The sequence below is a fragment of the Aegilops tauschii genome, chromosome 1 (assembly GCF_002575655.3).
Source record: "Aegilops tauschii subsp. strangulata cultivar AL8/78 chromosome 1, Aet v6.0, whole genome shotgun sequence".
Classification (NCBI taxonomy): Eukaryota; Viridiplantae; Streptophyta; class Magnoliopsida; order Poales; family Poaceae; genus Aegilops; species Aegilops tauschii.
Window position 1 is genome coordinate 72466248 of NC_053035.3, and position 72089 is coordinate 72538336.

Consider the following 72089-nt stretch of genomic DNA (forward strand, 5'->3'; position numbering starts at 1 on the left):
GTGTTGACTGGTCAAACTGACGTGTGGGTCAAGTGGGACCCACCTGTCATACTCTGGTTAGGTTTATTAGGATTTAGCTAATCTAATTAATGTTTAATTAACCTAACAAGTTAATTAGATTAATTAAATAGGATTAATTAACTTAATTAATTAATTATTTTTATTAATTATTTTTATTTTATTTATTTTTTAAATCGTTCTGGGGTGGGCCCCCTGTGTCATAGGCAAGGGGCTTAGCGGGCGCCGGGTTCGCGAACGGGCACGGGCGCTACTGGTAACGGGCGCGGGGGCGCCCGACAGGGGCCAACCCGGGCGCTGGCCTTGGGCGAGACCAGCGGCGCGGCGGGGGCCAGGCTGGCCGGCGGCGGCGAAGCAGCAGCAACGCCGGCGAGGCGGGGCAGCGCGCGGGGCGAGCGGTGGCCGGCGAGCAGATGCGGAGGGGCGGAGCGGCGCGCGCGGGGTGAGCGAGGCACGGGCAAGCGGTTAGGGACGGCGCGCTCCGAAGCGGACGGCGTGTCGTGTGCGGCGAGGCGGAGGCGTGGCCTAGAGGGCGCCGGGGAGACGCGCGGTGGCCGCGGCAGGAGGCGACGGCGGCTGAAGATGGGCGCAAGGCAGGGGCGGCAGCCGTGCGGGTACCAGGGGCGACATTAGGAAGTGGCGGTTCTGCTCGGGAGCGGCTGGAGCTTGCGGGTGGGCGCACGAAGATGGTGCGGTCGGTGGTAGTAGTGGCAGCAGGGAGTGGTGGCATCGAGCACGGCGCGGGCGGCGCGTTAACGGGCGACGCCGGCAGGCCGCGGGCGGACGAGCGGGAACGCACTAGGTGCGGGGCTCGCGTCGTGCGGAGCTGCGGGACGCGGCCGGGTGCGGTGAGCGCGGGACAGAGAGGGGAGGGGAGGAGCGAGACGGAGGCTCACTTGGGCGGTAGGGGTTCGGGCAGCGGGGGTCGGGGAGGACGTCGGGGACGACGGTGACGAAGAGGAGGCGGGCCGACGGGGCAGCTCCGGCGAGTGCGTCGAGTGGCGGGGGTGAGGCGGCGATGGACGGCGACGGGCGATCCGGGCGGCGGCCTCCTCCTCCGATCCCGATCCAATCGGGGGAGAGATGGGGGAGATATTTCGGGGGGACTGGGGTGTCAGTGGGGAGGGTTCGGGGTACGGGAATGGGGGATATGGGGAGTGGGGGGTGGTTGGCCCGGTTGGGCCGGTGGGTCGGCCAGCTGGGCCGTCTGGTCCAGTGGGGGGGCTTTTACTTTGTTTTGTTTTATTTTAATCATGTTTAGTCTTTTTTTTATTCTCTTGTTTCTGTTTTCTTTTACTTATGTAATATTTTATAGTTTTACAAAAAGTGAAACCCTACCTAAAAGAGAGTTACAATTATAACTACTGCCACAAAAGGTTTTAACCCTGAACAAAATAGTATAGTATTTTATAAAATCCAAAACGCATTTGTTTAATTGTTTTACCTACTATTTTAGTTACTTAAGTGCATTTAAACCTTTTATAAAAATGTGGTTTCTCCATCATAATTACCTATGCATTATTTGACACAACCCAAAAAATTTAGTTTTAATATTTGAAAAGTTTTGTTGTTTGCCTTTATTTTAAATTTGAATTTCGAATCAGTTTTGAACTAACGCGAGATTAACAACAGTAACCGTGGTGACGTGGCATCGTTAACGTGGGATTACTGTAGCCTAATTATTCGGGCGTCACAATTCTCCTCCACTACAAGAAATCTCGTCCTGAGATTTAAGAGGTAGTGAAAGGGGGAAAGGTTTGGTAACGAATCTAGCAGGTCTTCTCATGCTGGCTTGCTCTTCTCGAAGAGGCCGGTCCAATACATTGATGTCTTCATTTCTCTGCTTCAGGCCATCATGATGAAGTCAGCGTCCTTTCTTCCGAAACTCCATCGTACTTACGAAAGAATAAAGGGTGGGCATACAGGGAGAACAGACCTCTGCAAGGTTAACTATCTGGTCGATAAGATCGGGGAAGGTGGCGGAAAGTAACTCTCGAATTGAAACTTAAGAAAATATTGAGAGCAAAGTAAGGAGGTATCATGGGAAGTTTTGAGCGGGCAGGCAATCGATCGATGCCTGAACAGGGTGTGAAAGGGGTTCAAAGCAACGGAAATAAGTATTGTGTCTGATACCAGAATCGATCACCTGTAGGATGGTGATCATGAATTACATACGAAGTTAAGTGCAAAGGATACTTCAGAATCAAGGATGTACAAGAGAGTCAGGTTTCGATCCTGTGGAACTGTGGGTTATGGGCCTACCATGTGGGTTAGAAGTAGGAAGGGCGGTGACGTCTTGCACGACCATGTAAGCAAGGCATGTCAGAGGATAGTCTGTCGATTATGTCGGCAACAACATCGGTACCAAGGGCGAGGGACGAAGAGAACCATTTTCCTGCTCGTTCAACGAGGTGGGCCAATAGGCAAGGTTCTCGTCCATCGGCGGTTACCGAAATGCCATCAACAGTAGAAATAGAGTCTCACTGACAGAGTTGTACACCGAGGTGTTTACATAAGCAGTGAATTATTACTGCTTAGATTATATAGATCACAAGAAAGGTCAAACAAACCATTGGAAAGGAAAAGGTGATCATCAAGTTAAATAGAACAATGGAAAGAAAGAATGTGTTTAAACACCTATTTCAGGGGTATATCCTTCCCAAGGACAAACGGAGCATGATATCCACGATAGGATATAACAAAGAAAACCATTTAGGTAAGGGGAGACGAATTTCATGACGTTACCCATACTACGGTGTTTGGATAGTTGAGCTGGAAACATTTAGCATTGGGCTTCAAATGTTCTAGTTGAAAATCGGAGTACCACAGACATGCTTCGAGATAGCATTGACATGGTCACAGGGTAAAGATCAGATTTTGGAAACACAAAGGATCCATCAGGAACAACTTATAGAATAAGTCTTACAATTTCCTCATGGAAGAAAGGATAACCTTGCTGAAAAGGAATCTATAACAATAGGGCCTCAGGCCAGGGGTGCTAAGCAAAGACACCACCTTACCGGCTCATGTAAAAATGTTATAACTCCTGGAAATATGTTCCAACCATCATATCTGACCGAGATTTAGATCTGATTGGTGTCAGGATAACTCACACTCAGGATGCCTGTTGAAGAAAGGTGCAACACAAATTAACGAGAAGACATCGTAAGATTCTCGGGAAATGGACTATGAAAACGAGTTCCGAAACAAGAGTTTGTCAGTAAACCATGGAGAGGATGAGGAGGTGGCTGATGGACACAGCGGCAATTCATCAAGGTTTACAAAAAAGATGGATTTCCACAATTAAATGAACGAGGTGATAGCATCGGACACACCGAAGTATATAATGAGGTATGTTCGATGAGAACATCCACAATTAAATATTGAACGAAAAAGCACCTGGAAATATGGACCAAGTAGGACGATCAAAGTTAGAATGGTGATTCGATAGCGAAACTATCGGCCATTCACTTCGAAACAATAGGGTTGCTAGAGATATTAAATTCTCACAACAGAGTTCCATCAACACGGGGCCAAGAAAATAATGGTGATGGCGAGAAGCATCACTGCAACAAGAATTTCTTAAGGGGTGGTGAAATTCTCACGACATTCTTGACATAAAAGATGGTAATACTCCAAGGTAAAGGAGAACAAATGCTGGATAGCAAGGATCTCAAGGTATACACAAAACACGAACAAGTTTGTGTTGAATGGAAGGCAATAAAGTGGTCGTTGATAGCACAAATCATCAAGGACAAGGATGGTATTTCTCATCATGAATTCAAATGATATCCTGGGAGAGCTCAGAATGCTGATGATGATCACGACACACTTGTCGAGAGATTTCATGAGGATGTAATCGATCGGCGATGGCATCAAGTCAAAGGAATGATGAAGCGAATGGCTATTGGAACCATGGGTACGACACAAACTCAAAATCAAGTTTGTTGTTCAAGGACAAATGATATGACGAGGAAAATCGACGTAAGCTTAGCTCATCGTCGAAAAGTTTTGCTCCGGGAAGAAGGACCAGGTAGCACAGTTAAAAAGTTGCACAATAATGATACAGCCGATCAGGCTAGGAATGACTTGAAGGATTAATAAACTCAAAAGCAATGAAGATAACTTAGAGTTATTGAATCAGAGTGCGGAATTGATTCACTTATCGGTGTTCTCAGCTGATGACAACCCAAAACCCAAGAAAAATTGGATTCGGTGAGAATTAATAGTAGATGAAGAACCCATAAGTTATGTAGTTCCATGATATTCTCGAGATACAAGGGTGTAATACTCGACGAGAGGTCAAAGTAAAGGTTGGACTGGTGTATTGATCCATAGAAGACAAGTGCTTAAACTTGCCCGAGAAATGGGATCAAAGAAGAACATATGGTCGGAACAACAATTGCAAAGGATCAATTCGCCGATACCAGATGATATTTTATCAAGGAAATAATCATTAGTACAAGAAGCTTCCATGATAGGATCTACATCGTGTCCATGGGCATGAACACAAAGTTCAAGGTCGACTCCCACTTCTCCAATGCGTAATCTTACATTCACTTCTCACTTTCCATGATGTTGTAGCATTGAAATTTTATCTGACGAAAAGCCAGTAGAGTATAACCCGCATAACCTTCGAGTTCACCCAGATTATGGAAGGCATAGGTTCAACCCATCGGGGCATCTTAGGAACATATACCACAAACTTCGGAGTAAATAATACAAGCTCGAAAGTAGAGCATTGTTCAAAAGCAGATGATACAATTTACCAAAGGCATTATATACCCATGGAAAGGCTCACAAGGTTATTCAATATGAAGGACACTGTCGGATAAAATCCAACAAAGGAACCGATGGTCCACAAGGGATCTGATGTGAGCATCGGTACTCAACCAGAGGAAGAAGAATGCAAGGAGATCTGATTATAGAAACAACTGACTAATTCAAAGTTCAAATGCAAAAGAATTATGATTTCCAAATCAGGGGATGAGAAGCAACGCTCAGAACAAGGATGGATAAGTTGAGTAGGCTTAGGGGTACAATCGATGGCAATTTGATTGGTCGAGATCCAGCTCATGTTTAAAATGACGTCTGAGCCGAAAGGATGAATTCTAGGATCTGATTAAGGATTGCAACATTCGCAACATATTGAATCAAGGGATCCAAGATGATAAAGGCAAAGGACATCCATTGATATTGCTAGTCATTTGGAATTAACCAAAATGCAGGCAGACAAGCATTTCAAGAGCCATAGGCTAATGAGGATTCTCGAAAGATCGGATAGTATTTTGAAGAATTTTGTGAAACACATGAACAGCTAGGGATGAGCGGATACTCGGTAAGAGCGAGGAATTATCCATAGGGGTATTCATGTGGCAAAGAACTGCAAGGCAGTAGGCACAAAGTATTCTTGAAACAATAGAGAGAATTTCGGTGTATATTGTAATAACAAGATCAACTGGGAAGCATTGTATGAATGGTGAGTATACGTGGTTATCCATAGGGGCTTATCGATGGAGGGGAATTGCAAAAGCGACGCCATAAAGTCTCAAGAGAACATCGGAGAGTATCTTCGGATTCTTCTGGTGCAGCAGACGATCATCTGTAATAAGGGGCTCTCCGGGAGAAAGTATTATCGAGAACCTAGAGTCAGAGTTAGTAAAATCGTTTAACCCAAATAGAAGAGATGTCAGAGTCCCAAAGTATAGGTCGAGGAACAAAAGATCCAACTACCACCCAATGGCGACGTGTGCATGTAAGACACACAGCCATGTTAGTAAAAGTTTTGCAATGTCTAGACTCGACTTCGGCCAAGGAGTTGGAAAGGGGGATTCCTACAGGCAGTCGGCTCTGATACCAACTTGTGACGCCCCGATTCAATCGTCCACTAATCATACACGCAAACGTGTATGATCAAGACCAGGGACTCACGGGCAGATATCACAACACAACTCTAAAATTAAATAAGTCGTACAAGCATCATAATACAAGCCAGGGGCCTCGAGGGCTCGAATACAAGTGCTCGATCATAGACGAGTCAGCGGAAGCAACAATATCTGAGTACAGACATAAGTTAAACAAGTTTTCCTTAAGAAGGCTAGCACAAATTGGGATACAGATTGAAAGAGGCGCAATCCTCCTGCCTGGGATCCTCCTAACTACTCCTGGTCGTCGTCAGTGGGCTGCATGTAGTAGTAGGCACCTCCAGCGTAGTAGGAGTCGTCGTCGACGGTGGCGTCTGGCTCCTGGGCTCCGACATCTGGTTGCGACAACCAGGTAGAAAGGAAAGGGGGAAAAGAGGGAGAAAATCAACCGTGAGTACTCATCCAAAGTACTCGCAAGCAAGGAGCTACACTACATATGCATGGGTATATGTGTAAAGGGCCATATCGGTGGACTGAACTGCAGAATGCCAGAATAAGAGGGGGATAGCTAATCCTGTCGAAGACTACGCTTCAGGCCACCTCCATCTTGCAGCATGTAGAAGAGAGTAGATGGTAAGTTCACCAAGTAGCATCGCATAGCATAAACCTACCCGGCGATCCCCTCCTCGTTCCCCTGTTAGAGAGCGATCACCGGGTTGTATCTGGCACTTGAAAGGGTGTGTTTCATTAAGTATCCGGTTCTAGTTGTCATAAGGTCAAGGTACAACTCCGGGTCGCCTGTTAGCGTGGACACGGCTATTCGAATAGATCAACTTCCCTGCAGGGGTGCACCACATTACCCGACACGCTCGATCCCTCTGGCGGGGCACACTTTCCTGGGTCATGTCCGGCCTCGGGAGATCAACACGTCGCAGCCCCACCTAGGCTCAACAGAGAGGTCAGCACGCCGGACTAAATCATATGCGCGCAGGGGTCTGGGCCCATCGCCCATTGCACACCTGCACGTTGCGTACCCGGCCGGAAGCAGACCTAGCCCCGTTAATACAAGCGCGAGCTTATGGTCCGATGTGGCGCGCGGCGCTCAGTCGCTGACGTCAAAAAGAGCTTCGGCTGATACCACGACGCCGGTTGCCCATATCTTGTCCCACGTGGCGGTTAGTGCATATAAGGTCAACGACCCAACTCAGATCAAATACCAAGATCTCGGTAAGCGTGTTATTATGAAATAACCGCGGACGCCGACCAAGGCCAGGCCCACCTCTCTCCTAGGTGGTCTCAACCTGCCCTGTCGCTCCGCCACAAAGATCCACACAGAGGGCCGTCGGGAAAGTATGTCCTTTCAGCCCCCAATCCTTGAATCACTCGCGGGTACTCCTCGAGCCGACCCGACTTTAGTCACCACATGTATCATGCATAAAGTATATAGTATATACCCGTGACCACCTCCCGAGTGATCACGGCCCGATAGTATAGCATGGCATACGGACAAGAAAGTAGGGCCACTGATGGAATACTAGCATCCTATACTAAGCATGTAGGATTGCAGGTAAAGGTAACAACAGTAGTAGCAAGGACAGGCTATGCATCAGGATAGGATTAAGGGAAAGCAGTAACATGCTACACTACTCTAATGCAAGCAGTAGAGAGAAGAATAGGCGATATCTGGTGAACAAGGGGGGGGCTTGCCTGGTTGCTCTAGCAAGGAGGGGTCGTCAACACCGTAGTCGTACTGGGTAGCAGCGGCGTCGATCTCGGTGTCTAGCGAGAGAAGAGGGGGAAGAAACAATAAATATAATGCAAACATATGCATGCCGATGCATGACATGACAATGAGCGGTGCAAGGTGTGCCCTAACGCGGTAGTAGGTGATACCGGCGAAGGGGGGAAACATCCGGGAAAGTATCCCCGGTGTTTCGCGTTTTCGGACAGATGAACCGGAGGGGGAAAGTTGCGAGTTTGCTATGCTAGGTATGGGTGGCGGATGAACGGGCTGTGTATCCGGATTTGTCTCGTCGTTCTGAGCTACTTTCATGTAGAAAGTATTTTCATCTAAGCCACGGTTTCTTTTATATGATTTTCTAAAGTTTTAAATCATTTTTAGAATTTATTTAATTAATTTAATCCAACATTATCCAGAATAGTGCACGCTGACATTAGCATGACGTCAGCAGTCAACAGGGGTGTTGACTGGTCAAACTGACGTGTGGGTCCAGTGGGACCCACCTATCATACTCTCGTTAGGTTTATTAGGATTTAGCTAATCTAATTAATGTTTAATTAACCTAACAAGTTAATTAGATTAATTAAACAGGATTAATTAACTTAATTAATTTACTAATTAATTAATTATTTATTTTTATCAATTCATTTTTATTTTATTTATTTTTAGAAAATCGTTCTGGGGTGGGCCCCCTGTGTCATAGGCAGGGGGCTTAGCGGGCGCCGGGTTCGCGAACGGGCGCCGGCGCTACTGGTAACGGGCGCGGGGGCGCCCGACAGGGGCCAACCCGGGCGCTGGCTCGGGTGAGACCAGCGGCGCGGCGGGGGCCAGTCCGGCCGCCGACGACGAAGCAGCAGCAACGCGGCGAGGCGGGGCAGCGCGCGCGGGGCGAGCGGTGGCCGGCGAGCAGATGCGGAGGGGCGGAGCGGCGCGCGCGGGGTGAGCGAGGCACGGGCGAAGCGGTTAGGGACGGCGCGCTCGGAAGCGGACGGCGTGTCGCGTGCGGTGAGGCGGAGGCGAGGCCTAGAGGGCGCCGGGGAGACGCGCGGTGGCCGCGGCAGGAGGCGACGGCGGGTGAAGACGGGCGCGAGGCAGGGGCGGCAGCCGTGCGGGTAGCAGGGGCGACGAAAGGAAGTGGCGGGCGTCGCGGTTCTGCTCGGGAGCGGCTGGAGCTTGCGGGTGGGCGCACGAAGATGGTGCGGTCGGTGGTAGTAGTGGCAGCAGGGAGTGGTGGCATCGAGCACGGCCCGGGCGACGCGTTAACGGGCGACGCCGGCAGGCCGCGGGCGGACGAGCGGGAGCGCACTAGGTGCGGGGCTGCGGGACGCAGCCGGGTGCGGTGAGCGCGGGACAGAGAGGGGAGGGAGGAGCGAGGCGGAGGCTCACTGGGGCGGTAGGGATTCAGGCAGCGGGGGTCGCGGAGGATGTCGGGGACGATGGTGACGAAGAGGAGGCAGGCCGACGGGGCAGCTCCGGCGAGTGCGTCGAGTGGCGGGGGCGAGGCGGCGATGGACGACGACAGGCGATCCGGGCGGCGGCCTCCTCCTCCGATCCCGATCCAATCGGGGGAGAGAGAGGGGGGAGATATTTCGGGGGGGAGTAGGGTGTCGGTGGGGGGTTCGGGTTACGGGAGTGGGGGATATGGGGAGTGGGGGGCGGTTGGTCCGGTTGGGCCGGTGGGTCGGCCAGCTGGGCCGTCTGGTCCAGTGGGGGGGCTTTTACTTTGTTTTGTTTTATTTTAATCTTGTTTAGTCTTTTCTTTTCTTTTTTTTATTCTCTTGTTTCTGTTTTCTTTTACTTATGTAATATTTTATAGTTTTACAAAAAGTGAAACCCTACCTAAAATAGAGTTACAATTATAACTACTGCCACAAAAGGTTTTAACCCTGAACAAAATAGTATAGTATTTTATAAAATCCAAAACGCATTTGTTTAATTGTTTTACCTACTATTTTAGTTACTTAAGTGCATTTAAACCTTTTATAAAAATGTGGTTTCTCCATCATAATTACCTATGCATTATTTGACACAACCCGAACAATTTAGTTTTAATATTTGAAAACTTTTGTTGTTTGCCTTTATTTTGAATTTGAATTTCGAATCAGTTTTGAACTAACGCGAGATTAACAACAGTAACCGTGGTGATGTGGCATCATTATCGTGGGATTACTGTAGCCTAATTATCCGGGCGTCACAAGACTGTCCGATCTATATCTGACTGATGGAAATTAAACTAAAAGATACCCGCACCCCTCTCCACATTTGCACACAAGGCCTTCCCTCGTTCATCCTTATCTCCAACAACCTCATTGTTGAGCAATTAAGAAAGGAAGCCTCTGGAACAAACTGGCCTGGTGGCCGCTGCCGGCGTCGTCAATCCCCATGCCTCCGCTCAGTCCGACCACCAATCACCACCACGGCCCACTCCTCTTCACCTTATCTCCTATTTCTCGAGATATCATTAGTTTTTACACATGGGATTACTCCCGCATGGGTTAATCGCAACGAGTGTTTTTATAAAAAAATGCATCGTGATGTTCTGTGCAATGCACGGATCTTGCTAGTACTCCTACAGAAGACTAAGTTGGTGGTGATGGTGTGTCTGCCATCCGTCGTTTGTGACCATTAGATCTACATCTAACGACCGTGACGTAAGTTGTTGCCTTCTCTCACAAACATCCCACTTGTCTACCAATTTGCAGAAAAACCCATAATTAGTATCTTAAAACCAACCACATCCCTCCCTGACCTCACCAAAACAGCCCAAGGAATATATTCTAATTGAAACATAATATATCTCTAGTGATATATGTATATCAAAATTAGAGTGTTTTGTATCAAGTTTGTGAATAAGTATTATTCTAATTATGATTCATTGCAATGCACATGAACATTGCTAGTATTTCCAGCCATGCAATTTTTTCCCTAGTATTCCATAGTTTCGAGTTTTCCATCAAGATATTAGTCACTCATGGTTGGTATTTACTTTCAATCATGTACACATATGCACTATGTAACTAGCCTTGCTTATTGGGTTCCAAAGCTTAACTTTCACTCCTACTTACAATATGTAGAGTATTTAACAAAAAACTACCACTTTCAACCAGCCCTAGCTAGGAAGAATCTATTGTACAAAAAATAGCAAAAACATACCTAAAATTTCTTAATCCACACCAAAAACTACTACCTACCGATTAGGTTAGTTTAAACCCATTTATGACAGGTTTGGCCCACACGTCCGTGCTGACGAGGCAGCTTAAACCAACACATTTTGTTTGACCGTTGACACGAGGGACCCACATCTGACCTTCTATCCTGTTATTCCCCCTCAAATCATTATTTTTCCTAAACATTACTTCAAACAGTACTGATGTGTGTTCGTCGGTGGCGCCGGTGATGAGCGAGTTGGCCGCCGCTCCGCCGGACGGGCCGGACACCGCGCTGGCCTCCGCACGGGTTGGCAGGCTGGCCCGAGCGTGACTCACGAGCGAGCAAGCCGCCGTGCTGGCCTTCGCTCGAGCCAGATGGCTGGCCTTAGCGCGGCACGCGCGAGCAAGTCGCCGCGCCGCCGTGCCAATCTAGCTAGCAAACCTTGCAGACAAGCAGCTGGACGGAGCTATCTCGGCTAGCTAGCGGCCGCGAGCGCCGGACGGAGCTGGCATCCGGGCTGCCGCAAGATGGGCTCCGCACCGCCGGCGGTTTTGACCTCGCGTTCTGTCGGCGGCGGTAGCTGCGTCCCATGGCCGAGGATGACTAGGTGGACAGGCCGGAGGTAGGAGGTCACTCGGGGATTTTTGTGCAGACTGACATGTAGGTCCCACAAGTCATAACGCCCGGTCGAATAGAAGGCGTTGACTTAATGGGCGACATGGGTCCTGTTTGGATACTCTAAGTCAGAGGTTAGATTCTAACCCTGAACTAACTCTAACCAAAGTGGTGTTTGGATGGCAGGGTTAGATTGACAACCAATGTATCCAAACAGGGCCATGGGTTGAAACATGCCTATAATGGCACTTTGTAGAGTAGTCGTTTCTTGGTAGGGCTGGTTGGTAAGAGCATGTACAATGGTTGATAAGGTAGTCTTATCTTAAGTCTGCCACGTATGCAAGTGGTAGTAGTTTCTTGGCATTATTAGTGGTTTCTTGCATTATTAGGGGTTTCTTGTAAGGAACAATGCACTACTAGCGACAAAAGGCGATTCTAGGTTGTGTTGTACTCCAACGAGTACTACTAGTGGTCGCGGGAGTGTATACCTCATTTTGTGGGTTTGATCCCGGCCGAACGCACGGCGGCCTTTTTTTTAAATAGTAACTTTGCTGCGAGCCAATATTTTACACGGGTAGTTTGAGTTTTGAAGTCAAACGGACGTGCGGCACCACAATCTGGGTGCACTGGATAGCCTAGCCATGTGAACGGGTTTTCCTTCCCAGCATCTCGTGGCTCGCGTGCTCGCCCTAGCCGCACCTCGATTGCAGCTTCCTCATCAGCTAGTAGCATATTTAAACTAGCGCCTCCCAATTAAGCCCAAGGAGCCGGAAAAGCCTGGCGGGGCATTGAACTGTGCAATATGGCTCTGTACGTAAAGTGCTCTACTACTACTCTATAGCTTGTGGCGTTGCACGCATGGACTTCACTCCATTATTGGCTCTACTATAAAAGAAATTCGCTTGACGTGTTTTTTGTTGAAAGGGAGGCAAATGCTTTGCTTCATCTCATTCATAACGAAGGAACTACTAAGAAAGTTCGACGAGATCCATTACACTTCCACAAATGGAAGCGAAAAGCCTAGTCTCGCTGTATCAAATAACTTAAATGTTCTTCCCCCGCAGTAACCGTCGCTGATAAACAGGCTGCTAGTGTGTGCGTGAGAGAAGCGGCTGAGTAGGCCAGCTACGTGAGAGGAGCGGCTGAATAGAGCACCGAGAGCACCCACTAGGCCACTACACAGGTGTACTTTCCCTGCATTGATAGTACAGCGATGGTTCTAGAGAACAGTAGTACCCTCCACTTCCAACTGTAGCTCCTTGGCCCTGAGATTCAAGAGTTCAAAACTGGTGCACTATACTAGAAGTACAGTACATCGCACTACTAGTTGAGAAAGTAGTACTAGTACTTCTACAGTACGAGTACGTACTCCTCCGTCACATAATGTAAGACGTTTTTTGACACTAGTTGGCGTGTACAAAAAATAGCAAAAACATACCCAAAATTTTTTAATCCACGCCAAAAACTACTAGCTAGTGCCAAAAATTTCTTACTAGTGCTATTATTTACAGTATAATGCAATCCCATAACATCCCATAATGCTAGTACTAGTAGTAAATAATAGCCTCACCCCTTCGCTAAGGAACGATATACAGTTGGAAGGGACGAGGCCCTGCGGTTACTATGCTCTTATCTCCTCCTCGCCAGTTCCCCTCCCCCCGAAGAGAAGGCAGTTCGTCGCTGCTCCCATGGATTCGCCAGGTGGTTCTCCTCCTCGTCGGGGCTGGGAGACCTTGGACAATGATCCTCTGGGAGAAATCGCACGCCGCTCCGACGTCCTCACCGCCGCAAGACTCGGTGCTTCCTACACCAACTTTTTCAAGACGGTGCTTAAAATGGCTTGGGAAAAGGCCATGCTTGTTGGCCTTCCATGCGTCCTCGAGGAGAAGGTTCTTCTATGGGACAATCCTTTGAACAGTCCACCACTCCCTGGCCACGGTTGCACATTGACTCCTCTAGAGTTGCCGACGTTGAGAGGTAGTCGAATTTTGTCCGATGAGCAGGTCAGTAATGGAGTTTGATCATGTAGTACTTAGTTATTCCATTTCCCTCCCGTAATTTCTCCGATGCCCACCGTCTTATATATAGGTCTGGGTCGGTGCCAACGAAGATTGGCTTGCATACCTCCGGCCGGATACCACCATCATTTTGCACAACATCCACAGCAGTGCGGCCGTTCCAGTAGACCCCTTCTCCACCATTGGGATCGGCCTTCCGGACTGGCTGGGCTTGAATACGTATGATGATGCCTACATGAGATTGAAGAAGATAGCAATTGCGGACCCGCCGACAAAGCGACGCGGCTACGATGATTACTATCTCATCGCGGTGTTCGACATAAGGATTGCCATCAATGCAAGAGGCAGTAACGGCAGAGGCTGGCGCATGTTGGGGGCGGCAGATTTGTACCCCTACACGTTCGAAGACGCCGTGCGCCATCTAGGCCGCATCTTCGCGGTGACAAGCCAGGGGACTTGTTTCAGCTGGTTGCCATCCTATGGTACGGGAGATTACAAACAGAATGCACAAACCATCGTTTGCATCCCTAACGGTACTCCAATATTTTGCAGGGACCAGTCATCCCGCGATCAAAATAAGATCGCCGATCCTGGATGTGCATTTGCATCCGCGATTCGGTCTAACCTGGAACCTTGTAGCTGACTTTGGCATATTGGGATCAACTATCTTAGCAGTCATTACCCATGGTACCACTGATGTGCAACATGGTCACACAATCTACCACGATCGGACCGTCACCATCTACCCAGGTATTCCATTTTTTAACCCTCTCGCCTTCTCTTTCATTGTTGTATTAGTACTCTACTTACGTACTAGTAGGAGTACTTTTTACCTTGGAGGATGCGTATAGCTAGCTAGGCCCTTGAATACTTGAACCCACTAGCTGCCACCATTTTTGTTTTTCCATGTCTTACAATCTCATCCATGTAGCCAAGAGTGGCTATATATAATAAGCCGGTTATTTTACTTCCTCTATACCGGAGTAGTACTATTTGCTGCACAGTATTACTGAGCGCCATATTTGAGCACAACATTATTATGCATGGACCTTGACTATGTACGTCACCATGTGTCCAGATCTGAGATGCCGCGTGTACCAGATGAACGGCGCCGAGTTCGACCCCCGTGATGCTACGTGGGTGCCGAGGAACACTCTTGGAGAGTACTCGCTTTTCATTGGGGACAGCTACCCCATTGTGAAGCAGATGCCACCTTCCGTGCACGACACAGAAGGCCTGCCGTTCATGAAGCATGGTTGTGTCTTCAGTGCGCACCGCCGGATGAACGACATGCTGGGACACGCTATCCCTGATTTATGCCGCTTCAGCTTGGATGAGTCTCCATCGTGTGGAACCGGACTAGAAAGCTACGACAATGATTCCCGTTGCCTAGCGCTTTGGATCATGCCATCCAAGAAGAACACCTAGGACTGGAACCCGGAGGAGGACATGTAGCCCATCTATAATGTGTAAGTGGAGTACGGTAAATTGTGAATGGTAGCGCTGTGAATATATGTAGACTAGTTGTGCACAAATTTATCACATGAATTGGAGATGAACTTGTGTCGCATACTGGCATTTGTCCTTTAGAATTTATTACTAGTAAATGTGTTATGTTTACGTGCAACTTGTGTGGTTGTTGCACGGGCTCCAACACGCTCTTTGAGAAGAAAAAAAAGGTGGCACGGCTTTGGATATACGTGACGTGGCGGCATCATACAGTAGCATCGTTCGCTATAGTTGTAGTACGCTCCTACTAGGACGACAACTCCTATAAAACCTTACGCTTGGCTCTTTGCCTCTTCGGGAGGTACAACAGTTCGTACTCGTGTGAACCTTGCACTTGGCTCTTCACCTCTTCGGAAGGTCCAACAATGATGGTACTACAGTACACATTATGCTTCTAGCAATCTGACACCGATTGACCTGCTGCATGTCCACTGCGAGGGCGAGGGAGAGGGAGAGGGAGAGGGCGTTGTAGTCAAAACCCTCTCCTCGTCTTGCGAACCACCGCGCGCGTGGGCGAGGGAGACGCGTAGTAAGCAAGCTTCTCCTCGTTCGGCAAGTTGACGGGACACATCAAAGCAGTACTAGTACTAGTCCATACTGCATCCTTTCCGGTTAATATGGCTTAATTTGAAACGAGAAAAATACACTGGCAGTCAACGTATGTAACAATACACTCTTTACGGTCACTATATATAGTTTTGCGGTGATTATACGATCACTAGCTCATCGTAGAGCACCGTATTGCACCCTACTGACCGGCCACATAGTCGACGTGGCACTTTGTTGACTGGTTAAATTTTCACCTGGTTTCTGGGTCCCACCTGTCAGTTGGCAGAGCAAAGAAATTAGCTAAAAACAAAGAGTGTAGTACATCTACACTTCCAATGCGTTTAGCCTTTAATCTAAATCGATATTGATTAACGAATGCACCAACTTGTGCTCTAGGTATAGGCTACATGTCTATCCTTAATTACAGCATGCAACGACCTTCATTTAATCTTTTTCTCTCAATGGTCGCATGCACACATAAGTCTGCTACTTTTGGGCGTTAATTGTGCCCTGGTCAATGTGTAAATCTCTAAATGTACAGTCTTTCACGGACATAGGGAGTAGGTTGAGCACTTGAGCGTGAGCGTGTGTGTTGCATCGTGTGATGTGTGCCGCATGGGTGCGTGAGTGTTCGTGCGTCCATGTGTACGTGTGAGTGTTGCATGTTGCATGCATGGGGCTTACTCCCTCCCATTGACATGTTCATATTTCAAGCTTCCACTGTTCCCTCCATATGGTGATACTCCCTCTGTTCCCAAATACGGAGTAAAATCCTTCCTCTGTTCCCAAATACGGAGTAAAATCCTCCCTCTGTTCCCAAATACGGAGTATTTGTCTTTCTAGAGATTTCAACAAGTGACTACGTACGGAGCAAAATGAGTGAAGTGAGCGTAGAGGCATAGGGATAATGTAGAAAGGAAGTATTCACAATCCATTATTCCCCATCTCGGTCAGAGAGAACTATTCAACTAGTCTTCGCAGTGAAGTGACAATACATGCTGTAGCAGATGGGACACTTAATTAATAAGCAGAACCAGCGTGTTGGTGTTACTACATCAGCCTTACCCAGTACTGCCATCATGTTTGCCAGTAGAGCATGCTTCTGTCCTCCATTAACTAACACATGGGCCCTCTTGTGGTAGACCCACATGTCATCGGTGTAACTATTTACACTCCGAAGGACGGTATATCCTGGTAGTAGTAGTAGAATTGAGATTTAATTCACTTTCTTCCCCGTCTTCCACTCTTCTTCCTCCTCTCTTCTTCTTCCTCCTCTCTTCCCCATCGTCGGCCGCACACCATTTCCCCCCGCTCACTGCTCACCCGCCCGCGCTATCTTCGTTGGTAGCTCGCGCGTATCATATCCCCCCGCTCACTGCTCGGCCACATGAGGAGAAGCTTCTTCGCTCGCCTGCCTGAATCCACTTCCCCGCTGGCTCGCAGGCACCGAAAACCCCAATGGCAGAACCGACTGACAAGTAGAGCCGCGATTGGAATTCCCTCCCCGATGTTCTCTTGGAGCAGATCTGTAATCGTACGGACCTACTCAGCACCGTCCGTCTGGCCGCATGCTCGGTGTCTTTGTACCGTCTACTCGTCTGCAACCGGCCGGCTCTTTTCAAGACACCCTGCTTGCTGATGCCCGATCCTCGCAGGTGGCCCAGACACCGACTTGACGATCCTACGGAGGTTGCCGTGGTGCCCCTCGACATGCTACCACTACCCGTCCACCTGTCCTTCATGCGCGGGCACTATTGGGCGGGCATGAAGGCCAACTAGATCATCCTCATCCACCAATCCGGTAGTCCATGGAGTCTCGCGGATATCTACACCCAGTGAGAGATCACCCTTCCATCTTTAGATATTGCCGCCATCGAGCCTCGCGGCCTGCCAAACACTCCTGCCTACTACGCACGAGACGCGTCGAGCTTTTGGCTCGACCTCTGTTTGTTGAAGGTTGTAATCTGCGAAGTGCCCACACCATTAGAAGACTACATGGATTACAAGCTCATTGTCGTGTTCCACATGGGATTAGTCTATCTGGAATCCGGTCACCATACATGGTTATGGCTCATCATCGATCCTCTTTAACCAACACTTCTGTCTGATGCTATAGTGCACAATGGCATCGTTTATGCAGTCGACGCACAGATTGGCTGCCTATACTGGTGGAATCTATCATCGTGTAATTGTTCTATCTCATCTCATCTTTACCTTAAGAATACTACTTCCTGTTCATTGTTACAAATTTAGAATATATAGTATGTCTATAACCACATCATTGCTATATGTTCCTCTCATTTCCTAGATTTTTATGACCACACATGTTATTGTTAGAGTTGATATGAGAACAATTGGTATCTAATGATTGTTAGAATAGATATTATGAGTATAACCTCATGATTGCTATATGTTACTCTCATTTCCAGGATTTTTATAACAATGCATGTTATTGCTTAGAGTTGATATGATAACTGTAGTAAGTGCTATGGTAGAATATGAGTAGGCCCTGTCATATATGTTTTCCTCTCATTGTTAAATGATGTTTGAACCATGATATATTGCTAGGATATGAAAGCCATTGGCTTATTTTTTTTAAACTTGGGGTATGATTATGACCACGGCATTCCAATTCTCTGTCTATGATATGTGCCACTGTTATAATAATCTTAATTCCACACATACTCTGAAAATGATTGTTTATTTTTGTCCTTTTGGTCTCCAATTTGAATTGTTGCAGCAGACGCAAATGCGCTGGCCTTCATGATTCCAGGACCTGGAATCATACCAGCCGATGGGTGGTGGTTTATCGCTCGTTCAGCTGACGGTGGTCATTTGATGCTCATTTGCGCGTACCAAATTGACCAAACCATTTCATCAAACCACATGCAGTACAATGTCTGGGGCGTTCATGACATTGATGGCTATGGCTGCTTCGTGTTCGAAAAAGATCCCAGCTCCGTTGGGCCAGGCGTATTCAACTGGAGGCAGGTTTACAGCCTCGGCAACCACTCCATGTTCCTCGGGCTCAATTATCCGATCATCCAACCAATCATCAATCATATCACCGGCGATGATTACCGTGCTATGCAACTTCCATTCGCCAGGGGGGACTGTGTTTACACATCATACCATGGGTTTCATGAATCACCATATCAAGAGATTCGTCGACACAGCTTGTTGCCAGATAATCTTCAGTGTGTGAAAGGCATCAAGCTTCCATGCGATGGATGGCTTTTGCAAACCCGACATGCGGCGATGTGGTTCATGCCAACAGCAAATATGCACAACTTGATTCGTACTGATATCTAGACTGAGCCATGTATTCTGCTGTTGTAGCACGACCCTCTTTTGTTGGATATTATGTATTGTTGTTAGTTTGAAGCACTCCTCTGGTTTGAAGGATAGATACCTTTCTGGGATCAAGTGCATCCTAACTCACCTGCGCAGGATGTACTGATAATGATGATGGAGATGTTGTGCAGTGCGTATATATATATATATCACTTAGGCTTCAAGTGCGTACTTGTTAGTTAAACCTATGGTTAAAATGTGACACTAAATACGACTAGTAAGTAGTACAGTAGTAGTACTAGTATACGTCGGTCAAATTATTCATCATGTCCACACATTGAATTGACGTGACAACACACTGCTCATGAGGTGACACAAGAATCCCGGCGGCGTGTTCGGGTATTCTGGACTTCAGATTTGGAGTACCACTTATCTATCGAAATCTTTCATCATTCACTTAAAACAGTCGATTGATCATACATTGAGTACCATATAACTGGAATTAACCGATGCAAGTCGAAGAAGGATTGGCCGGTGCTGCCGGCTGGCGTCAAGTTTGATCCCACGGATCAGGAGCTGATCGAGCACCTTGAGGCCAAAGTGAGTGCTGACAGCGTGAGATCTCACCCTCTCATCGATTTGTTCATACCAACTATCGACAGCGAGCACGGCATATGCTACACCCATCCTCAGAAACTTCCAGGTAAGACACTGATCGGCCGTCTACTTGCACAAACATATTTCTTTGTTTATAGCTCTATTTTTATTTTTAGACGCAGACCTGGTGAAGCAATTACAATTTGACAGTTAATAAAAAGTGAAACAAGTGACTGCAACATGCCAAAGATGTTATGAAAATGCCAACTACGTACACTAAAACCTATATTCGACAATACTGCAGGTATCACACTGAGTGGCCTAAGCAAGCATTTCTTCTAGCGCAATTCCAGGGCATTCAAAAGGGGCATGTGGACGTGTCACAAGATACAGTCAGAGTGCGGCATGCACGCGATGTGGCACAACACCGGCAATGCCTTGCCGGTGATGGTCAACGGCCGGCAGACAGGCAGCAAAAAGGTTCTGGTGCTGCACACAAACAAGAAATTCGACCAGCAGAGGACCAACTGGGTGATGCACCAGTACCACCTCGGGGACCTGGAGCAAGAGAAGGAGCGGGAGCTGGTCCTCTGCAAGATTTTCTACTAGACGAACACTAGGGCCAGGAGTAAAAAGATTATAAGTTAGTTTGGTACTAGTACTTGTACTACCTTGTCATCCGCAAGTTGGTATTGTTGTTAACGATCTTTTGGTACGAACTAGGCATTTTATTCCAACCATCATGCCGAGGGTCGACGTGGATATAAAGTTGAATCATTTGTTTCGAAACAAATTTTCAGGCACCTGATTTTTATTTGATGGGTAGCATAAGCACCTGCCATTTGAAATCCCAGTTCTCCAAATTTTTTGAAACAAGTGCATGCACTTATTATCATGATGAAAAAGCAATATCCCTACTGCATCCCAGTTATCAGTCTGTACTTGCAGAATTCTCTCATTTATTGAGCACGTATATTGTTTTTTCAAGTCGAGCAAGTTTCAATTGGGCTGTAGACTGCCCAGGCTTGGTTTTGTTTTTAACAGGCCCAGCCCATGACGACAACGATGCACAAAGATCCAGCAGGTATCTACCGGCATTTGGCCCGCCAGCATTAGTTATATTTTTTCTTACAACATCCACAGGCAGCTTTTTTACTGAATCAAACACACAGCCCAGTTCTATTTTCCTCTTGAAACGCATGTCCTACATCCGTTTTCTAATCTCTACCTATAGTTTTACTAGTTCATATACACGTATCATTATATTGAAAATACATAAAATTCCCTTTTCACATTTACATCCTTATTTTTGTTGTTGTTTTCCCTCCCAACGCTGATTTTTTTACCACTGGTTTTCCCTTAAACCAACTCAATTGTCCCACGTCTTATTTGCTTACAAAAACAAAACGATTTTTTTGGCAAATCAATAAGTTCTTAAAAAAATGTTTATCATTTCGGGATTACAAAAGTTCGGACTCCACCGAAATATGCAAAATAAGGTTGAACTATTTGACCGTGGTCCGGGGCAGAAAATGGGCTGTAATAAATTACTTAAGAATTAGCAAATGGGCTGCAAATTATTAAAAAATAGCAAATGGGCTCTATGTTGTCTGCCACAGATTTGGAGGCTGACTTGTGGGCCTACTAAGTTCATGCGTACAAAAGGTTTATCAAAAAAGAAACTTAGTCAACAATCGACTCTACCAGCGTCAGACCGTTAGATGTCAATCTAACAGCAATCTTGCTTCTTCAGTCTCTGATCTTCCTGCCCCAGCCGCCCAAACCAGCGCCGTTGGAACCGCCTGCTCCCGCCTCCCGTGGCCGGCTGTGCTGCCGGGCAGGCCTCACGGCTCCATCATATACTCGCATCCCTGGCCTATCTATCCCTCTACTCACCCACACCTCCTGTTATTTTCCGGCGACGGCAGCCGAACCAGTCAACCCTCGTACTCTCCACCGCGTGGGCAGCCACTGCCGTGTCTTCCCCGGCTCCGTGTCGTTCCCTTCGTAGGCCTCGCCGTCGTCCACCACCCTAGTGCTCTCGGCGTGGCGTGGTCAACGTGGTCAACGAACGACATCCATCGAAAGTGGACTGTACGTGGAGAGGCTGACAGCTGGGTCCACGGCCGCACACAAGGAAATGCCTCCTTATTACGCGCAAAATAATGATTCCTCCACCTGACATCTGGGACCCGCCGGAAGGGCCTCTGTATTTCGTGAAAAAAACGTTCCCTCCACTGACAGGTCGGACCCACCAACTATATCTTCGCACGCAAGGAAGTGCCTCCTTATTGCGCACAAAAAATGAATACCCCCTGCCAGCTGGGACCCACCACAGTGGGAGGCTGACTTGTGGGCCTACTAAGTTGACGGGGACGGAGGGCTTTGTCAACTTAGTCAATATGAACGATTCTAGCTCCAGTGACCGTGCGATGTCCATCCAACGGCCTTAGTGCTTCTTCAACCTCTGGTCTTCTTGCTCCAGCCGCCCAAAGCAACGCCGGTCGTGCCACCTGCTCCTGCCTCCCGTGGCCGGCTTTGCTGCCGCAGAGGCCTCACCACCCCCATACTACTCCCATCGCTGGCCAGGCCATCCCTCCACTCACCCACACCCCGTGTTATTCTGCGGCGACGGCAGCCTCACACCACAGCTGAACCAGTGAACCCTCGTACTCCTCACCGCGTGGGCATCCACTGCCGCATCTTCCCCGGCTCCGCGTCGTCCCCTTCCTAGGCCTCGCCGTCGTCCACCACCTTGGTGCTCTCGGCGCGGCGTGGTCAATGTGGTCAACGACCGACTTCCATCGGAAGAGTACTGTACGTGGAGATGCTGACAGCTGGGTCCACGGCCACAGCCCAGTTTTTTTGTGATTTGCCAAGTAAGTCGCTATGTCAGGCCTGTTGGGCTGCAAATCTTTCAAGACGAGGAGAGCTTCATTCGGCTGGCCGAGAAAATGACCTATCAGTAATGAGAAATGGGCTGTGTATTTTTAAAACACATCAAACCGGCAATTAGTATCAAATTTCTTTTTTTCATTTCGAGATTTTAAATTGCATTGATTTTTATGCATAGACAATTTGTTGGATTTTGTATTGATATACATTAATTTTTAAAATCAGTTTGAATGTGACTCGAAATTTCGGGACTAAAAACAGTTCGGCCGGCACCGAAATATGCAAAATTTCATATAATTTTTTAACCGTGGCCACAATATGGGCTGTAATGCTAACAAAAAGAATATGGGCTCCAAAAAAACCTTAAGAATTAGCAAATGGCTGTAAATTATTAGAAATAATGGCAGATGGGTTGTATGATGTTTTGCACAGATTTGAGGGTTTCCTAAAAAAAGGTTGATGCACAAGCAGTGACTGTTGGATGTCCATCCAACGGCCGCCGTGCTTCTTCAATCTCTGCTCTTCCTGCTCCAGCCGCTCAAACAAGTGCCGGCGGGACTGCCTGCTCTCTCCTCTCCGCGGCCGGCTCTGCTGCAGCGCAGGCCTCACCGCCCCACCGTGCTCCCATCGCTGGCCTAGCCATCCCTCTACTCACCCACACCTGCTGTTATTCTCCGGCGATGGCAGATGAACCTGTAAACCCTCATACAGTCGTACTCCCCTCCGCGTGGGAAACAACTGCCGAGTCTTCCCTGCCTCCGTGTCATTCCCTTCCTAGGCATCACCGTCGTCCACCGCCCTGGTGCTCTCGGCGCGGCCTGGTCAACGTGGTCAACGACCGACATGCATCTGAAGTGAACTGTACGTGGAGAGGCTGACAGCTGGGTCCACGGCCGCACGCAAGGAAATGCCTCCTTATTACGCGCAAAATAATGATTCCTCCACCTAACATCTGGGACCCACCAAACGGGCCTCTGTATTTCGCAAAAAAAACATTACCGCCGCTGACAACTTGGACCCACTAGCTATATCTTCGCACGCAAGGAAGTGCCTCCTTATTACGCACAAAAAAAATGAATACTCCCCCTGCTAGCTGGGACCCAGTATAGTGGCAGGCTGACTTGTGGGCCTACTAAGTTGACGGGGACGGAGGGCTTTGTCAACTTAGTCAATATGCACGATTCTAGCTTCAGTGACCGTACGATGTCCATCCAACGGCTGTAGTGCTTCTTCAACCTCTGGTCTTCTTGCTCCAGCCGCCCAAACCAGCGCCGGTCGTGCCTCGTGCTCCTGCCTCCCGTGGCCGGCTGCGATGCGGCGAAGGCCTCACCGCCCCCTACTACTCCCACCGCTGGCCAGGCCATCCCTCTACTCACCCACACCCCCTGTTATTCTGCGGCGACGGCAGCCTCACACCGCAGCGAACCAGTGAACCCTCATACTCCTCTACGCGTGGGCATCCACTACCGCGGCTTCCCTGGCTCTGCGCCGTCCCCTTCATAGGCCTCGCCGTCGTCCACCGCCCTGGTGCTCTCGGGGCGGCGTGGTCAATGTGGTCAAGGAACGGCTTCCATCGGACGTAGACTGTATGTGGAGAGGCTGATAGCTGGGTCCACGGCCGCAGCAAGGAAGTTCCTCCTTATTACGCGCAAAATAATTATTCCTCCACCTGACAGCGGTGACCCACCGGACGGGCCACCGTATTTCGTGAAAAAATGTTTCCCCCTGACTGCTGGGACCCACCAGCTACATCTTCGCACGCAAGGAAGTGCGTCCGGGCAAAAAAAACGATTCGCCCCCCTAACTGCTGGGACCCACCAGCTACATCTTCGTAGGCAAGGAAGTGCCTGACGGTCGGGACCCACCTGGTCGAAGCGTACGTAGCGTTGTCATTCTGGTCGCGAACATGTACGTACATACTGGTCGATGTAGAGGCGCACACGTGTCATAGTAGAGGCGCGCACGTAGCATGTACACGTACGTACATCGGCCAGTGTGCATGAAAGAAAATACGGCCATGTAGGTACATACGGGCAGGGTCTCGAACGCCTACTCACGCATACGTACGGCCAGGGCTCATGTACATGGCTGGGTCGGAACGGAGAAACTGCGTCATCGTCGTGTTCATGGGGAGCCAACCGGCTGGGTCGGAACGGAATGCGTTGTCGTGTTCATCGGGAGGGCTTGGACGGAACAGCCGATGGAAACGAGGCCTGGTGTACCGCAGAACGGAGGAAACGGCCTTGTGTTCGACCGGCCACGTTCGAAACGGGATCCTGTTCATCGGGAGGGGTCTGGCGTAACGCAAAACGGAGGAAACGGACCTCCTACGGTCGAAACGGGGGTCCTGTTGATCGGGAGGGGTGTGGCGTACCGCAAAATGGAGGAAACGGACTTGTGTTGGAGCACTACGGTCGAAACGGGGGTCTTGTTCATCGGGAGGGGTGTGGCGTACCGCAAAACGGAACTCCACGGGATACTGTTCATCTCCACCGTCGACCCCCTCCAGCCTCCACGGGCTACTGTTCATCCACCGTCGATCTCCTCCATCCTCCACCTCTGACTGTTCATCCACGGGCTCCTGTTCATCCAGCCTCCACCGCGTGCTACTCCACCAGCTACCGTCCAACCAGCCCTCTCCACAGGCTCCTGTTCAACCACCCCTCCACAAGCTACTGTTCATCCAGCCCTCCACGGGCTACTGTTCATCCTGCCCTCCACGGGGTGGTCCTGTTCATCCTGCCCTCCACGGGGTCCTGTTCATCCAGCCGCAACCGGCTCGATCAATCGGGGTCCTGTTCATCCAGAGGCAACACCATGGGGTCCTGTTCATCCACCCCCGCCGGGAACTGTTCATCCAAACCCCCCCAACAGCGCTCACTGTTCATCCAGAGTTAGCATCGATCGGCTTCAGTTAGCAGCACTAGCGAAGGAATCACACAATCGGGTTCAGTTAACAGCCATCGATCGATCGCTCGGGTTCAGTAACGCGTAGCCTGCAGTGCAATCGCTCGGGTTCAGTTAGATCCCAACGCCTCTCTCGGGTTCAGTTAGAGCCCAACGCCTCACACCCACGCGCGTGCGTGTACGAGAGAAACGCGCATCGCTCGGCCCCGACCACCCACCGTAACCGGGAACACCCCGATATTTTCCTCGCCCTCGCTTCTACCACGGTTTTTTCCGTCATGGACAGCCCAAAGAATGTCATGCAGCTGCGTCTCCGGCCCGCCCAGGACGAAAAGCCCATTTTCTGTCATGATTTTTTGTCATAGAAGTAGGACCCCACCACATCTATGATGATACCGGGTTTTGTCACAATTATCATCATAGAAGTGTCATAAGTATGACAGAAAAAAAATTCGTTCGGCCCAAAATGTCACGGTTTTGTCTTTTTTTGTAGTGTTTGTAGCACAAGTCATGCCGAAATTCACAAAAATTTCGGCATGACCTTTGCTAAAAAGTGGACAAATCAAGCACCTGAAATTTGCCAGAACGGAAATGAATCAACATTCCGGCAAAACATAGGCCACTCGGCTTCATTCCCTGGAAACACAAAAGGCCACTTGGGCACAATCGAACCACTTCAATGTTGCATATAACAGGACCACTTAAGAACATGTACATGAGCAACTATAACAGTAGATAAATATTAGCAAACACAATTGAGGAATTTGCATATATCATGACCACTTCAAATTTGCATCTCCTAGTGTTTGACACTTCAAGAAAATCTACACAAATCTCATGCTCTCTCAAACTCAATTCAGAAAACAAATATAGATGGATGAACCCTAGAACTCAAATTATGAACCCAGAACTCGAAATATGTCCTAAATTTTTGTCCTAATAAAAATTCACTAAAAATCGAGAACCTACTGGACTAGCAGCACTAATAGAAATTTATATTTTTATATCGATTTTTTTCTCTAAACTAAATCATACTACCCTAGTTAACATCTAGTCAAACCTTACTTTCCTAACATTTATAATTAAACAATACAACCCTAACCCTACTGCCCTAGTTAAGCATATACAAATTTTTCCTAAAAATTACATTTAGTTAACTACTGAACTAAGTTTTACTCTAAACTAAACCCTACTTCCCTAATTAACATCTAGTTAAACAAACTCAATTCAAGAACTAAACCATACTGAACTAATTAACATCTACATTATCTACTACTTAACATCTATTATTACCCTAACTAAAAAACATCTACTATTAACCCTAGTTAACTAGTACCACCACTACTACTAGTTAACATCTACTACTACTACTAAAAAACATTATCTATGAACCCTACTACTAATTAACATCTACTACTACTAATAACATGGCAGGAAGAACATGCAGATTGAGAGGAGGGGTGGGGGGCTTACAGAGAGGGGAGAGACGGTGACGGGGAGGTGCTCGGCGACGGAGGCAGGGGCGGCGAGGGCGCGCGGCTCCGTTGGTCGCGATGGAGGCAGTGGCAGCGAGGAGCAGATGAGGGAAGAGGTGGCGGTGAGGGTGCACGGCTCCGGTGGCGGTGACGGCGGTGAGGGCGCACGGCTCCGGTGGCAGCGATGGCAGCGAGGGAGCAAGGGCGGTGAGGGAGAGGCGGCGATGGAGGAAATCGATGGGGAATTGGGGGAAGGACTTAGCAAAATTTTGAGCCCGCGCGGGGTTAAGTCAAAATAGCAATATCGCTGGTAGGAAAAACGCGCTATAGCTAAGTTAGCTACAGCGGTTTCTAGCAAAACGCGATACTGCTATTGGAAGCAGTTATTTATTTTCCTTTTTCTTTTCCTTTTATCTAATGAACGTAGCTATAGGGCGGGCTTACGAAACGCGCTACTGCTATGCCTTTCTCCTTTATTTTTATTTTTCTTTTGTTTATCTTTACATTTTCTTTTTTTCATTTCTCTTTTTTCTACTATTTTCTTTTTAATTATTTTTCTATTTCTTTTCCATTTTATTTTCTTTTTTAGCAGTAGCGCTCTATGAAGGAAATGCGCTGCTACAACGCACTTAGTGGTAGCGTGCTTTCTGTGGCATCGCTACTACTATTCCTAGCCTACCGCCAACAGGATGAGAATTATAGTGTTAGCGCCTTTTGCAGTAGATGCGCTACTGCTATAACTATATCTGTAGCGCGGTTTATGGAAACGCGCTACAACCTGGTAGCAATAGCGCTCTGTTTTAACCAGCGCTACTGCTATACCTCTGTGTATAAGGTTTTCCCTAGTAGTGTTGGAGGTTTCGTCTTGGATGCCAGGGCAGCGGCCCTGGGTGGTGGATCTGCATGGTTGGCTCTGCGGCGGGCGGCCTAGCAGCGGTGGCGGCATATCCGCTTGGCTATGTGGGTAGCAAGGGGAGGGATGGCAGGTGGCCCTGGTGTCTTCATGGCTTCGGCGGCGGAGGCCCCTGGTCAGGATCCGGAGGACTTGCGTGGGCGGCCGCGACCCTCTCTTTGTGGTGGGTTGGCAACTTCGAGTTAGCTGGTGGTTTTTGTGTAGGTCCAAGAGAAAGGTTTGTGCTCCGGGGCTGACAACGGCAGCACCTACGGGTGTCGCTTCTCTCTTGGGGCCGTTGTTGTGGGTACCTACACGGTGCCAAGTCTCCGGGGTGAAAACCCTTGTCCATCCTCTAGGACTCGATGACGGTGGCGTCTCGCGTCAACACCTTCTTGAGGGTGTCGTTGTGGAGCCTCGATCTCTCATAGTTGAAGATGGACTGTGGTGTCGGGTTTGCCTCTCCCTCGCATATCGCGTCCTCAACCACTAGTAGAAAAAGGGTCTAATGTTCAGCTCATTAGTCCCAGTTTGTATTTGAGCCGGCACTAATGTGACCATTAGTGCCGGTTCCAACGGCTAGGCGGGCCGCTCTTAGTAGTACCGGTTCGTGGCGAACCTTTAGCACCGGTTTGTGCCATGAACCGGTACTAAAGAGAGTGGTAGTAGGATGTTGTCAGACTAGGGCCCCTCCCGCACCTTTACTACCGGTTCGTGCCACGAACCAGTAGTAAAGGCACTAATATATAAACCCTTCGTCCACCCGCGATCGAGCTCGCCCTGTTCTTCCCCTTTCCCCTCTCCTCTCTGTTCTTCCCCTCTTCCTCGACCTCATCACACATTTTGCCCATATTTTGTCAACATTTGAAGGCCCCCATCCATTCAAGTGATCACAAAGGTTAGCAACTTTGTCCTTTCATCTCTCATTGCTAGATTAGCTCTTGCAATGCTTTATATAGTGATTAATTTGTGGGTTTTAGTAATTTGGGAGGAATTATATGTGGTAGTTGATACGTCTCCAACGTATCTATAATTTTTATTGTTCCATGCTATATTATATTCTGTTTTGGATGTTTAATGGGCTTTATTATACACTTTTATATTATTTTTGGGACTAACCTATTAACCGGAGGCCCAGCCCAAATTGCTGTTTTTTTGCCTATTTCAGTGTTTCGAAGGAAAAGGATATCAAATGGAGTCCAAATGGAATGAAACCTTCGGGAACGTTATTTTCGGAACAAACGTGATCTAGAGGACTTGGAGTCTACGTAAAGCAATCAACGAGGAGAGCACGAGGCAGGGGCGCGCCTACCCCCTGGGCGTGCCCTCCACCCTCGTGGGCCCCTCGTTGCTCCACCGACGTACTTCTTCCTCCTATATATACCCATATACCCTGGAAACGTCACATACGAAGCCAAAACCCTAATTCCACCGCCGCAACCTTCTGTACCCATGAGATCCCATCTTGGGGCCTTTTCCGGCACTCCGCCGGAGGGGGCATTGTTCACGGAGGGCTTCTACATCAACACCATAGCCTCTCCGATGATGTGTGAGTAGTTTACCTCAGACCTTTGGGTCCATAGTTATTAGCAAGATGGCATCTTCTCTCTCTTTGGATCTCAATACAAAGTTCTCCTCGATCTTGTTGGAGATCTATTCGATGTAATCTTCTTTTGCGGTGTGTTTGTCGAGATCCGATGAATTGTGGGTTTATGATCAAGTTTATCTATGACCAATATTTGAATCTCCTCTAAATTCTTTTATGTATGATTGGTTATCTTTGCAAGTCTCTTCGAATTATCAGTTTGGTTTGGCCTACTAGATTGATCTTTCTTGCAATGGGAGAAGTGCTTAGCTTTGGGTTCAATCTTGCGGTGTCCTTTCCCAGTGACAGTAGGGGCAGCAAGGCACGTACTGTATTGTTGCCATCGAGGATAAAAAGATGGGGTTTATATCATATTGCATGAGTTTATGCCTCTACATCATGTCATCTTGCTTAAAGCATTACACTGTTCTTATGAACTTAATACTCTAGATGCATGCTGGATAGCAGTCGATGCGTGGAGTAATAGTAGTAGATGCCGAATCGTTTCGGACTACTTGTCGCGGACGTGATGCCTATATACCTGATCATACCTAGATATTCTCATAACTATGCTCAATTCTATCAATTGCTCGACAGTAATTCGTTTACCCACCGTAATACTTATGCTCTTGAGAGAAGCCACTAGTGAAACCTATGGCCCCCGTGTCTATTTTCCATCATATTAATCTTCCAACACTTAACTATTTCTATTACAGATTATTTTACTTTGCATCTTTATTTCTCTTTATCATAAAAATACCAGAAATATTATCTTATCATATCTATCAGATCTCACTCTCGTAAGTGACCGTGAAGGGATTGACAACCCCTTTATCACGTTGGTTGCGAGGTTCTTATTTGTTTGTGTAGGTGCGTGGTACTCGAGCGTGGTCTCCTACTGGATTGATACCTTGGTTCTCAAAAACTGAGGGAAATACTTACGCTACTTTACTGCATTACCCTTTCCTCTTCAAGGGAAAACCAATGCAGTGCTCAAGAGGTAGCAAGAAGGATTTCTGGCGCCGTTGCCGGGGAGTCTATGCACAAGTCAAGACATACCAAGTACCCATCACAAACCCTTATCCCTCGCATTATATTATTTGCCATTTGCCTCTCGTTTTCCTCTCCCCCACTTCACCCTTGCCGTTTTATTCGCACTCTCTTTTCCGTTCATCGCTTTCTTGCTTGCCTTGTCGTTATGGCTAGTGCCTTATCTTCTCCGTTGTCCCGAGAATGAATTTCTTAATTTTAAGCAAAGGGAGGGAGAAAATCTAAAATACTCTTGGTATACAATTTGCAATGCTCAAAATAGATCTACCAGGAAGCAATCTACCTCCGTTCTTCTCCGCAATTTTTATGTAGGCGCTACTCCTTGGTACAGATATATTCTTGATACCATTACCGGAGGGAATTTCTTGGGTAGCCATACTTTTGATTCTTATAATTCTATGATAGATTTGTTTGGCTCACCACCTCTTTTGGTTAATGGAACTATGTTAACTTTGGAACATGTGATGCAAAGGCTTGAAATTATTGAAAATAAAGTTGCTACTGTAGAGTTCATTGAGAATCTGGATAAAAAGATCCACAACCAAATTACCCAATATGGATCTAAGGTGGGAGTTACTCTGAAAAGTTTTAAGGAAAAAGAACCCATAGTTAATGAAAGAATAGATCAAGATTCTACTAGAATCGATAAAGTTGAGGGAATTATCACCAACTTGGGATCTGCTTTTTCTTCCGTTAAAAATACTCCAAATCCTCCTACCAAAATTGCCAAGCTTGTTTATGTTCCTAAAAATAAGGGTGAATCCTCTAGTAAGGAAACTGCGGATTTAAAATCAATAAGTGTTCATCCCAATCTTTTTGCTATCATTAAGGAACCGTTTGCTGCAAATGATTTTCTTGATTTTGTGACTAGGAGTTTGATAATTAATAAAAAGAAAGAAACTCCTAGGGGTTATAGGTGTCTTATTGAAGAATTTCCCACCAAAGATGGCAATACCTAGATCTATCCTTGTTTCTATGCCTAGCTAAAAGGCTTTAAACGATAGCGCTTGTTGGGAGGCAACCCAATTTTTCATTTTAGTTTTTTGCTTTTTGCTCCTGTTTAGGAATAAATCTTTGATCTAGCCTCTGGTTAGATTTGTTTTTGTGTTTTAATTAGTGTTTGTGCCAAGTTAAACCTATAGGATCTTCTCGGATGATACTTATTTGATCTTGCTGAAAATTCCAGAAACTTTCTGTTCACGAAAACAATTGTTAAAAATCACCAGAAGGTGATAAAATACTGATTCCAATTGCAGTAGATCAATAAACAAATTATCTAGGTCTTCCTATTTTGGTAGATTTGTTTGAGTTACAGAAGTTTGCGTTAGTTACAGATTACTACAGACTGTTCTGTTTTTGACAGATTCTGTTTTTTGTGTGTTGTTTGCTTATTTTGATGAATCTATGGCTAGTAAAATAGTTTATGAACCATAGAGAAGTTGGAATACAGTAAGTTTAACACCAATATAAATAAAGAATGAGTTAAATACTGTACCTTGAAGTGGTGTTTTGTTTTCTTTTGCTAACGGAGCTCACGAGATTTTCTGTTGAGTTTTGTGTTGTGAAGTTTTCAAGTTTTGGGTAAAGATTTGATGGATTATAGAACAAAGAGTGGCAAGAGCCTAAGCTTGGGGATGCCCATGGAACCCCAAGGTAATCTAAGGACACCAAAAAGCCAAAGCTTGGGAATGCCCCGGAAGGCATCCCCTCTTTCGTCTTCGTCCATCGGTACCTTTACTTGGAGCTATACTTTTATTCACCACATGATATGTGTTTTGCTTGGAGCGTCTAGTATGATTTGAGTCTTTGCTTTTTAGTTTACCACAATCATCCTTGCTGTACACACCTTTTGAGAGAGACACACATGATTCGGAATTTATTAGAATACTCTATATGCTTCACTTATATCTTTTGAGCTATATAGTTTTTGCTCTAGTGCTTCACTTATATCTTTTAGAGCACGGTGGTGGATTTGTTTTGTAGAAATTATTGTTCTCTCATGCTTCATTTATATTATTTTGAGAGTCCTACAAAACAGCATGGTAATTTGCTTTAATTGTGAAATTAGTCCTAATATGCTAGGTATTCAAGATTAGTAAAAACTTTCTTATGAGTGTGTTGAATACTAAGAGAAGTTTGATGCTTGATGATTGTTTTGAGATATGGAGGTAGTAATATTGAAGTTGTGCTAGTTGAGTAGTTGTGAAATTTATAAATACTTGTGTTGAAGTTTGCAAGTCCCGTAGCATGCACGTATGGTAACCGTTGTGTAACAAATTTGAAACATGAAGTGTTCTTTCCTTTGTGTGGAGGTCGGGGCGCACGATGGTTAACTCCTACCAACCTCCCCCCTAGGAGCATGCGTGTAGTGCTTGGTTTTTGATGACTTGTAGATTTTTGCAATAAGTATGTGAGTTCTTTATGACTAATGTTGAGTCCATGGATTATAGGCACTCTTACCCTTCCATCATTGCTAGCCTCTTCAGTACCGTGCATTGCCCTTTCTCACCTTGAGAGTTGGTGCAAACTTCGCTGGTGCATCCAAACCCCGTGATACGATACGCTCAATCACACATAAGCCTCCTTATATCTTCCTCAAAACAGTCGCCATACCTACCTATTATGGCATTTCCATAGCCATTCCGAGATATATTGCCATGCAACTTTCCACCGTTCCGTTTATCATGACACGTTCATCATTGTCATATTGCCTTGCATGATCATGTAGTTGACATCGTATTTGTGGCAAAGCCACCATGCATATTAATTCATACATGTCACTCTTGATTCATTGACCTTCCCTGTACACCGCCGGAGGCATTCATATAGAGTCATAATTTGTTCTAGTATCGAGTTGTAATCATTGAGTTGTAAATAAATAGAAGTGTGATGATCATCATTCATAGAGCATTGCCCTAAAAAAGAGAGAAAGGCCAAAAAAGAAAGGCCCAAAAAAAGAGAATAACTAAGGGCAATGCTACTATCTTTTTCCATACTTGTGCTTCAAAGTAGCACCATGATCCTTATGATAGATAGTCTCTTGTTTTGTCACTTTCATATACTAGTGGAAATTTTTCATTATAGAACTTGGCTTGTATATTCCAACAATGGGCTTCCTCAAATGCCCTAGGTCTTCGTGATCAAGCAAGTTGGATGCACACCCACTTAGTTTCTTTTGTTGAGCTTTCATACATTTATAGCTCTAGTGCATCTGTTGCATGGCAATCCCTACTCCTCACATTAACATCAATTGATGGGCATCTCCATAGCCCGTTGATTAGCCGCGTTGATGTGAGACTTTCTCCTTTTTTGTCTTCTCCACATAACCCCCATCATTACATTCTATTCCACCCATAGTGCTATATCCATGGCTCATGCTCATGTATTGCGTTAAAGTTGAAAAAGTTTGAGATTACTAAAGTATGAAACAATTGCTTGGCCGAAACCGAGGTTGTGCATGATTTGAATATTTTGTGTGACGAAGATGGGACATAGCCAAACTATATGATTTTGTAGGAATAAACTTACTTTGGCCATGTTATTTTGAAAAGACAAAATTGCTTAGTTAGTATGCTTGAAGTATTATTACTTTTATGTCAATATTAAACTTTTATCTTGGATCTTTCGGATTTGAATATTCATACCACAATTAAGTGGGTTACATTAAAAATTATGCTAAGTAGCATTCCTCTGACGCACGGGTAATTAAGCTACAGTAACCCTCTGGTATGATGCCACGCCACCACGATTACCGTTGCTAATCTCGTGTTAGTTCAGAACCGATCCAAATTCAAATTCGAATTAAAGTCAAACAATAAAAGTTTTCAAACATAAAAAACTAAAATATTCAAAGTATGGCAAATAATCCCTAGATATTTGTCATGTTGAAAACCACATTTGGTAAAGAGTTTAAATGCCCTTTGGTGAATAAAACAGTGGCTTACACATTAAATTAAATGCCTTTTATAATTTATAAAATTTTAAACTATTTTAATTTGGTGTGAAACCTTTTGTGGCAGTGGTAAACCTAGTCACACTAATTTAGGTGCTCTTGTTTGTATTTTGTAAAACAAAAACAAATGGGAATAAAGATAGAACAATATAGAAAAAATTACTAAAATAATAACAATAATAATACCCCCCCCCCCTGACTGGGCCTTGGCCCAGTTGGCCTGGCGGCCAAGCGGCCTGCCGGCCCACCCCCGCACGTTGGCCTACAAGCCCTCCCTTTCCCCCCACCGTAACCCTAATCCCCACTACCCCCACGATCCCCAACCGCTCCCTCGTTCACCCACACCGCCGCCACCACACGCAACACCCACACACACACACACATGCATCGTGCCTAGGGGAGGGGCGCCCCTGCTCGATCCCCTCCTCCCGCACAGCTGCGCCCGACGCAAGCCACCACTCCGCTACGGCCACCGCAGCCGGCACCGGTGCCCCCCCCCCAGGACCTCCTCTGCGCCCCTCCTCTCCCTCGCGCGGCGCCCGCCTGACGCCGCGGCCTCGCCTCGTCACCGACTCTGATCCCGTCGCACCTCGCCGGCGCCTCGCCGCCCACCACCGTCGCCGGACCTCCCCGCGCCTCGCCGCCCATCTTCGTCCTCCTCCACGACCGGAGCTCCTCCGCCTCGTCGCGCCTCGCCGACTCCACCTCGCCGGCCTGCCTCCTCTTCGTCACCGTCGTCCCCGACGACCTCCTCGCCCCCCCGCTGCCCCCGTCCCTACAAATCCCGATGAGGCCACGGCCTCCGCCCTCCTCCTTCCCATGTCCCCGCGCCATCCGCGCCTTCCTCGGTGCACCACTGCGCGCACACGCGCCCGCGTGCCGGAGCTCACGCTCTGGGCAGCACGTGCTCACCCCGCGCACTCCGGCGCTCCGCTCGCTCCCTGCACTTGGTCGGGGACGAGCCCCGCCGCTGCCACCGTGCGCACACGGCCCCGCTCCCTTGGCCTCGTCCGCAGCCCCCCCCCCCAGGTGCGCTGCCCAGCATCGCCTCCGTTCGCCGACCCGCCGCCGTCCGCCGGTGCCATCCGTCGCCGGGCTCCGGCGAGCCACCCGCCCGCGCCATGGTTTTGCCCGTTCGGGCGCCCACTGCCCGCTGGCGCCCGTCGCCTGTTCGGGTATTACCCGATGCCCGCACCCGCTTAGGCCCCTAGGGACTATGACATATGGGCCCCACCCCCAGAACGAAAAGAATAATAATAAAAATAATAATAATAATAAATTTAATTAATTAATTAAGTTAATTCATCCTGTTTAAATTAATCTAATTAATTAGTTAATTTAATTAAACAGTAATTAATTAGCTAAACCCGAATTAAACTAAGCAGTGTATGACATGCGGGACCCGCACGTCAGTTTGACCCAGTCAACGCCCTATTGACTGCTGACGTCACGTCAGCATGCACTGTTCTGGATAATGTTGTATTAAATTAATTAAATAAATGCTAAAATTAATTTAAATCTTTTAAAATTCATATAAAATAAACCGTAGCTCGGATGAAAATACTTTGTACATGAAAGTTGCTCAGAACGACGAGACGAATCCAGATACGCAGCCCGTTCGTCCGCCACGCGTCCCTAGCATAGTGAACCTGCAACATTTCACCTCCGGTTCATTTGTCCGAAAACGCGAAACACCGGGAATACCTTCCCGGATGTTTCCCCCCTTCGTTGGTATCACCTACTACCGTGTTAGGGCACACCTAGCACCGCGTATTGTCATGTTACGCTTTGTGTTGCTTTGATTGCTCTGTTATTTATTGTGTTCGCCCTCCGTTACTTCTTTCCGGTAGACCCAGAGACTACCGGCGACCCCCAGTTCGACTACGGAGTTGACGACCCATACTTGCCAGAGCAACCAGGCAAGCCCCCCCCCTTGATCACCAGATATCACCTATTCTTCTCTATACTGCTTGCATTAGAGTAGTGTAGCATGTTACTGCTTTCCGTTAATCCGATCCTGATGCATAGCATGTCATTGTTGCTACAGTTGTTACCCTTACCTGCTATCCTACTGCTTAGTATAGGATGCTAGTGTTCCATCAGTGGCCCTACACTCTTGTCCGTCTGCCATGCTATACTACTGGGCCATGATCACTTCGGGAGGTGATCACGGGTATATACTATATACTTTATATACATGACACATGTGGTGACTAAAGTCGGGTCGGCTCGTTGAGTACCCGCAAGTGATTCTGATGAGGGGGCTGAAAGGTCAGGTGGCTCCATCCCGGTAGAGGTGGGCCTGGGTTCCTGACGGCCCCCGACTTTTACTTTGTGGCGGAGCGACAGGGCAGGTTGAGACCACCTAGGAGAGAGGTGGGCCTGGCCCTGGTCGGCGTTCGCGGATACTTAACACGCTTAACGAGATCTTGGTATTTGATCTGAGTCTGGCCATTTGGTCTATACGCACTAACCAACTACGCGGGAACAGTTATGGGCACTCGACGTCGTGGTATCAGCCGAAGCTCTTCTTGACGTCAGCGACGGAGCGGCGCGCGCCGGATTGAACTGGAACGCCTGCTAGGCTAGGTCTGCTTCCGGCCGCCCTCGCAACGTGCAGGTGTGCAATGGGCGATGGGCCCAGACCCCTGCGCGCATAGGATTTAGACCGGCGTGCTGACCTCTCTGTTGAGCCTAGGTGGGGCTGCGACGTGTTGATCTTCCGAGGCCGGGCATGACCCAGGAAAGTGTGTCCGGCCAAATGGGATCGAGCGTGTTGGGTTATGTGGTGCACCCCTGCAGGGAAGTTTATCTATTCGAATAGCCATGTCCCTCGGTAAAAGGACGACCCGGAGTTGTACCTTGACCTTATGACAACTAGAACTGGATACTTAATAAAACACACCCTTCCAAGTGCCAGATATAACCCGGTGATCGCTCTCTAACAAGGCGACGAGGAGGGGATCGCCGGGTAGGATTATGCTATACGATGCTACTTGGAGGACTTCAATCTACTCTCTTCTACATGCTGCAAGATGGAGGCTGCCAGAAGCGTAGTCTTCGACAGGATTAGCTATCCCCCTCTTATTCTGGCATTCTGCAGTTCAGTCCACCGATATGGCCCTTTACACATATACCCATGCATATGTAGTGTAGCTCCTTGCTTGCGAGTACTTTGGATGAGTACTCACGGTTGCTTTCCTTCCTCTTTTCCCCTTTTCCTTTCTACCTAGTTGTCGCAACTAGATGCTGGAGCCCCGGAGCCAGACGCCACCGTCGACGACGACTCCTACTACACTGGAGGTGCCTGCTACTACGTGCAGCCCGCTGACGACGACCAGGAGTTAGTTAGGAGGATCCCAGGCAGGAGGCCTACTCCTCGTCCGATCTGTATCCCAGTTTGTGCTAGCCTTCTTAAGGCAAACTTGTTTAACTTATGTCTATACTCAGATATTGTTGCTTCCGCTGACTCGTCTATGATCGACCACTTGTATTCGAGCCCTCGAGGCCCCTGGCTTGTATTATGATGCTTGTATGACCTATTTATGTTGTAGAGTTGTGTTGTGATATCTTCCCGTCAGTCCCTGATCTTGATCGTACACATTTGCGTGCATGATTAGTGTACGGTCAAATCAGGGACGTCACAATTCCACATCAAAAATTTTGTTTTTATCATTTACCTACTCGAGGACGAGCAGGAATTAAGCTTGGGGATGCTTGATACGTCTCCAACGTATCTATAATTTTTTATTGTTCCATGCTATATTATATTCTGTTTTGGATGTTTAATGGGCTTTATTATACACTTTTATATTATTTTTAGGACTAACCTATTAATCGGAGGCCCAGCCCAAATTGTTGTTTTTTTCCTATTTCAGTGTTTCGAAGGAAAAGGATATCAAATGGAGTCCAAACGGAATGAAACCTTCGGGAACATGATTTTCGGAACAAATGTGATCCAGAGGACTTGGAGTCTACGTAAAGCAGTCAACAAGGAGAGCACGAGGCAGGGGGCACGCCTACCCCCCTGGGCGCGCCCTCCACCCTTGTGGGCCCCTCGTTGCTCCACCGACGTACTTCTTCCTCCTATATCTCCCCATATACCCTGGAAACATCATATACGGAGCCAAAACCCTATTTCCACCGCCGCAACCTTCTGTACCCGTGAGATCCCATCTTGGGGCCTTTCCGGTGCTCCGCCGGAGGGGGCATTGATCATGGAGGGCTTCTACATCAACACCATAGCCTCTCCGATGATGTGTGAGTAGTTTAACTCAAACCTTCGGGTCCATAGTTATTAGCTAGATGGCTTCTTCTCTCTCTTTGGATCTCAATACAAAGTTCTCCTCGGTCTTCTTGGAGATCTATTCGATGTAATCTTCTTTTGTGGTGTGTTTGTCGAGATCCGATGAATTGTGGGTTTATGATCAAGTTTATCTTTGAACAATATTTGAATCTCCTCTGAATTCTTTTATGTATGATTGGTTATCTTTGCAAGTCTCTTCGAATTATCAGTTTGGTTTGGCCTACTAGATTGATCTTTCTTGCAATGGGAGAAGTGCTTAGCTTTGGGTTCAATCTTGCGGTGTCCTTTCCCAGTGACAGCAGGGGCAGCAAGGCACGTATTGTATTGTTGCCATCGAGGATAAAAAGATGGCGTTTATATCATATTGCATGAGTTTATCCCTCTACATCATGTCATCTTGCTTAAATCATTATTATGTTCTTATGAACTTAATACTCTAGATGCATGCTGGATAGCGGTCGATGTGTGGAGTAATAGTAGTAGATGCAAAATCGTTTCGGTCTACTTGTCGCGGACGTGATGCCCATATACATGATCATACCTAGATATTCTCATAACTATGCTCAATTCTATCAATTGCTCGACAGTAATTCGTTTACCCACCGTAATAATTATGCTCTTGAGAGAAGCCACTAGTGAAACCTATGGCCCCCGTGTCTATTTTCCATCATATTAATCTTCCAACACTTAGCTATTTCTATTGCCGTTTATTTTACCTTGCATCTTTATTTCTCTTTATCATAAAAATACCAAAATATTATCTTATCATATCTATTAGATCTCACTCTCATTTGTGACCGTGAAGGGATTGACAACCCCTTTATCGCGTTGGTTGCGAGGTTCTTATTTGTTTGTGTAGGTGTGTGGGACTCGAGCATGGTCTCCTACTGGATTGATACCTTGGTTCTCAAAAACTGAGGGAAATCAACGTAGTGCTCAAGAGGTAGCAGTAGTTTATTTTATTTATATGCAATTTGAGCTCAAAATAACTCTTAGTTTGAATATGTAGGTGTGGTTTACTTAGTGCCTTCCCGTCTCCGTCCTAACCACCGTCGATCATCCGCACCGACCCGTCGCCGGCACCACCTTGTGGTGAGCCTCTTGTTCTTGTCTTTTTTATATAAAAAAATCATGTTTGTGTGATTTAGATATATAGTTACTTGTATAATTATCTTACCCATACGTTGTTTGTTATACATAGTGCCATGGTTTTGATATCCATCCTCGCCGGCCTCGTCCGTGTTATGATTCGGATGTGGTATATTCTCTTTTAAAACTATTTGTTGCATTTCGTGTTATGACAAATTATGCCCATCAAGTTGACATAGATATTTTTATCTAGGAGGTATATGAACCGGAAATTCCAACCGACCCTATTGTCGAGAGGTTAAATTTAGTTAAAAGAGAAAATGAGTATTTGAAAGAAAAATTGAAAAGAATTGAGTGGGAGTAGATGGAATTGGAGTTGCATGTTGTCGATGTCGTCGATGATCACAAGATCAAGATGGAGAAAATGCACTTGAAGATTAGAAAGATTAGAAAATATGCCATTGATAGTGAGGCTTGGTATCATTATGCTGTTGGATCAATTGTTACCTTAGTTGCGATCTTGATCGCATTTGTTGTTGCATTTAAATGCTTTAGCTAGAGAGTTATTTGTATGTTGCATTTAAGTGTTGTATGAACTTGTATTAATTTGGTCTTTTTGGTGTTGTGTAATGAAGATGAGCCGGCAATGGATGTACGATGACCGATGCTCTCCCCAGTTCATTCATGGCGTGCATACTTTTTTGATTGCGGCTGAGGAAAACAAGCGGGCGGATGGTTTTATGCCTTGTCCATGTGCTGGCTGTAAGAATGATCGGAATTACTCTAAGTTAAAAGCCATTCACGTCCACCTGTTTGAGTCCGGTTTCATGCCCCACTATAATGTTTGGACCAAGCACGGAGAAAGAGGGGTTATGATGGAAGACAATGAAGAAGGGAAGGATGATGACAACTATCCTGGCCATGGGTTCCCTGAATACGATGGTACAACAATGGGGGAAGAAGCTGAGCCGGCAATGCGGGAAGAAGCTGAGACGGCAATGCGGGAAGAAGCTGAAGAAGAGGAATCAGATGAGCCCGCTGATGATCTAGGTCAGGCCATTTCCATGCAAAGAGAAACTGTGCAAGTGAAAAGGAGAAGAAGAAGTTACAACGCATGTTAGAGGATCACAAGAAATTGTTGTACCCGAATTGCGAAGCTGACAAGAAAAAGTTGGGCACCACACTGGAATTACTGCAATGGAAGGCAGAGAATGGTGTATCTAATAAGGGATTTGGAAAGTTGTTGGTAATGATAAAGAATATGCTTCCAAAGGACAACGAATTGCCCGAGAGTACATACGGAGCAAAGAAGGTTGTCTGCCCTCTAGGGTTAGAGGTGCAGAAGATACATGCATGCCCTAATGACTGCATCCTCTACCGCGGTGAGTACGAGGATTTGAACGCGTGCCCGGTATGTGGTGCATTGCACTATAAGATCAGCCGCGATGACCCTAGTGATGTCGAGGGTGAGCGCCCCAGGAAGAAGATTCCTGCCAAGGTGATGTGGTATGCTCCTATAATACCACGGTTGAAACATTTGTTCCAAAACAAAGAGCATGCCAAGGCGATGCGATGGCACAGAGAAGACCGTAAGAAAGACGGAAAGTTGAAAGTACCCGCTGACGGGTCGCAGTGGAGAAAATCGAGAGAAAGTACAGGGAGGAGTCTACAGGTGATGCAAGGAACGTATGGTTTTGTCTAAGCGCAGACGGCATTAATCCTTTTGGGGAGCAGAGCAGCAACCATAGCACCTGGCCTGTGACTCTATGTATGTATAACCTTCCTCCTTGGTTGTGCATGAAGCGGAAGTTCATTATGACGCCAGTGCTCATCCAAGGACCTAAGAAACCCGACAACGACATTGATGTGTACCGAAGGCCATTAGTTGAAGAACTCTTACAGCTGTGGAATGGAAAAGGTGTACGTGCGTGGGATGAGCACAAATAGGAAGAATTTGACCTAAAGGCGTTGCTGTTCGTGACCATAAATGATTGGCCTGCTCTCAGTAACCTTTCAGGACAGACGAACAAGGGATACCGCGCATGCATGCACTGTCTGGATGATACCGACAATATATATTTGGATAATTGTAGGAAGAATGTGTACCTGGGACATCGTCGATTTCTTCCGAGCAGGCATCCCGTAAGAAAGAAAGGCAAGCATTTCAAAGGTGAGGCGGATCACCGGACGAAGCCTCGCCACCGTACTGGTGCTGATGTACATGATATGATCAAGGATTTGAAGGTAATCTTTGGAAAGGGTCCTGGCGGACAACCTGTTCCGAATGACGCTGACGGACGCGCACCCATGTGGAAGAAGAAATCTATATTTTGGGACCTGCCCTATTGGAAAGACCTAGAGGTCCGCTCCGCAATCGACGTGATGCACGTGACGAAGAATCTTTGCACGACCCCGCTTGGCTTCTTGGGTGTGTATGGGAAGACAAAAGATACACCGGAGGCACGGGAGGACCAGCAACGTATGCATGGAAAAGACGGCATACATCAGGGTCATGCCAGCTATGCTCTTACCAAAGAAGAGAAGGAAATCTTCTTTGAATGCCTGCTCGGTATGAAGGTCATGTCTGGCTTCTCGTCAAATATAAAGGGAATAATAAATATGGCAGAGAAAAAGTTTCAGAACCTAAAGTCTCATGACTGCCACGTGATTATGACGTAGCTGCTTCCGGTTGCATTGAAAGGGCTTCTACCGGAAAACGTTCGATTAGCCATTGTGAAGCTATGTGCATTCCTCAATGCAATCTCTCAGAAGGTAATCGATCCAGAAATCATACCAAGGTTAGAGAATGATTTAGTGAAATGTCTTGTCAGTTTTGAGTTGGTGTTCCCACCATCCTTCTTCAACATCATGACGCACGTCCTAGTTCACCTATGCGAAGAGATTGTCGTTCTGGGTCCTGTATTTCTACACAATATGTTCCCCTTTGAGAGGTTCATGGGAGTCTTAAAGAAATATGTTCATAACCGTGCTAGGCCAAAAGGAAGCATCTCCAAGGGCCATGAAAATAAGGAGGTCGTTGAGTTTTGTATTGACTTTATTCCTGACCTTAAGCCGATTGGTGTTACTGAATCGCGGCATAAGGGCAGACTGGATGGAAAAGGCACGCTAGGAGCGGATCAAATAATATGTATGGACGGGCATTCTCCCACTCAAGCACACTACACAGTTCTAGAGAGTTCCGCCTTGGTGGCTCCGTATATGGAGGAACACAAGATTTTTCTACGCTCCAAACACCCGGAGCAGTCTGATGACTGGACTACACGTGAACAAACGTGGACTTTCACCGGTTGGTTGCAGACACGTGCCATGCATGACGCCGCTATTGAAGATGACATGTACTTGCTGTCCCAGTTACCATCTTCAAATATAATGACTTTCAAAGGGTACGAGATAAATGGGAATACAATTTACACGATCGCCCAAGATAAGAAGAGCACCAACCAAAACAGTGGTGTCCGCTTTGATGCAGCAACCAAGACGGGAAAGGACACATATTATGGTTACATAGAGGACATATGGGAACTTGACTATGGACGTGGTTTGAAGGGCCCTTTGTTTTGGTGCAAATGGGTCAATATGACACGAGGCGGGGTAATGGAAGACCCGCAGTACGGAATGACAACAGGGGATCTCAACAATCTTGCGTATGCAGACGAACCATTCGTCCTAGCCAATGATGTGGCGCAGGTTTTCTATGTGAAGGACATGTCTACCAAGCCGAGAAAAAGAAAAGACAAGGAAGCGAATACATCATACGATGAGCCAAAGCGCCACATAGTTCTTTCAGGGAAAAGAAACATCGTGGAAGTGGATGACAAGACAGACATGTCAGAAGATTATGAAAAAGTTTGATGAAATTGCTCCCTTCATCACAGTGAATATTGACCCGAGCATCCAGTTAAATGATGAAGATTGTCCATGGTTATGACGCAAAGGGACACACGCGAAGAAAAAGTTTCACACCCAAAGATCCCACTCTGGGATGTGACCGGCTTCATTGTCATCACTTTCTTCTCTAGTGAGTTTCTGGACTTATATATCTGGAAAGTCCCACTTTGGACAAACCCTAAGGAATCTTTGTAATAGTTAGGGTACTTATGTGTTTTGGCATATGAAGCATGTACTTTTTGTGCGTTAAGAATGCACCATTCAAAGCCATGTCATCAACTTTCATCCCTTTCTGACATCATTTGCTATTTTTCATGCATTTACTGATTTTTTTGAGCTAAATGACCCTGAAATTGAAAAGCACTACAAATGAACTCTGAAAAGGTTGAAAGTTGGCACGGTATCATCAGTTCACCCACATATCATGTGAAAAAAAGTAGAGAGGGTTACGGCAAAAACTGGATGCACTTCGTGTACAAAATGGACAATCTCTTTCGAAGTACCAGGGTTTCGGACAAAAACTCATCTATTACAAAGGCATTTCATTTTTAAATAACCTAAGTATTACCAAATTGAATATAATGATAAAACACACTAATATTAAACATAAGAAAAAAGAATCACTGAAAAATCTATTTTTAAAGTTAAGTTATTCACAAACTAGTGATTCACACAAATTTCAAATAATTCAAATTTAAACAATTCGAATTTGAAAACTACTGGCACTAACAGAAAGTTTGTAATTTTTTGTACCTAAAGCAAAAATATTCACAAGGAAACTCTAAATACAGCAAAAAACAACCCAAAAATAAATAAAATATTTTAAATAAAGCAGAAAATAGAAAAAAAAAACTAAATAAAAAAGCCCACCAACTGGGCCACATCGGCCTGCATACGACTAGAAACCCAACCTGTAGTTGGGCCAGGATGCAGGCCCGCAAGCACAGTAGGCCACATAGGGCAGAGTAACAGAGTTAGGCCCAGAAGGCCTGCATTAGAGAGGAGCTCAATGCAGTGCCCGCGCCGGGGCTTATAAACAGGTCCTGGGGCTCCTCAACTAGCAAGGTGGGACTAAACTTGCCGCACCGCAACTGTGCCAGCGCACCCCCTTTAGTACCGGGTGGTGGCTCCAACCGGTACTAAAGGGAGGGTCTTTAGTACCAGTTGGAGCCACCACCCGGTACTAAAGGCCTACCCTTCCCGCCGCTCCGCCTGGCCAATATTGACCTTTAGTACCGGTTGGTGGCTCCAACTGGTACTATAGGCCTATCCTATATAAACAACACTTACGAATTTCGTCAGTTTTCATCTCCTCTGCTTCTTCTCCTCTGCCCCGTCGTCGCCGCCCCCCGTCGCCGCCCCCGTCTTTTTCACGAGAGGAGGGTCAAAACTTTTGACACCCAACCATTTGGTCAATTGTGCATTAAATATGGCCTAGTATTGGTACAATTTTGCAACAATTATTTGGTAGGTTCTTCACAAAAAAACTCATTTTGGGCGCTCGAACAATGGAAAATGATTTTTTTCGTCCAAAGAAAATGAAAACTTCCTTAGGAAACATTGTTTGCCATTCCAATATGCACCCTTGTGCACAATTTGAGATCATTTGAACAAACTATGCCATTAATGTGGCCATAAGATTGATCATTTGACTTGAAAGCCATTGATCTTCACACATGATAGCTCGTTTCTAAGAACACTTTTTAAAAATAATTATCGTATTACAAGTTTATTATTTTTCCTCGTAACTTTGCCACATATAATGACACTATGCGAAGGTTTTCCATTTTTTGATTTTTTTTTTGAATTTTTCATGCCCGTTTCAAATTGCAGTCAAAAAAGCGGGCATGACCGTTCCTAGCTAGTGGTTGAATCTTGGAAATTTTTTGGTGTTTCTCTGATTAAATAGATACTTTTGTACCTAAAATGATTTTTGGGAAAAATAAAAAGCAAACTATGAGGCAGATGCAGTTCAAATTTGACCCGCTTCCATCTGAATCGGCAGAAATTTGTCTTTTTCATGAGAGGTGGATCAAAACTTTTGAAACCCAAACATTTGGTCAATTGTGCATTAAATATGGCCTAGTATTTTAGAAAATTGATTTGGTACAATTTTGCAACAATTATTTCGTAGGACCTTCACAAAAAAAACTCATTTTAGTCACTCGTAAAATGGAAAATGAAATTTCCGTGCAAAGAAGAAGAAAACTTCCTTAGTCAACATTGTTTGTCATTCCAAGATGTACCCTTGTGCACAATATGAGATCATTTGAACAAACTATGCCATGAACGTGGCCATAAAATGATCATCTTGCTTGAAAGCCATTGATCTCCACACATGATAGCTCGTTTCTGAGAACACTTTTTAAAAATAATTATCGTATTACAAGTTTATTATTTTTCCTAGTAACTTTGCCACATATAATGACACTATGCGAAGGTTTTCCAATTTTTGATTTTTTTTTTAAGTTTTCATGCCCGTTTCAAAATGCGGTCAACAGCGGGCATGACCGTTCCTAGCTAGTGATTGAATCTTGGAAAACTTTTGGTGTTTATCTGATTAAATATATACTTTTGTACCTAAAAATGATTTTTGGGAAAAATAAAAAGCAAACTATGAGGCAGCTGTAGTTCAAATTTGACCCGCTTCTAGCTGAATCGGTAGAAATTTGTCTTTTTCATGAGAGGTGGGTCAAAACTTTTGACACCCAACCATTTGGTCAATTGTGCATTAAATATGGCCTAGTATTTTAGAAAATTGATTTGGTACAATTTTGCAACAATTATTTGGTAGGTTCTTCACAAAAAAGCTCATTTTGGGCGCTCGAAAAATGGAAAATGATTTTTTCGTCCAAAGAAAATGAAAACTTCCTTAGGCAACATTGTTTGCCATTCCAATATGCACCCTTGTGCACAATATAAGATCATTTGAACAAACTATGTCATGAATGTGGCCATAAGATTGATCATCTCACTTGAAAGCCATTGACCTTCACACATGATAGCTCGTTTCTGAGAACACTTTTAAAAAATAATTATCGTATTACAAGTTTATTATTTTTCCTGGTAACTTTGCCACATATAATGACACTACGCGAAGGTTTTCCAATTTTTTGAATTTTTATGCCCATTTCAAAATGCGGTCAAAACGGCGGGCATGATCGTTCCTAGCTAGTGGTTGAATCTTGGAAAACTTTTGGTGTTTCTATGATTAAATAGATTCTTATGTACCTAGAAATGATTTTTGGAAAAAATAAATAGCAAACTATAAGGTAGCTGCAGTTCAAATTTGACCAACTTCTAGCTGAATCGGTGAAAATTTGTCTTTTTCAGGAGAGGTGGATGAAAACTTTTGACACCCAACCATTTGGTTAATTGTACATTAAATATGACCTACTTTTTAGAAAATTGATTTGGTCCAATTTTGCAACAATTATTTGGTAGGCCCTTCACAAAAAAACTACGAGCAAACTATTATTTTTTGTTTAAATGGCTAAAAAATGCTAGAAAGATCGGAAATGCATACAAGTTGGTTATCATCCATAAAATATTGTATAAGTTGAGTGAAATTTTTTAGTGGTTCCATTTTTGGAAAATATTATTGGTAGCTACTTGACAAATTCCCTCTATTTTTACCACTTAGAAACTATTTTAAATGACACATTTTTCGCACCAATCAGAAGGCAGAACCTCCCTTCCCACGGATCACCCCCTAAGCCGATCTGAGCCGTCCACACCATACAGATCCAACGTCTCCTAAACGCACGCTGGCCAACCAAACCCTAGCATCATGCAGCACACTCCCCTCCCTCTCCCTCTCCCCGACCGATGCGGCGCCGCCTCCCTCTCCCCGACCCAGATCTCGCTCTCCCCGACCTAGACCTTCCTCTCCACCGTCCCAACCCCTACCCCACCGCCGGCCTCCCCCCAAGCGCTGCCGCTCTTGACCTGCAACGACCTGAGCAGCAGCAGCAGCAACTTCCTCCTCCGCTTCCCCTTGCTCTTGCCGCCCGCCTCCGAGCTCTTGCCTCCGTGGCTCTTCCGAAGCCACGGCCAATAGAGCCATGACAGGCTGAGCCTGAGCCTGATCCTGCGCCGGCGATGCCTCCGCCGCTCCGGCAAGTATGCACTTGAGGTCTGGCCACGCACCGCTGCTCAGATCGAGCGAGAGGCGAGGCAGCGCTGGATCCAGATCGAGCCGCCGGAACGAGGTGCAGCACCGAACCCCTCATTCTTCCATGGATGGACTTGTCATCTTCCCTTTTGCCTTGCTGCTGCGATTTGATTTGCTTCCTATCCCTCTGCCTCTTCCTCACGCACGCCAAGGCCATGGAACCGACAGCAGGCACACCATGGAGGAGAGGACCCCATGGAGGGGATGACGCCATGGACGTGAGGACGCCATGGAGGACGCAGCTCCAGCACCACCCCGACGCCATCTCCGAGACCCCTCCCGATACATCTCCTGCGATGTATGACCTCATCACGAGCCCATGGAAGTGAAACTTGATTGTGCAGTCGTCGGTTGCTGTCGTTGATTATGTGATTGCCTGATTCTATAATAAGCCTTCTCTTGCGGTTGATGTTGATAATTCAAAGGCCCACTTTCTGCTTGCGCTGCCACTTGCTTATGTTGTAGGCCTGATCAATCACTTAGTCATATGGTCGTTTTTCTATTAGGATTATTTTTACCTTGCAGCACAAGTAGATAGCCGTGTTCACATGTTTCCAGTGAATTGTTGTAGAAGTGAGAACTTTATGCGGAGTATACTACCTATTCAAGGAGCTTGAATTGAAGTTATAAACATGTTTTGTGCTCTGCTTTTTTTAGTTTGATGGAGGGTCAAGGACCGCACGCACAATGGAGTGTCCAGAACGCCCAGGCCAGCCACCGTGTGAGGTAATGAAACTAGTCCTCATGTTGCCAATAGTCGAAAACTCGCTCACACTATATGAAATTGTATGGAATAGAAGAACTTTCCTTTAGAAGCTGGTACTTGATGAGCTCCAACCTCTCTTTCAAGCCCTTGCAAATTTGATTTGAAGTATTGGTTCAGCGTTTGTGTGAAATTTGTTTGTCATTGTGCCTTTTGATGCTTGCTTCAAAAAAAGAAAATCATGGATAGATAGAAGATGGAAACAGTGAGCTTCCTTTCAAGTTAATAATACTAAAAATCATTTGACTCATCAATTTTTCATGTCTAGTGTTGAATCTGTTCCATTGCAATCTTGCCATGTATGGATGGTTTGGTACAGTTTGCCATGGATGAGTATACATACACATGTGCTCTGCAGCTTTAGTTCTTCTTGTGTTGCTGCACTTAATCTAGAGATACAACACCATTAGTTAGGTCGATGGATGGACGGATCGACACATACAGCTAGCAGTGCTAGCAACAACAACAAAATAACCTTGTGATTGATTCTGTTGACACTAGCATGCTTTGTTTGTTTTGGAGCCCAACCATGGACTGTACGTACTAAGCTAGCTCAAGCACACACACAGCCAACTTGATTGATGTCTGTAGATACTAGCAGTAGCACGTGTGTGTGTCTCCTATACTCACTTGCTTAATTTCTGTACTAGATCAACAACACTAGCTCTTACTTCTTTGTTTGATTCGGCGCAGTAGGCATCCTCTGTGGACGATGACGACAACCAGGGCATCCACCGCCACGACGACGCTCCGCACATGGTCCAACTCGGCTACAACCTCCTCTACCGCGGGACGAAGACCGTGGCCTTGTGCGGCATCGGCTACAACCTCCTCTCATGTGAATTCATCTCCTAGCTTTTAGCCCCCTCTCTTGTGCTGCTATAGGAGTACCTTGCTCTGTTTCATGTGCATGGGTGATTGTGTTTGTACTTTCCGTGCTTGTGTCATGGAAAAGATCATTCCTATTTACAAGTGATGATGATTTGGAGTAGCACACTTGTTAAATTCTGCTCTTGTAGTAGACCCCATTTGTATTTACTGTGATGTGCATTGACTCGGCCTCCTAGTACTGCAGATCATGCATGTTAATAATTTATAGTGGCCTTGTTAGTTACTACAGCTAGGCTGTGTTAACTGTTGGTGTTTAATCTAGCTAGCTTGTTTGTACCATCAGGATTGCAGCAAATTGCAGCTAGCTAGCCTGTTTGAAATCTGTTTTTTTTTTTGCTTGGTATGCTGCTGGCCTGAATCTACTTACATGCTTGATTGAATTTAACTTGGTGCTGAAACAAGCACCTGTAGTGACTGAATCAAATTACAATTAGGTGTCGTGAATGATTGGCCTTAGATGAGTACACGAATCTTGCTTGGTCCTAATAGGAGCATGTTCCTCTTTGTGGTTCAGTTCTCTGGCTCGTTCAAACCGGGAGGACTGTGTTCTCAGATTGTTTCTAGAATTGCAACTGCTCATTTTGTATTAAAGCTAGGATTTACGCACAAATCTTGCTATTTCTGATGCATGATATTAATCTACCGAAATTCTGCCATGGCCATGCTGCTATGTTAACTTGATGATGTTAATTCATTGCTACCATGCTGCTATGTCGACAAAAGTTAATTTGCCCATGCCCATTGCCATGCCTTCCTTTTGATAACTTAATTTCAGTTTACTTGATCGTGCAGGTGGTCGTGCTGAAGGTGTCCCTGCACTACAAAGTGTGCACCGGCAAGGTGAAGAAGCACCTCGCCAAGATGGAAGGTGAGCACCAACATCTCTAAAAGTTTGGTGACAAAATAATGCATCTTGAATCCTGGGAAGACCAGTTACTTACTAATAATCTGTCATTGAAGGATATGCTACAGCAATGCAGCAATTTGAATTGATATTCACATTGAATTAATGACTTGTCTTGTTGTATGCAATTGAAACATACCCATATAAAAGAAGTCTGTTCCATGCAGCATTTTTACTGTTTTACTCAACTTGTTTTTGTTGTTACTTGATACATACTACCTCTGTCCCATAATAAACCATCAAATGTACTCCTGGGAGGGATAAACATCTTTTTTAGAACATGGGTTGAAGCAGACTGTACTTGCTTACTGAGAATATGAAAATGAGATATTCTGTTTGCTAATATGAAGATAGCATTGTGTTTAATCCAGTACTGATGATTGTTTTCATTCCCATAAAAACTTGTTAATGATGGTGATTTTGTACTAGCATATAAACTTGTTTTTGTTGTCACTTGATACATACTTACCTTGTACTTGAAGTTGTGGGTTAATGCTGGTAATTTTGTTCTACTTGTATGCATTGGTACCCCCATCATCGAGCGCACGGATGCAATAGTGGCAAGAAGATCATGGTCGTGTGCATCATCAAGCACACCATGGCGAGCATCCACCTCCTCACAGTGGCAAGAAGAGCAGGTGCCTAGTTTGTAATCACTGTCGAAGGAGCTCCATGCTGAAGAACATAACACTTGTAGAGCTTGTAAAGTACCATGTTATTGAACTTGTGGAGCATGTAACTGTGACTGCCATACTGTTGTTACACTTGTAGAGCTTGCAAAGTGTATGTTAGAGCTTATTACGTGTTATTTGTACAGCAGCAGCTCTGTACTGATTCTGGCTGATAATATTTGAAGTATTTTGTGTGTTTTCTGTGTGCCAATTTAAATATTGTGTATTTATTTACGTTAAATTGGAAAATGAAGAATGTGACCCTGACAACAAGGACCCACCTGACTAGTGAACCCATTTTATAAAAAAAGAAAACTGAAACTGTTGAGACAAAAAGCCCACGGCCCAAAAATAAAAATGTTGCGATGTTGGGCTTGGTCCATGAAGCTGACAAAAAATTCATAGGAAAAAAATATATAAATGGGCTGAATTAATGGGCTCGGCCCATATAGACACCCAATTGGACCGCACTGATTCTTATCCACGTCAGCTTGCCACGCTGGATCCTACGTGGTCTGGGGAGGCTGCTAGTGACCAAAAATTTGGTCAAAGAACCAACAACCTTTTACATATCACAAAGAAGGTCGTGAATTTTAGTTTACGACGTCAGCTTTTGACCATCTGTTTTTGGTCACAAAAATGTCGCAAATGAAAAACAATGACCTTTCAGCGACCAATAGTGATGGTCGCAAGTTGACATATTTCTCGTAGTGATTGGATAGCACCGTCCCATCCATGCCGAGAAGCAGCGTGGGTTCCGCCCTGGGCGACGCACTGCTGGAACGATACCCTGTGGATGACATCATGGAGAACACTAACTATGAGCTACACTTCAAAATGAAGAACATATCCATGAAGGTGGCGGACGCCGTTGCTTATACAAATCCCCCCGAAGCAACCTTCCATTGCAACCCGATTCCAGTCGGCTATGCTCGTGTCGTGGTTGATGAGGTGATGGACCAATATTCGGGGCTAGAGCTTGACATTCCTGAAGGTGACGAGGAGCACACACTAGGAGAGGTCATACATCGTATCATCCTATGGAGAAAGGATTGCATCATCTTTCGAAGGCCACCGACACCGCGTCAACCGACTACTCCTCGAAGTCCGCCACCGCGTCAGCAGACTCCCGCTCCTCCAAGTCATAAGCCACCACCTCAGCAGAGTCCAGCTCCTTCAAGTCCACCAACGCGTCAGGCCACTCCTCCTCCTCCAAATCCGGCACAGCGTCAGGCCACTCCTCCTCCAAGTCCGACTCCGCGTCAGGCCATTCCTCCTGCTCCAACTCAACCACGTCAGCCGTCTCCGCTGCCTCAGCAATCACGGAAGAGAGCCGCCGCAGCTATGGTGCGTAACGGTACAAGTCGAGGTAGTACAGGAGGTACAGGTGGAGGCAAGCGATTTCAATATGGTCCAAGCCTCGCGCCTCTTCCGCAGAGGCCTTACGACATGACCGAGGAGCAAAACGAAGCCATAGTGAAGGCCCAAGTGGACGCCCATTTTGGACTGAAACCGCCACCGCCGCCAAGGGAGAAAGTGCCTGAGGGTAAGATTGACCACTTTATTCGTATGGCTAAAGCACCAGCTCCCAAGCCTGTTGACTCAGACTATGAGAGCCAAATCAAGAAGGCCCATCGAGCACAACAAAACAAGGAGTCGAGCTCGAGCTCGGGCCAAGCAGCTGCCAAAAAAGCGGGAAAACCATTCCCCAGCTGGGAGAACAGGCGGTGCAATCGATCCCCCCGCTCATTGTACCAACACATGCGAGTACCGGTGCCGATCAGCTGGTAATAACCGACGAGCATAGAAGGCAGGCTAAAGAGCTCGGTATCACTGTTGGACAACTCCTCAAGATTGAGCCCATGTCTCCACTTAAAGAGGAGGACATAAAACAAAAATATGTCCGCGGCGAACCTTTGGTCAAGCCTGAGGAGGTCAAGAACCTCGCAAAGAGAATGTATGAATTGCATGAATGGTACATGAAAATTACCAAGAGTTCCAATCGAGAGTCCCTCATGGTGAAAGTCAATGCAGACCATTACTTCCATGCGCTAGCTCTGTCCGTTGAGTATACAGAACTATTCAGTTATTCAATCAAGAAGCACTCGACAAATCTCTCGTCAGTTGCTATTGTCTGTAAGTGATTTCTTTCTGTAATTTAAGTCTCAAGCTAGCTGTAGTGCTCATTGATCGATCATTACCTGTAATTATCCTCACTATATTCTTTTCTATGGTATTATGCAGGATGAAGATGTATGAAATGAAAAAAGCTGGACGCTATGGCATTGGGTTCATTGACCCAAATACCACTAATGAAGACACATGGAAATTTGAATGGTATCGAGCAGATGTAGAGAAAAACATGCTAGAGTTCTTGACGCGCCTCAATACCAATGAAGATATACTACTTCCTTACAACTTCCTATGAGTCACACTGTCTTGTACTACAAATTCTATTTTTGCTTACTAGCTAGCTATATGTTAATAATTAGGTGTATAGGGTTTAGGGTAGTTGATGAGTGTTATGCACATGCCCGCTTAATTAAGACATGCAAAAATGTGCGCATGCAGTTACCACTGGATCTTGTTAGTCATTAAAGTTGAAGAAGGAACAGTTAAAGTACTGGACTCACTACTTAAAAAACAAAGTGACTACTCAATCTTGAAGGGGATAGTCGGCAGGGCTTGGGAAAAGTTCATCAACGTGACTCTAGGCCAATGGAAAAAAAAGTTGTATTGGTTTCGACCCAAGGTAAGTAATTAAGTAGTACTAGCTAGCTACCATCTCTTTAATTCTTGTTTCAATACCATTAATTATCATGCTTGATTAATTATTATCTGATTAAATTATATTCTCGTAAAGGCCCTGAAGCAGGCTCCGGGGACTGAAGTGTGTGCATACTACGTTTGTGAGAACATTCGCATGATGGCGCCCGAAAGGAGCAAATCTGATAGACAGCTATGGGTACGTTTGACAGAAAACTATTCACAATTTTTACATCATTATCGATATCTAATCACACAACTAATACATGCATATTGATCTCCTTCTGAAAAGTTCAATGAGATGCGGGATAAGCTCCTACCAACGGAGCGCATACGAGCACTTCAAGAGGAAATAGCGGGATTTTTGCTCGACCAGGTCATAGATCCCAAAGGAGAATACCATTACCCGCTACCGCCCCCATGAACCACTCCCAATTGTCATCGTGCTCCGAAGGCACCAAGGCAAATGCCACTGGCTCCGAAGGCAACATGTAGGAGAAATTGTATATATATACATGTGTATGTGTGAATGGTGGTTGTGATATATATATATATATACATATATATATATATATATATATATATGATGAGTTCTACGAGAAATTCTATTTATATATATGCATAACGTGTACAATATGTAGTATCGTAAAATACCAGCAAACGAAAAGGAATTAAATGGAAAACACAAAACTAAAGGAAAAAGAAATCATGAACCCAAAACCCCCCAAATCTTTTAGTATCGGTTGGTGTACCAACCGGTACTAAAGGGCTCCCCGCCCCCGACGCTGGCTCGTGCCACATGGTGGCCCTTTAGCGGCGGTTCGTGCAGAACCGGTACTAGGGGGGAGACCTTTAGTCCCCACCCTTTAGTGCCGGTTACAGAACCGGCACTAAAAGGCCTTATGAACCGGTGCTATAGCCCGGTTCTGCACTAGTGAACTCTGGCGAAGTGGTGGTTTGGTGTTCTCCTATCTTATAGATGTGTCCTCGTGGTCTCCGTTCTCGGTCCTTGCTGTCTCTTGGTAGGAGCGACGCTCCACGGCCCGGAGCGAGGGGACGGTCTCAACAGTGAGGTGGCCCCTTCCGGAGACGGCTTGGTGTGTTCCGTACCACAAGGAGCGGTGCTTTCTCGAGGCGACTTGGCTAGTGCCTTGTCCAGTAGTAGTGGGTGTCGTGTGTTAGGGGTGGTTTCTCCTGGTTTCATGTTCGGTGTTAGGTTCGTGGTCCTGCCACTTGCTTGGTGTCGTTTTATTTTTCTTTGAGCTGCTTGTCTGAGGGTTTCCTCATCACTTTGTTTCGGTTTGGCTGTTTGTGCCTATATTTATAAATTAAAGGGAACGAAAGCCTGTTTTGAGAGAAATCAAACAACGTCTCTCACGACCATCTAATATTGTTGTTGGCCACGAGGACAATTTCTCTCGTGATCATGTGCCTAGCATACCAGCTTCTATATTGGCTACCTAGTAATGTTTTTATATTTTAGGTCCGGGTTACTCGTGTTTGACTCAAACATCCAACTCTCCCTTAATTACAAGTTCAATCGTAGCCAACTTCTTACACATATTCGACATAATGCCAACACTACCCACTGCTCTAGATAGGAGATAACCTACTACATCATCATTGAAAAACCACTCTGACTTGTGCGTGGACTAAAAGACTTGAAAAGTTATTTCTTCGCCCGTGGTTAAGCAGATACCAATCTGTGGAAGCAACTTTTGCAATTAAATCCTTGAAGGCTTGTAATGCGTAACTTGAAATGGACCTATCATAGACTAATAGTACATAATAAATAGATACGGAACAACTTGCAAGTTACCTTGACACGAACACTTTCGATCTTAGAGTCTACTGATCCTATCTCTATAGCTAAACCAGCAAAGTGGACTTAACAACCACTTCAAATGAAAAAAAGCCAGAAAATGACGATGCTCGTTTTTGCTTTTCACGACCTGGATATGCAAATCCGACGATTAGATTTACTTAATCCTTATGACTAAGATTTAGAAAAGTGAAAAAAATCAACCTACGATGAGCTAGCCTTTCGTACGCAGTGGATTTCCTTTTTCTCTAATGACAATGATGACGTGCACAATGAAGTAACCACCGTAACAACAACATGCACAGCGTATATGCGATTCCATGGAGGCTTTGCATCCACCATGCACATGGGTGTACAAGACATACGATCGACCCTGGTCAAGTGCATGTAGGGCCCACCATTAATTCTTCCTCATTTCACCTACTACCAACGAGACGCAATTGTCTATATATACACAGCCACACACACATGGCTTGCACACGCACACGCACACACCTCGCATATAATAACTAAGCACGCGTGCATTAACCGAGCAACGATACCTTAAGGTAGAAGAACCAGAGCTAGGAATCGGTACCTATGGGGTTCGCGGTGACGAGGACGAGCAGGTCGCTGGTGGCGCCGTCGTCGCCGACGCCGGCCGGGGAGACGCTGCGGCTGTCGTCCCTGGACCGCGTGCCGGGGCTGCGCCACCTCGTGCTGTCGCTGCACGCGTTCGACGGCGCCACGCGGGTCGACGCCGCCGTCGGCGAGGGGGAAGCTGCCGCCAGCCCGGCAAGGGCGGTGCGGGAGGCCCTGGGGAAGGCGCTGGTGGACTACTACCCGTTCGCCGGGCGGTTCCTGGAGCCGGAGGAGGAGGGCGGCGAGGTGAGGGTGGCGTGCACCGGCGAGGGCGTGTGGTTCGTGGAGGCCACGGCGGCGTGCAGCCTGGAGGACGTGAAGCACCTGGACCACCCGATGGTGATCCCCAAGGAGGAGCTGCTGCCGGAGCCGTCGCCGGACGTGCCGGCGCTCGACATGCCGCTCATGATGCAGGTACGCAAGTGTACGTCCGTATATTTGCGTGCACGATATGAAAAGGAGAACGTAACTAAGTAGTAATTGTCTATCGAGTACACAAATATACGAACGTCAGTTAATTAGTTCAGGCTTGCACGAAGATGGCGAGCCGTACGTTCGTCAAGAACCTCATTAATTATTTTTCTACCGTGGCGAACCTCGTTCATTAGCTACCCTCCAACTAGGTTATGCGTGTTCCTCTCACACGTCTACAAATCCATTCACTCATTAACTACACACATTTGACAGCTACTGGTTTCAATTATGTTAGCTTTGATTTTAAGAAATCTTAACGAACGTGACGTGCAAGTGCAAATAATCTTAATGCTACCCGCAAAACAAAATGCGTAAGTAGTACAAACTAGCCGGCTACGTACCAGGCCATGGTCCCATCGAAAAGCTGTAGTTTCTATACATATTCCGGCCGGCCCTATGTCTTCACAACACAAGTTTGAGTACTCCGTATTAGTGTTTCTGTTGACACATATATACGGAGTAGTATTATTAAAAGAATTATCACTCGACGCAAATCTATATGATCTTCATCAAGCAACAACTTTTTTGGGGAGAGAGTGGTACGTACTATAAAATTTAAAAGCCATAGCGTGTAGCAGGTGGCAGCACTGGGGCAAATTTGTGCGTGCTGGCTACTTTCTGACATGCAGACAGCGACGAGAGCACGGATAGATCAGTCGTGGTACTATACATGCTTTTGATGTTGTAGCGCCCGGTTGTGCGATCCGTGGTACCTCCACGCCAATGAACATGGTGCCGGCAGCGACGCATCAAATATAGTATGTCAGTATATGTATGGGTATAGGTGAGAGATGGTCTCACGACCGGCCACCCGATCTCGCGCAGATTAAAGTCGGATCGACAAAAGCTCTCGCTTTCGCTCTACGTATATATGTACAGGTGATATTCCATGCGGCACGTACCGACGTACGAGTACGAGCACAAAGCGATGGATCAACCTACCTGCCAAGAGATCGTCTGCTCGTTTCTTAATCGAGAGAGTAGGGAACTTGGTGAACCACTCCACATCAGAGCAGGCCGATCTGGAAAATATATGCGTACGTGGTGCAAGTCGATCGCTGGCTTGGCGGGAAAAAGATGTAACACGTGAGTGAGGCTGCACTCCCACAGTACTGACACGGGGAGTAACCTTTTTTGGTCGGCAAGGAGGCATGCAGGAGATGGGAGCCCCATCACGGCAAGCTAGCTAGGCATAGTGGAGTAGGGAGATCGCTTCAGCAGAGTGGCAGAGCGTACACTCGATCCAGATCGGGCGAGCACCTACTACCACGCACTACCTTTTGAAATATTTATAACGGATGACAAAAAGGATGCACACGATATGCAGCTAGTCTGCACCACAATTAGCCTGTTAAGATAGGACTGCCCATCCACCGGTCCCACGAATCATCATAGCTAAGCAGTAGTATATTCTCGTTCTGTATAGATCAGTTGGTATGTGTCCAAAGGCAGGGCACATGCCTGATGCACGCGCACACGGTACATGCCACATTTGTCACCTGCACGCGGCATGCAGATGTCATGCTTGCGTGTTCTTACTATAGTTAGCTAGTACTCCCTCCTTTTTAATCGAAGTCAAACTTTAAAATTTTGATCAAGTTTATTAAAAATAATCTAAACTTTCAAAATAACAAATATATGGTATGAAAATATATTGAACGATGATTTGATCTGATATTATGAAAGTATTTTTGGTATAAATTTTATAAATTTGACTAAAAAAATCTGAACTTTCAAAATAACAAATATATAGTATGAAAATATATTGGACGATGATTTCATTTGATATCATGGAAGTATATTTTGTATAAACTTTTATAAAGTTGGACTTGAGATAAAGCTAATATGTGAAGTACATAAAATGGACGGAGTACTCCTATAGTACACCAGGGCCTTCCTTCAGCCGTGGAGGTCGTTGTTAGCGTTAAGTTCTAGATGGCGACGCTATATGGTCGACGGCTAGCTGTACACGCATTTGTGGTTTCTGGTTTATGCGTTGGTTGCTTTCCATCAACTTTGTTTACTTCCTTGCACAATATCAGTGCCTACCTTTCTTGAGCACGTATGGCACCTGTGAGCCAAACATCCGGGTTACCTCTCACGTCTTTTTCTACGCACGTGTTGAGCTAATCGTGAACCATGGTTTGCTAGGTTGACCTTACAGCCAGAAAGTGCAACCATGTCATGTGGAGATAAGATTCCAGCTAGCAGGTGCTTGGGTAGTTTTCTTCAATGAATTGGAAGGAATGGATTGCCACTATTGACCATGTTAGTGTTTTTTTTTTTTTTTTTTTTTTTTTTTGCGAGAACATGTTAGTGTTACCCCATCAAAAGTCTTTACTCAATCTGTACCCAGCTAGTCCTGCCTGGCTTGACTAAGACTACCAGTACTGGTGGCTCCAAACTGCTAGTAATTTATAGGTTGTAAATTTTGAAAAGTGGACCTTGCTTGACTTGGGAGCACAGGATCTAGCTAGATCATGCTTGAAGCTGGTGGTGCGGGAGTAGTTGCGTCGGTGAAAAAAAGCAAGATTTAACCAATCGTTGATCGGTCGGCAGTGCACGCGACAACGGTACATTATCGGGTCACATTCTTGTAGGACTCAGCTAGTAGGTTGTAAATGGACAACCAGTAAATCGTTCAAGTAGCTTTCATTGAGCCCGGGTGGTGTCTTCTCTAGCGCGTACCACCAACCTTGAACACGCCAAAGCCGGCCACTCCCTAGCTAGCTGTCACATATATATTGGACTTGTTAACGACATATCACCACTGTTTCGAATTATAAGATGTTTTAGGTATTTTAATATGAATTACATGCGGACTGAAAATGAGTGATCGAACGTGCTAAAACGCGTCTATATACATCAAATGCAAAAAAAAAGTTTGAAGATCCTATAACTCGAAACACAGGCTTAGCTAACACTAGACATGTAACGGTTTTTCTGGTCCATTTCATTAAGCCGGGAAAATGGTTTAGGTAGCTAGACCGAACTAGCAAAGGTTACATCCGTATTGATTGCTTACGCACACAAGTCCATTGCTAACAAGAACAGAAAGAGGTGAGCACCAAAAACCCCTAAATAAACAAGAAGAGGTGGGCACCAGATAAAAAGCACAACACTGGTACGTACAGTTGCGAGTTTGCGACACTCCAGTGAAGGTGCCTATATATGCCTATGGGCAGGCATGCAGGTCCATCACAGCAAGTTGCTGCGTAGCTAGCTAGCCGGCCTTCTGCTGGTGGATATCCACTTCAATGGATGGAGATTTGAGAGTGGAGGCTCGAGGTCGATCGAGCACCTACCACCACCACCACCACCACCTCCCTTGATTTCCTTTTCACACGTCATATACATACATACTCTAGTTAATTGGTCGCATAGAAACCAAAATAGGGATTGGCTACCGGTTATGCCTTGCTAGGCAGTACTGTATTCTTGTGGCTAGCTAGCTGGGGTGCAAGTGCAACGAGAACAGGCAGTAGTACTTCCACCCAATGGGTTGCAAACGTGGACGCGCGCCCAACCGTAGTACTACGCGTGTAGGGTCAATGATGCATGTCTCTAACCTGCTAGTAGCTTGTTGCTTGAGTCGCACCTTGATCTGCACGTAGATCTGGTCCTCTAGCTGTGTGCATACGTCGTTGTTGCCGTTAGTTAGCTCTAGCTTTGCTTTGCCACCTTGTGTGATCGATGTGCACCTATTGCTTTAATCTGGTACTGGAGGCGATTTGATCCAAAGGATGTCGCCGTGCTTGCACCCAGCTAGCTAGCATCCGTACTGTTGGTAAGAAAACCTCGGACTAGTTAGGTTTAGTGAAACCCAAAATTGTTATTTTGGCTGACATTCTCACGAAATTCTATTTATAGTGTCAAGCTTGTTTAAATTAGAATTTAAAAACTATGTGGATTAGTACAACAAAATCTCTACTCGATAGGCCATATTGGATTCTCTCTTGCCAAGTTTCAAGCATTATTGGATTCCATAATAAATGGTTGGCCGTACGTGTTCATAGCAATGCAAAAGTGGATATACTGCTTCGCCAATTACATAAGTAAATACTCCCTCCATTCCTTTATATAAGGGGTATTTATTTTTTGATAAAATTCCAGAGTGTAAGGTGCATTTCTTCTAACACAAATTTTCAAGGGTAATTTCTTCCTACCTTGTCTATAATTATGTGCCTTGGTCACCATGCCAGAAATAATACACCTTACATAAAAGAATGGAGGGAGTACAATATATATAGTTACTGTTGCATTTTTTGTAACACAGTTACCGTTGCATTTAAGTATAGTGAACTGGATTGGGCTTAATTTGCATTCAGTTTAGGGTTGTTACATTATGTTGTGACATGCTTATTTTATAATCTGCTGTGAAAATTTAGAGACAATAGTAGGGTTAAAAATTTCAACAAAATTTCTGAAGTTTTGCGTATTTCAGTGGGGTCTGAAATATTTTCAAACTGAAATTTCAAGGCAGATGCAAACAGATTTCAAATTAAATTTAAATTATGTCTTAATTCATTAAAACTAAGTGAAATTTCTAAATCGAAATAATATCTGAAGTATGTGAAATTTTGCATATTTCGGTGAGGTCCGAAATTATTTTATTTCTGAAATGAAAAAAAACCTAGCTGAAAGCAAGTCACACAAATGCTAAAATAGAGAAAGACAGGTGGAGCAAACTGGGTTACCGCAATCTACTGCAATGTCAAACGCAACCTCGGGTGAGAGCTATGCACTTACAACTTACTTTACGGGGCTGGAATCAACGGATTAGTATTGGGGGACGCACAAGCTGAAATTCGGGAGATTAGTGATTGGGTCGGTGAAAAGAGGAAGCAGGATTAATTAAGTGAGTTATAGGTCAGATGAGTCAATCGGTAAGTAGCTTTCATTGACAAGTGACTTGTAACACGACCACGACAGATCTTATCTGCTCCTAGTGTCTTTTTTTTAAACATCAGTACAGACACGAGCGCTCATATACACACGCATATACTCACCCTATGAACGCACACACGCACACCCTACCCCTATGAGCCTTTCCGAAAGACTGAACCGGCATATCATCTTGAGATTTACGAAGTCACCAAGGCGCCTCGTCGTCGACGGGAACGTCTCCTCCTATTGAATGCACATCGCCGGAAATTTTGAAATAAATCCAGGAATAAATGCGAGCATCAGGATTTGAACACTGATGGACTAGGAATACCACGGTCCCTCTAACCATCCAACCACATTGGTTCGCCTGCTCCTAGTGTCCTGCTACCACTTTCCGTTTCTTTGACAGCGCTATGCTACCAACCGTGGGCATACAACCGGTAACTTTTTTATTTTATTTTGCTGAGTTAAACCGAAAGGAAATTCTTGCATGCCCACATGTTTTTCTTTTTACCATTCGCTAGATAACATGGAGGCCCAGTCGAATGGTACATTTAGTTGTGGGCGTTGAGTGGATATTTATCTTTTCTATTCTATTGTCTCAAAAAAATATTTTCTCTTCTATAAATTATCGACGATTCCTTTGTAAAAATAAAATAAAAAATCAACAATGTTCCCTGAACTCTTCGCAAAAAAAAAAAAAATTGATCCCAAACGTTCATTTTGGACTGATGATTGTTGACGTGCAGGTGACGGAGTTCACGTGCGGCGGGTTCGTGGTGGGCCTGATATCGGTGCACACGATTGCCGACGGCCTCGGCGCCGGGCAGTTCATCAACGCGGTGGGGGACTACGCGCGCGGCCTGCCCAAGCCCCGCGTGTCCCCGGTCTGGGCGCGGGACCTCATCCCGGACCCTCCCCGGATGCCGGCCCCGCCGCCGAAGCTGGAGCTCCTCGACCTCCGCGAGTTCACCGTCGACCTCACCCCGGACCACATCGCCAAGGCCAAGTCCGACTTCTTCATGTCCATGGGGCAGCGCTGCTCCGCCTTTGACGTCTGCGTCGCCAAGACGTGGCAGTCCCGCACCCGCGCGCTCCGCCTCGCCGGGCGCCTCGCCGACGACCACCCCGTCCACGTCTGCTTCTTCGCCAACACGCGCCACCTCATGCTCGCCGGCGCCGCCGAGGGGTTCTACGGAAACTGCTTCTACCCGGTGACGGTGACGTGCAGCAGCGCGGAGGTGGCGACGGGGGAGGTGGTGGACGTGGTGCGCGCGGTGCGGGACGCCAAGGCGCGGCTCGCCGGCGACGTGGCGCGCTGGGCGGTGGGAGGGTTCGCGCAGGACCCCTACGAGCTGAGGTTCACGTACGACTCGCTGTTCGTCTCCGACTGGACGCGGCTCGGGTTCCTGGAGGCGGACTACGGGTGGGGCGCGCCCACGCACGTCGTGCCCTTCTCGTACCACCCGTTCATGGCCGTCGCCGTCATCGGCGCGCCGCCGGCGCCCAAGATCGGCGCGCGGGTCATGACCATGTGCGTCGAGGAGGCGCACCTACCAGAGTTCCGGGACCAGATGAACCCTTCGCCGCCGGCAAGTAATTGATCGTCGCCGATCGACACCCAACCAAGTGTGCAATGCAAGCTGTTAATTTCTACTTTTAATCTAGCTCTTTATACTTGTCGAAACGGCCGTCACGGTTCGTGTGGGTGTGTAATTTGTTTTGCTTTGAATTTCCTTAATCAATCTGGCGCAATTAGCGTTGTGCTTGTACGGACTTGCCAAGACTGTGATGTACCGTGAGATGGTCCATGTACCGGGAAGAATATCTCAAGGTGCAATCGATGAATGATGAAAACAATAAATGACCATCATTTGTACTCCAATATATGTCTACAATATATATATGCCTCTTAGCTACATTTCAGTCAGCTGAGTTTTCATTTTGTGGTCAGTCAATTTTCTATCCGTTGGATTGTGCTTTGAGATCTGTGTTGTTTTTCCTTTTTTTCTGTTTAATTTTGGCAGTTTAGCTAGAGGACAGTTGACTGAATTCTTCTTTTGGTTCAGTCGCTATTTTTTTTGTTCAAACCCGCATGCATGCGTGAATTGCATGATGCAATATTTTAAGTGAGGTTAGCTTCTAGCTGTATGCATGCGATGCCATACCTTCCTGTATACGCTGCAGTTTTTTTCTTTTCTTTTGTGCGTGTTAGTTTTCTTTTAACTTTTGTGTGTGCACACGCGTGTGAGACAAAGACGAACCACCAATATGAGATATAGTTCACATTATTGTATGTGTTTTTCACTTTGTTTTTTGTTGCTTTGTTTGTTGGTTGGTTTTTTTTTCAGTATGTGTATTTTTTGGATGTTGGGTAGTACCAACGTCAATAATCACCCCTTCTTTGGAAACTTCCTTTTGCAAAAAAATCACTATTATAAGCTTAGTCCTACATATTGTGGAAAGCATAATTTCTGTGTAAATTATGTGCAAATTTTCTCATTATCATTTTTTTTATTTTATTTCTTCTGGAAGGGTAATACTAATACCATTAATTCACTCTTTTTTAGAAAACTTTATTATTTTTATTTTGCTTTAGTTTTTATTTCACTTTCTTCATTCTTTAAGTGTAATACCAATGCCATTAACCGATTCCTTCTTAGGAAACGTACTTTTGATGAAAATTTCACTATTATACTGAAGGAAATATACCTTAGAGGCAATAATAAAGTTGTTATTTTATATTTCCTTATTCATGATAAATGTTTATTATTCATGCTAGAATTGTATTGCTCAGAAACCTAAATACATGTGTGAATACATAGACAAATACTGTGTCCCTAGTGAGCCTCTACTTGACTAGCTCGTTGATCAAAGATGGTTAAGGTTTCCTAACCATGGACATGAGTTGTCATTTGATAACGGGATCACATCATTAGGAGAATGATGTGATGGACAAGACCCATCCGTTAGCTTAGCATAATGATCGTTCAGTTTTATTGCTATTGCTTTCTTCATGCCAAATACATAATCCTTCGACTATGAGATTATGAGACTCCCGGATATTGGAGGAATGCCTTGTGTGCTATCAAACGTCACAACGTAACTGGGTGATTATAAACATGCTCTACAGGTATCTCCGAAGGTGTTTGTTGGGTTGGCATAGATCGAGATTAGCATTTGTCACTCCGAGTATCGGAGAGGTATCTCTGGGCCCTCTCGGTAATACACATCATAAGAAGCCTTGCAAGCAAAGTGACTAATGAGTTAGTTGCGGGATGAAGTATTACGGAACGAGTAAAGAGACTTGCCGGTAACGAGATTGAACTAGGTATGAAGATACCGACGATCGAATCTCGGGCAAGTAACATACCGATGACAAAAGGAATTACGTATGTTGTCATAAAGGTTCAACTGATAAAAGATCTTCGTGGAATATGTAGGAATCAATATGGGCAACCAGGTTCCGCTGTTGGTTATTGACCGGAGAGGTGTCTCGGTCATGACTACATAATTCCCGAACCCGCAAGGTCGCACGCTTAATGTTCGTTGACGCTAGAGCAGTATTGGGATATTTGATGAGTGGTAACCAAATGTTGTTCGGAGTCCCGAATGAGATCCCGGACGTCACGAGGAGTCTCGGAATGGCCGAGAGGTAAAGATTTATATATGGAAAGTCATATTTTGGGTTCCGGAAAAAGATGCAGTTTTTCGGTATTGTACCGAGAAGCTTCTAGAAGGTTCCGGAGGATTCCGGAGGGGTCCGGAAGTCCACAAGTGGTTCCACCACGACCCAAGGGCTAGCATGGGCTGCGGGGAGGCGCCCTGGCCTTATTGGGCTAGGCGCACCAAGTCCTCAAAAGCCCATGTGGCAAGGAAAGGCAAAAAAAGGAGTCCTAGTAGGAATAGGATTGGACTTGGAGTCCAAGTCCTCTCCCCCTTAGCTGCGCCCTAGGGCTTGGAGGGGCTGTTTACCACGCCCCTCCACCTATATATAGAGGGGAGGGGTGCCCCAAGAGAACACACCAAGCCCTTGGCGCCCCTCTCTCTCTCGTTAATCCGTAGTTCCACCGCCTCGTCCCGGCGACGCTTAGCGAAGCGCTGTCGGTGTTCCACCACCACCATCACTACCATGCCGCCGTGTTGGTTGTGATCCCATCTACTTCTCCTATCCCGCTGCTGGATCAAGAAGGAGGAGACGTCATCGAGCCGCACGTGTGCTAAACTCGGAGGTGTCGTCCGTTCGGCACTAGATCGGTTGGATCGTGATCGGATCACGAAGAGTACGACTACATCAACCGCGTGATAAACGCTTCCGCTTAACGGTCTACGAGGGTACGTAGACACACTCTCCCCTCTCGTTGCTATGCATCTCCTAGATAGATCTTGCGTGAGCGTAGGAAATTTTCGAAATTGCATGCTACGTTTCCCAACAGTGGCATCCGAGCCAGGTCTATGCGTAGATTATATGCATGAGTAGAACACAAAGAGTTGTGGGCGATGATAGTCATACTGCTTACCACCAACTTCTTATTTTGATTCGGCGGTATTGTTGGATGAAGCGGCCCGGACCAACCTTACATGACCACGTTCATGAGACCGGTTCCACCGACAGACATGCAACTAGTTTTGCATAAAGGTGGCTGGCAGGTGTCTGTTTCTCTAACTTTAGTTGAATCGAATTTGACTACGTCCGGTCCTTGTTGAAGGTTAAAACAACAATCTTGACGAAACACCGTTCTGGTTTTGATCCGTGTGTAAGAACGGTTCTTACTAGAAGCCCGTAGCAGCCACGTAAAACTTGCAACAACAAAGTAGAGGACGTCTAACTTATTTTTGCAGGGCATGTTGTGATGTGATATGGTCAAGACATGATATGATATGCGTTGTTGTATGAGACGATCATGTTTTGTAAAAGTTATCGGCAACTGGCAGGAGCCTTATGGTTGTCGCTTTATTATATGAAATGCAATCACCATGTAATTGCTTTACTTTATCACAAAGAGGTAGTGATAGTCGTAGAAGCAATAGTTGGCGAGACGACAACGATGCTACGATGGAGATCAATGTGTCAAGCCGGTGACAATGGATATCATGACGGTGCTTTGGAGATGGAGATCAAAGGCCCAAGATGATGATGGCCATATCATGTCACATATTTTGATTGCATGTGATGTTTATCTTTTATGCATCTTATTTTGCTTAGTACAGCGGAAGCATTATAAGATGATCCCTCACTAAATTTCAAGGTATAAGTGTTCTCCCTGAGTATGCACCATTGCTACAGTTCTTCGTGCCGAGACACCACGTGATGATCGGGTGTGATAAGCTCTACGTTCACATACAGCGGGTGCAAGCCAGTTTTGCGCGTGTAGAATACTCGGGTTAAACTTAACGAGCCTAGCATATGCAGATATGGCCTCGGAACACTGAGACCGAAAGGTCGAACATGAATCATATATTAGATATGATCAACATAGAGATGTTCACCATTGAAAACTACTCCATCTCACGTGATGATCTGACATGGTTTAGTTGATATGGATCACGTGATTATTTAGATGACTAGAGGGATGTCTATCTAAGTGGGAGTTCTTAAGTAATATGATTAATTGAACTTAAATTTATCATGAACTTAGTCCTGATAGTATTTGAATATCTATGTTGTAGATCAATAGCTCGCGTATAGCTCCCTGTTTTACTTTTGATATGTTCCTAGAGAAAACTAAGTTGAAAGATGATAGTGCAATGATGCGGACTGGGTCCGTAATCTGAGGATTATCCTCATTGCTGCACAGAAGAATTATGTCCTTGATGCACCGGTAGGTGAAAGACCTATTGCAGGAGCAGATGCAGACGTTATGAACGTTTGACAAGCTTGGTATGATGACTACTTGATAGTTTAGTGCACCATGCTTTACGGCTTAGAACCGGGACTTCAAAAATGTTTTGAACGCCATGGAGCATATGAGATGTTCCAAGAGCTGAAAATGATATTTCAGACTCATGCCCGTGTTAAGACGTATGAGACCTCTGACAAGTACTTTGCCTACAAGATGGAGGAGAATAGCTCAGAGCATGTGCTCAGAATGTCTGGGTACTACAATCGCTTGATTCAAGTGGGAGTTAATCTTCCAGATAAGATAGTGATTGAAAGAGTTCTCTAGTCACTATCACCAAGTTATTAGAACTTAGTGATGAACTATAATATGCAAGGGATGATGAAAACGATTCCCAAGCTCTTCGCGATACTGAAATCAGCGAAGGTAGAAATCAAGCAATAGCATCAAGTGTTGATGGTTAACAAGGCCACTAGTTTCAAGAAAAAAGGCAAGGGAAAGAAAGGGAACTTCAAAAATGGCAAGCAAGTTGTCACTCCCGTGAAGAAGCCCAAAGCTAGACCCAAGCCTGAAACTGAGTGCTTCTACTGCAGAGGAAATGGTCAATGGAAGCGGAACTACCCCAAATACTTGGCGGATAAGAAGGATGGCAAAGTGAACAAAGGTATATTTGATATACATGTTATTGATGTGTACTTTACTGGTGTTCATAGTAGCCCCTCGGTATTTGATACCGGTTCAGTTGCAAAGATTTGTAACTCGAAAGAGGAGTTGTAAGATAAACAGAGACTAGTTAAGGGCGAGGTGACGATGTGTGTTGGAAGTGATTCCAAGGTTGATAAGATCACCATCGCACACTCGCTTTACCTTCGGGATTAGTGTTGAACCTAAAATAAATGTTATTTGGTGTCTGCGTTGAGCATGAATATGATTGGATCATGTTTATTGCAATACAATTATTCATTTAAGTCAAAGAATAATTGTTGTTCTATTTACATGAATAAAACCTTCTATGGTCATACACTCAAATAAATGGTTTATTGAATCTCGATCATGTTGATACACATATTCATAATATTGAAGCCAAAAAGATGCAAAGTTAATAATGATAGTGCAACTTATTTGTGGCACTGCCGTTTAGGTCATATTGGTGTAAAGCGCATGAAGAAACTCCATGCTGATGAGCTTTTGGAATCACTTGATGCTTGCGAACCATGCCTCATGGGCAAGATGACTAAGACTCTGTTCTCCGGAACAATGGAGCGAGCAACAGACTTGTTGGAAATAATACATACTGATGTATGCGGTCCGAGGAGTGTTGAGGCTCGCGGCGGGTATCGTTATTTTCTGACCTTCACAAATGATTTGAGCAGATATGGGTATATCTACTTAATGAAACACAAGTCTGAAACATTTGAAAAGTTCAAAGAATTTCAGAGTGAAGTGGAGAATCATCGTAACGAGAAAATAAAGTTTCTACGATCTGATCAGGGAGGCGAATATTTGAGTTATGAGTTTGGCCTTCATTTAAAACAATGTGGAATAGTTTCACAACTCACGCCACCTGGAACACCACAGTGTAATGGTGTGTTCGAACATCGTAACCGTACTTTATTAGATATGGTGCGATCTATGATGTCTCTTACCGATTTACCACTATCGTTTTGGGGTTATGCATTAGAGACAGCTGCATTCACGTTAAGTAGGGCACAATCTAAATTCGTTGAGACGACACTATATGAACTGTGGTTTGGCAAGAAACCTAAGCTGTCGTTTCTTAAAGTTTGGGGCTGCGATGCTTATGTGAAAAAGCTTCAACCTAATAAGCTCGAACCCAAATTGGAGAAATGTGTCTTCATAGGATACCCAAAAGAGACTGTTGGGTACACCTTCTATCACAGATCCGAAGGCAAGATCTTTGTTGCTAAGAATGGATCCTTTGTAGAGAAGGAGTTTCTCTCGAAAGAAGTGAGTGGGAGGAAAGTAGAACTTGATGAGGTAATTGTACCTTCTCCCAAATTGGAAAGTGTGGTTCATCATAGAAATTAGTTCCCGTGATGCCTACATCAATTAGTGAGGAAGTTAATGATGATGATCATGAAACTTCAGATCAAGTTACTACCGAACCTCGTAGGTTGATACGTCTCTAACGTATCTATAATTTTTGATTGTTCCATGCTATTATATTATCTGTTTTGGATGTTTAATGGGCTTTAATATGCATTTTTATATTACTTTTGGGACTAACCTACTAACCAAAGGCCCAGTGCAAATTGCTGTTTTTTTTGCCTATTTCAGTGTTTCACAGAAAAGGAATATCAAACGGAATGAAACCTACGCGAGGATCGTTTTTGGAACAAACGCAATCCAGGAGACTTGGAGTGGACGTCGAGGAAGCCACGAGGCAGGGAGGCGCGCCCCCACCCTCGTGGGCCCCTCGCAACTCCACCGACCTACACTACAAAAAAAAATACACTTCCGTGATGATACGTGTTTGTCACAGTAGGTCGGGTTTTCTGTCATGCATGTACATCCATGACGATTTTATGACAGAATCAAGATAGTCATACCCGTGCTGTCGTAGAAGTGTTCCATGACATTACCAAAATTATCATCACGGAAGTGTCCACTTCGATGACGATAAATCGCGCGTCACAGAAGTGCTTTCGTCAAGGGTGACCAACACGTGGCATCCACCGTAATGGAACGCCGTTAAGCTATCGGGTCCGGTTTTGGATCCGATAACCCGTTAACAGCCCGGACCAATGGGGATTTTCCACGTGTAAAATCATCATTGGCTGGAGGAAACACGTGTCAGCTCCGCTTTGGCACAGGTGTCACTCATCCAATGGGCGAGATGCGCCTATGATATGTTGACACGTGGACCGACCCAAAAGTGGCCCATAAAGTTTAAATGGGCCGGCCCAACTAAAGGTCCACAAGATTTTGCGGACCATAATGGGTCGGCCCAGCTAAAGGCCCACGAGATTTTGCGGACCATAATGGGTTGGCCCAGCTAAAGGCCCACAAGATTTTGCGGCCCATAATGGGTCGGCCCAGGTAAAGGCCCATAAGATTTTTGCGGGCCATAATGGGCTGGCCCAGGTGAAGGCCCACAAGATTTTTGTGGACCATAATGGGCCGGCCCAGCTAAAGGCCCATGAGATTTCGCCGACATTAATGGGCCGGCCCAGCTGTAGGCCCACAAGATTTTGAGGACCCTAGTAGGCCGGCCCATTAACTAGCTGCCATGTTTTGGGCCAAATGCCGGCCCATATTTGTTCCGGTCCATTAATGGCCTGCCACGTTCCGGGCCTAATAATGGCCCATATGAGATCCGGCCCATTAAAACCCTACCACGTTCTGGGCCAAATTACGGCCCAGATCAGATCCGGCCCTTTAAGAGGCTTTGGGCTAAATTATGGCCCATATCAGATTCGGCCCGTCAACTGGGCGCTATCCTCTTGGGCCCGCTTGCTAAAGGCCCATTTAGTAATTCGGCCTGATATTAGTTTCGGCCTGTTAAGGGCCCGTTTAACATTTCTGCCCTATATTAATTTCGGCCTGTTAAAAGCCCGTCATATAGTTGGGCCTAACTACGTCCCGGTTTGCATCCGGCCTGCTCGCAGCCGATAATCTGATTGGGCCAAATAAGGACCGAGACAATTTTGGCCTGTTAAAAGCCCGTGATTTGATTGGCACAATCATGGGCCGGGGTCCATTTCGGGCTGCTGCCGGTCCGTGAGCTGTCCGGCACGTTTCAGGCCCAACCTACTTCTCAGCCTCCTAAAATCCCATTGAGTTTTCTTGCGAAAAGAGGGCCGGCGGTTTACTCGGCCTATTAAAGGCCCGAATCTACTAGTGGGCCAGTTTACATTTAGGCCTTTTAACGGACCAAGATGACGGGGCCCATGATGCGGATCATACATCGTGATTGCATGACGGCCCGATTATGTACCATAATTTTACGGTTTGACCGATTTACTGTGAAGACAGGATATATATACAGTAAAATAACTGCAACATCGTGAATAAGAAAAAAAACCCAGACTATACAATAAAGAAATTACGGCATATTACATCCACTAGGCATCAAAGTTCGCCACTATGATAATAAAGCACAAGCAGACAGCAGATTACATACACTGGGCATCAAAGATCGCCACCAGTGCAAATAAACACGCCGACAAAATAATATACAAAACCGACAGTACTTCAATAGAGTTCAAGAAAGGTTAACCCTGCTGGGGAGCTGCAGCGCAAGCAGCTGAGCAAGCTGATGAGACTGCGCTTGTTTAACACTTATATCCTCCTCACTCTGAAAGATAAACAAGCAGACAGATGGCATGTTTTGCACATAAAAGTATCAGTGCTGACAATTCATCACATTTCTTACTGACGAATAAAGTGACATAGTTTAAAATTGCATTAACACAATATGGTATTGTTCAGGTCAAGACATGGCAAGAAATGACATTGTGAAGGAGTTGGCAGCTTCACGACACCACTGGATTACAGATCAAGAACTCATAAGTATAAATGGTTAGTGTGCTGTCAATTTATCCCATTTCAGATTGGCAAATAAAGAGACGGTTTAAATAATAGTAGAATGATATGACATTGTTCATAGTTAAGACATTGCAGAATATGACATTGTGCTGTAGTGGGTAGGTTCACCACACCACTGGATTACGGATCAAGAACAGAAGCATACATGCAGTGCAAAAGAAGATCACCTGCTCTGTATAGTTTAATTTACATGGTATGAAGAAGGAACTTGGTTGTACAACTGAAAACTTAAATTGAGAAGGACAAACTTTTGTTTATGAACTACATAATAAACTTTAAACATGCAATTTGA

At 45.8% G+C, this 72089-nt stretch overlaps 2 protein-coding genes across 16 annotated transcripts; both read left to right on the forward strand.

Moving 5' to 3' along the window:
* Positions 1–47184: 47184 nt before the first annotated feature.
* LOC109752524 (uncharacterized) lies at positions 47185–51015 on the forward strand. 15 transcript variants are annotated; one of them, XM_020311411.4, is made up of 5 exons: positions 47185–47626; positions 47742–47887; positions 48247–48315; positions 49046–49190; positions 50036–51015. In XM_020311411.4, the coding sequence occupies exons 1-5, from the start codon at positions 47540–47542 to the stop codon at positions 50129–50131; spliced, it is 543 nt and encodes a 180-aa protein (XP_020167000.1). In that variant the 5' UTR covers positions 47185–47539; the 3' UTR covers positions 50132–51015. The 15 variants fall into 15 exon arrangements, 13 of the variants coding, with proteins under 13 accessions (XP_020167000.1, XP_045088566.1, XP_045088573.1 ...); XM_045232631.2 differs by having other exon boundaries at positions 47227–47626; positions 49049–49190; positions 50019–51015; XR_002230300.4 differs by having other exon boundaries at positions 47239–47626; positions 50019–51015.
* Positions 51016–55872: 4857 nt separating this feature from the next.
* LOC109752521 (acyl transferase 4) lies at positions 55873–63273 on the forward strand. The gene is made up of 2 exons (XM_020311410.4): positions 55873–56441; positions 62138–63273. The coding sequence occupies exons 1-2, from the start codon at positions 55986–55988 to the stop codon at positions 62990–62992; spliced, it is 1311 nt and encodes a 436-aa protein (XP_020166999.1). The 5' UTR covers positions 55873–55985; the 3' UTR covers positions 62993–63273.
* Positions 63274–72089: the final 8816 nt, after the last annotated feature.

What these genes read in the sequence shown, in the direction of transcription:
- LOC109752524 (XM_020311411.4), top strand. Translation starts at nt 47,540, where the DNA reads ATGCACTTGAGGTCTGGCCACGCACCGCTGCTCAGATCGAGCGAGAGG. An exon ending in GATCGAGCCGCCGGAACGAG is followed by an intron (nt 47,627 to 47,741) that starts GTGCAGCACCGA and finishes ACGCACGCCAAG; the next exon opens with GCCATGGAACCGACAGCAGG. An exon ending in CGGCTACAACCTCCTCTCAT is followed by an intron (nt 49,191 to 50,035) that starts GTGAATTCATCT and finishes TTGATCGTGCAG; the next exon opens with GTGGTCGTGCTGAAGGTGTC.
- LOC109752521 (XM_020311410.4), top strand. Translation starts at nt 55,986, where the DNA reads ATGGGGTTCGCGGTGACGAGGACGAGCAGGTCGCTGGTGGCGCCGTCG. An exon ending in ACATGCCGCTCATGATGCAG is followed by an intron (nt 56,442 to 62,137) that starts GTACGCAAGTGT and finishes GTTGACGTGCAG; the next exon opens with GTGACGGAGTTCACGTGCGG.